This window comes from Hippopotamus amphibius, chromosome 8 (assembly GCF_030028045.1).
Source record: "Hippopotamus amphibius kiboko isolate mHipAmp2 chromosome 8, mHipAmp2.hap2, whole genome shotgun sequence".
NCBI classification, from domain to species: domain Eukaryota; kingdom Metazoa; phylum Chordata; class Mammalia; order Artiodactyla; family Hippopotamidae; genus Hippopotamus; species Hippopotamus amphibius.
The window spans coordinates 136,306,423-136,378,511 of NC_080193.1; positions in this window are offsets into that span (position 1 = coordinate 136,306,423).

Here is a 72,089-nt window from a genome sequence, read left to right on the forward strand (position 1 = left end):
TTAAATTAGACAAAATAGATTTAATTACAGATAAAATTCTGTGAAGCAAGCAACCATTAGAGAGTTGAGGAAAGCCCTCAGGTGGTTCCCTTGGCAATGTCAGATCTGACCTGTCTCAACCAGTGATAGCAAAGGGGGAATTTTTTTCTTCAAAAGATGCATTGTAGGCTTGTTGCAATGCTGGAACAGGAGAGCTGTTCTCAGAGTAACCAGCACCCAGGCAAAATGTGTGTGCTCTCCACTACTTCCGGGACCAAAATAGTGGAATACCAGCCAAACCTGCAAATCAATACTTGATGCAGGGACAAGTTGCTGAAACACAGCATCAGATTGGCCTATAGGTACAAGTGGTGTTGCAGAATAAAGTCTAAGATTGAACATTAAATGTCAAGGTTTTCCTAGTAAAACACTCCAGTCAATAGGCATTGCCTAACCAATTTTTCACATATTTAGCAGTACCTTCTCCCAAAATAGCTAGTCTCACAAAAATCTCTAAAATATACACTTAAAACACACCTCATCAAATTTAAAAAAAAATAGGAATCATATGCTGTATGCTTTCAAACCACAATGGAATTAAACTAGAAGTCAATGATAGAAAGATAGTTGGAAAATCCCTAAACACTTGGAGTCTAAACAATATACTTCTAAATAACATGGGTTAATGGAGAAATCTTTTTTTTTAATGTTTGTTTGTTTGTTTGTTTGTTTTTGGCTGCGTTGAGTGTTCGTTGCTGCCTGCAGGCTTTCTCTAGTTGCGGTGAGTGGGGGCTGCTCTTTGTTGTGTTCCGCAGGCTCCTCATTGCAGTGGCTTCTCTAGGCTCTTGGTGGGCTTCGGTAGTTGTGGCTTGTGGGCTCTAGAGCGCAGGCTCAGTAGTTGTGGCACATGGGCTTAGTTGCTCTGCAGCATGTGGAATCTTCCTGGGTCAGGGCTTGAACCTGTGTCCCCTGCATTAGCAGGCGGATTCTTAACCACTGCACCACCAGGGAAGTCCTAAAGGAGAAATCTTAAGAAAAATGAAAAATACTTTGAACTAAATGAAAATGAACACATAGCTTAACAAAATTTGTGGGATACAGAGAAAACAATTCTTCAAGGGAAATCTATACTATTTAATGTATATATGAACATGAAAGGAAGATCTAAAATCAATAATCTAAACTTCAAGAAACTGGAAAAAGAGCAAATCAAATCCAAAGTAAACACTGGGAAAGAAATAATAAAAATAAGAGCAGAAATCAATGAAATTGAAAACAAGAAATCAGAAAATAAATGAATGAAAAGCTTGTTATTTGTATGAGTTCCATTTGGCTTTTTTATTTTTATTTTTTCCAGATTCCACATATAAGTGATCTCACACAGTATTTGTTTGTCTCTGTCTGGTTTATTTCACCTAGCATAATGCCCTCCATGTTCATCTACGTTGTTGCAAGCGGAGGATTTCCTTTTTTTTAAGGTTGAATAATATTTCAGTGGGGTGTGTGTGTGTATGTGTGTGTGTGTATCACATTTTCTTTATCTGTTCATCCATTGACAGGCTCTTAGGTTGTTTCCATACCATAGCTATTGTGAATAATGCTGCAATAAACATGGAAGTTCAGATCTCTCTTTGAGATAATGATTTTGTTTTCTTCGGTAACTAATTCAAAAGCGAGATTTAAATTAGAATGTATGATGTCTCCAGCTTTGTTCTTTTTCAAGATTGCATTGGTTATTTGGGGGTCTTTTGTAGTACCACACAAATTTTAGGATTGCTTATTCTATTTCTATGAAAAATGCCATTGGAATTTTGATAGGAATGCATTGAGTCTGTAGATTGCTTTGGGAGTATGGACACTTTAACAATATTAAATCTTCCAATCCGTGAGCATGGAATATCTTTCCACTTATTTTTTTCTTCCTCTTTTTCATCAATATTTATAGTTTTTCTTGTAAAGATTTTTCAACTCCTTGTTTAAATTTATTCCTAAGCATTTTTATATATTGATTTTGTATCCTGCAACTTTACTGAATTTGTTTATTTCTAATGTTTTTTTGGTAGAGTCTTTAGAGTCTTTTGTATATTACAAATAGTGTAATAATTTTCACATCGGTAAATAGGGGCAACTTTATTTCTTCCTTTCTGATTTGGATGACTTTATTTTCTTTTACCTAATTGCTCTGGCTAAGAATTCCAGCACAATGTTGAGTAAAAGTGGTGAGAGTGGGCATTCTTGTCTTGTTCCTGATCTTAGAAGAAAAGCTTTCAGTTCGTTGCCTTTGAATGTGATGTTAGCTGTGGGGCATGTCTCATATGGCCTTTATTGTGTTGCGGTACTTCCTCCTATACCCACTTGTTCAGAGTTTTTATCATGAAAGGATGTTAATTTTTTTTTTTTTTTTTTGGCTGCATTGAGTCTTCGTTGCTACACGCTGGCTTTCTCTAGTTGTGATGAGCTGGGGCTACTCTTTGTTGCAGTGTGCGGGCTTCTCACTGCGGTGGCTTCTCTTGTGGAGCATAGGTTTTAGGTGCACGGGTTTAAGTAGTTGTGGCACACACGCTAAGTAGTTGTGGCTCGCGGGCTCTAGAGCACAGGCTCAGTAGTTGTGGTGCACAGGCTTAGTTGCTCCCCAGCATGTGGGCTCTTCCAGGACCAGGGTTCAAACCCCTGTCCCCTGCATTGACAGGTGGATTCTTAACCACTGCGCCGCCAGGAAAGTCCTGATGTTAAATTTTGACAAATGTTTCTTCTGCAGCTATTGAAGTGATCACGTGATTTTTAAAAAAAATGATGCTGAGAATGAAAGTAGTTTAGAGTAAAAGGTTTTGGAGCAAACAATGCTGTGTGGGTGTCTCTGCATGCAATAACATTTTTATCCAGATGGTATCTGGTTAAAAGTTATGGATCAAGAAAAACCCGGAGCTTAAAACATCAATTAGTAGGTATTAGTCATGTAGGGAAGAATTATAGTCAAGAGCAACACGCTGTCAGAAGGAGATAAAATTGAGAAGTTTGGAAGGAATATATGGGTTGGCAGCAATTGGGTTTTATTCTAGCTTTTCCAGGTATTACAGACCTGCTCCCACTCCCCCTCCCCCCCACCCCTGGTTTCAAAACAGAACCCTGGTGATTGCTCCAATCTACTAATCCCTATGGATGTCTTGGAATAATAAAACTGGTTAATCTTAAAGTCCAAATTCTTAACCTGTCATGGCTAGTAATTTATGATATGATTCCTGCCCATTTCCCCACCATTTTCCCTGTGGGCAACCCCGTGCAATCTACACGTCCTCCAAATAAGCTCTTTTACATCTTGAGTCCTTGTGCAATATTGTTCTCTCAGCCTTGGATGCCCCACTCTTCCTTTTCTTATGGGCAGACACTCTCAAATCACAGTTCATACATCATCTTGTGGATGAATGCTTTCTTCAGTCTCTCTTTTAGGTCATTCCCAGGCAAAGGGGGAAACTACCTTCTCTGTGTGCCCTCAACACCAGGTATGTACAGAGTCTCTAGTATAGCACTTACATTTTATTATGATAAAGTGTGTGTTTGGCTTTCTCTCCCACCATGCTGTGAATTCTTTGGAAACTGAAACAGTCTTGTTCCAATACCCACTGTGTTTTGGGGTATTATCTCTGTGGGCCCCATTGCTGCAATACGTGAAACATGACCCACTGGCAGAAACATACCACAGCAACCACATCATTTACCACTGCATTCCTTACACAATCTGATTCTGGGTAGAAAGTATTTGAAGAATAGACCAGAAGATCTGGAATTGCTCTGCTTAGGGTATAACATCACAAATCAAGGGGTCCTGATAGGGTTGGATATGACCAGATTCCTATGTTGTATATTTTGTTTCAAATGCAAAAGCATATAGGGAAAAATATTTGTGAATATATGTATTTCATATTTTCTAATATCTCCCAAGTGTAACTAGCTGGGTATCCCCAAGTCCTCAGCTTCAGCAGTTATTTTTGTCTTTCACATTCAAATAAAGTGGCTCAAACTCCCCTCTTTCTCTCTGATATCTCTAAAACATCTCTGATATTTTTTCTGATTACCTCGGATTCTAATTTCTCATATTGCACTTTGATCTCTGATCTGAAAGTCATCTTCTGAATCCCTTCTCCTCCCCTCTTCACCTCCTCCCCTGCCACCCTTCTCCTTTTGTTGGTATGACTTGGAGTCCTTCATTTTCGTTGCGAACCACTAGCATAGACTTGTGTGTAAATCAGGTTTTACTAAAGTTTAAGGGAAGTAGCATAGCATATTCTAAGCAATGACTTCAGAGTTAATATTAGACATCACTGGCATAAAATGTCAGCATTCTTTCTTTGCTGAGGGAATTCCTTGTTAGCCAGAGTTCCTTAGGCCAGAGCTTGCCATCTTTTCTGTACTCTATTTTTCCCATTGAGATATTCCAGGTGCCAGCTCACAGTTTCCTAATATACTTATATTTTGTACAGAGAAATATAACTGTCTCTACACTCATTAAACCTCCAATATGTTTTCAATCTACTTTTCATTTCCAAAAACTATTGGGAAACTCTGGAAAAGAGTGTTCATCTCTAGCATTCAGCAGCACAAAGAACCTGCAGAAACTTGAAATTCCAATTTCTATCCTAATATAATTAAATTCTTAGGTGGGACTCCTTCCATACCAGTATGCAAAAAAGAAAAATATTTTTCTCCTTCTGTGCAAAGTCTCCAGAGGTCATGATTCTCACATACACACAAACAGACAAACACGTACACACAAATACATTACATGCTGTAGGTACCAAAATATTTAGCCAGGTTCTTGCATATATAGTTTGCAAATGCTTGAGGAAGTGATTCATAATCCACATTCTGGTCACATTTAATGAACAGATAGTCTCAAACCAGAGGGAGGGTTTTCTTAGTCAGGAATCAGAGGCTGAGAATTTCCTTTGGCTTTCCAGAAAAGGTGTATACACCAAGCCATTCATGAGGGTATACAGGATCCATCTCTTTGTGTGGGCTTTTCAACAGCCTTGAGAATATTGTGTGCATTCCCAAAGGCTTAGACCCTAAGCAGCCTAGAATTGAGCACAAAGGCAATATTGTGCCCTGCTATTTTGTGCTCAAATGGTAGACTTGTCTGAGTGCCCAGGTACCAACAGGACCAGCCTGTCCCCTTTGGCTGCTTCTGATGCAGAAACATGATGAGTATTATCTGACTCCTTGTTCCCATTGTCATTGTCTGCACAGTACAAGGAAAGTGCAATCAAAGAGAAAAGTAACGCTTTTGTGACCCTCAACATCTTAATAACACAGCTGACTTGACTGGTGTACTAGCAGGAATGTAGCTAGGCTAACAGAACGCTAATAAAGACAGGCCTGAGGCCTCTCCCTTGATGAGCCCTGCATTCAACACAGAAACATCTGCTATTTACTTAACACATGTAAGCCAGTGTTATAGAGAGGACCAACTGGGTACATATGTACTAATACAAATCTCATAATTACCAAGTCGGAAAACAAGCCAATGAGCAAACTAACAAGGGTAGGAAATAAGCATATTCTTACAGGCTTTTGCAGAAATGTCTTATCAACCCTACAAGTTATTAACCTATCCTGGAGCAGAAAGTGAGGAGAAAGTAGGGAAAATGGCAACATATATTAAACTGACCATTGTTTCACATTTATGCAGCAGTATGGAACTTAAACTTGATCACTGTAATCTAAATCATTTCATTTAATCCATGCTATATCTCTGATTCATAATTGAGGAAACTAAGATTCAGAGAAGTTAGGTAATGTGACCAGGACCACAAAGCTGCCAAGTGATGGAGTGTGAACTCAGACAGGTGTTATGATTCCCGTCTAGATTTTCTTCCTTGTGCAACTGCTGCTTCCAAAACCAAATTTAATCTGCACATAATAAAGAAAATTCTATTACTGTCATCTCCTCTAATGCCAACAGTTTCCAGAAACCTCTACTCTGAACCATATGCTCAGTTCTTAAGTAACCTTCTTCCCATTCTTTTTTTGCTTTTGTTATGTTTTTGCACATGTTTACAAGTCATTATAGGCAATCTTGAATAGGTGAAGAAGATTATGGTTTCAAAGAAGGTAAATATTTGTTGATTCAGACCTGAATTAGAATCACCCCAGGTTAAGTCATACTTCAAATATAAGCAATGCTAGAAAACAGTCATCTCCCTGGTTGTGCGGTTTCCAAAGGAAGCGAAAGACACACTAGTGACAGGAGGTGCAGCCCTTATCAGAGCCCAGGTTCTCTGCCTTGTGAATAAACAGGAAAGAAATTGTCCTCTTTTGCACTTGAATCTAGGAACACTTGAAGTTCTTCTATATGTGGATGAAGTGGGAGGAGAGAAAGAATTCAGCTGTCTTCCTAAATCTCATCTTTTAAATGAAATTTTTGCAAAAGCAGTCATTTCATAGATGATGTTCCTTGAACTTTGCATATATTCAGCATAGGGAGTACCTTTTTATTGCATAATTCCAGTTATTTTAAATATAATTCTATGGGGGGAAAATAGTTCTGTGAAACCCAGAATCAACATGGCAAGAATTTGTTTCCATTATTCTCTTCTGAGCACATTTATTTTAAGATAAGTTAAATGTGGCAGCGTGGGGCTTCCTGTCTATTCTCTTTTAGCTTTGAGAGTAATAGCCCACAGCAATGATGCACTAGAAATGGGTGGGTTGGGAGAGAGAAGGAGAGGGAGAGGCTGAGACAGAGAAAGAAATGAGGGGGAGATTAAGGCAAAGGGTAACTTGCTGACTTGACCACGAGTAACTGGAGCAGATTAAAGCTGAATAACCCTTGAGAGACAAGTTGAAAGGAAGAAGCAGAGGGATTTTCTGGTATTTATGTGATGAAAAGACTACCTGAGGCTAGCAGGGAAGAACTGTTCTTAACCATCCTATGGGCTTAGAATGTATTTATAGTCAGCTCCACTGAAAATGAGGTTCTTTTTGGTGATGGACTGAGCTCCTGCATTTTCCAAGTCTTTGTTCAGTGTGATAGTAGGATTGTGGATATAATGTTTGCATTGTTTTCAACTTATTAAATATTTATATTCAAGGAGGCATTTGAACCCAATAGACTGGTTGCCCTGGCGAAATGGTAAGTACCTAGATTAGGGAGGTAAACTACTTGCTGTATGGTGATGTGTCAGATTCTTTTCCTTCCATAGAATTAAAGCCAGTGTTGTATAGTCTCATTAGAGCACTAAACATGTGCTTAGGTCACACAATAGCAGGAGCTAAATTCTTGGCCAGATTCAGGTATTTGATGTTTTTAAAAGCATTAAAGGCCAATAGGCACATGAAAATATTCTTAATGTCACTAATTACTAGAGAAGTGAATATCTAAACCACAATAAGACACAATGAGATCCCATGAATATAGAAAGATAATAAAGAAATACTGTGAACAATTCTATGTCCTCAAATTTGATAACCTAAATAAAATGGACAAATTCCTAGAAAGGCACAATCTGCCAAAACCCACACGAGAGGAAATAAACAATCTGAATAGGTCTGTATCTATTTAAGAAATTGAATCAGTAACTGAAAACCTTCCACTGTACACCTAAAACTAACGCAGGATTGTAAGTCAACTGTACTTCGATTTTAAAGAAAAGGAAAACAATAACTGATAACCTTCCAAAATACAAGTCATCAGGCATAGATGGGTTCATTAGAGAATTCTACCAAACATTTAATGAATAGATTATACCAATTCTATACAATCTCTTTCAGAGGATAGAAGCAGAAGGAATACTTCCTAAATCATTCTGTAAAGTTGCATTACCTTAAAACCAAAACAAACAATCATTACTGGATAACTACAGACCTGCATCTCTCATGAACATACATGCAAAAATCCTCAAAATATATCAGCAAATCAATCTAACAATATATAAAAAGAATCATATGCCAAAACCAAGTGGGATTTATACCAGGTATGCAAAGCAGATTCAATGCTCAAAAAACCAGTTAAGAATCATTCCATCACATCAATATACTAAAAAAGAAAAATCATATGATCATAACAATAGACGTAGGAAAAAGCATTGACAAAATCCAACACTAATTCATGATTTAAAAAAAATTTGTCAGTATACTAGGAATAAAATGCAACTTCACCAACTTGATAAAGAATATTTAGGGGACTTCCCCTGCCATCCAGTGGTTAAGATTCAGCGTTTTCACTGCCATGGCCCTGGGATCAATCCCTGGTTGGGGAACTAAGATCCCGCAAGCCTCAAGGTGTGGCCAAAAAAAAAAGAAAGAATATTTACAAAAACCCTTCAGTTAGGACTTCCTAGGTGGCGCAGTGGGTAAGAATCCGCCTGCCAATGCAGGGGACACAGGTTCAAGCCCTGCCCCAGGAAGATACCATATGCCACGGAGCAACGAAGCCCATGAGCCACAACTATTGAGCCCATGTGCTGCAACTACTGAAGCCCATGCACCTAGAGCCTGTGCTCTGCAACAAGAGAGGCCATCGCAATGAGAAGCCCACACACCACAACGAAGAGTAGCCCCTGCTCACCGCAACTAGAGAAAGGCCATGTGCAGCAACGAAGACCCAACACAACCAATGAAATAAATAAATAAATTTATTTAAAAAAAAGAAAAAAAAACCTTCAGTTAATATAATTCTTAATGGCTAGAAACTTGAGCTTTCCCACTAAGATCAGGTACAAGGCAAGAATGTTCCCTCTCACCACTCTATTCAACATTGCACTAGAAGTCCCTGCTAATGCTAAGACAAGGAAAGGAAATAAAAGGTAGGGGGGAAAAATAAATTTGGAAGGAAAAAATAAATCTGTCTTTGTTCACAGATAACATGTAGAAAATCTGAAAGAATCAACCAAACACCCCCTGGAACTAACACGTGATTAAAACAAGGTTGCAGATTACAAGGTCAATATACAAATGTTAATTGCTTTCTTATAACCAGTAATGAACAAATGGAATTTGAAATTAAATACACTATACCATTTACATTAGCATCTGGAAGTGAAATAAAATACTTAGGTAGAAATCTAACAAAATATGATCTGCATGAAGAAAACTATGAACTCTGATGAATGAAGTCAGAGAAGAACTAAGTGAATGGAGGACTATTTCATGCTAATGAATAGGAAGACTCAGTATTGTTAAAATGTCACTTCCTCCCTACTTGATCTATCGACTCAACACAATCCCAATCAAAATCCTAAAAAGTTATTTTGTTGATATTGATGAAATGAACCTAAAGTTTATATGGAGAGGCAAAAGACCCAGAATATCCAAGACGGTATTGAAGGTAAGAACAAAGTTAGAGGACTGACACTACCTGACTCCAAGACTTGTTATAAAGCTACAGTAATCAAGACAATGTGGTTTTGGAGAAGAAGAAAAAATAAGTCAGAGGGACAGAATAGAGAAACCAGAAGTGAATCCATGTATTTATGGTCAATTAATCTACAACAAAGGAGACAAAAATATGCAACGGAGAAGAGACAATCTCTTCAATAAGTGGTGCTGGGAAAACTTAACAGCTCGTGTATAAGAATGAGATTACAACATTTCCTCACACCGTATACAAAAATAAACTCAAAATGGATTAAAGACTAATGTAAGGTCTGAAACCATAAAGCTCCAAGAAGAAAATATAGGCAGAACACTCACTGACATAAATCATAGCAATATTTTTTTGGATCTGTCTCCTAAGACGAAATAAATAAAAGCAAAAATAAACAAATAGAACCTGAAACTAATATAGTATTGTAAATCAACTATACTTCAGGTAAAAAGAAGTTTTTATTCTTAGGAAATACATGAAGAAATATTTAGGGATGTAGTGTCACAAAGTATAAAAATTACTTTTAAATGGTATGCAGATACATGAAGCAAAGATGACAAAATGTTGATCTTTTAAGCCAATGGTGGGTACGGAGTGTTCTTTGCACCACTATTTTAACTACATGTTTGAAATCTCTCATATTAAAACATTAACATAAAAAGGAAACTGAGTTGTAACCCTGGATCCAAGGTGGATGCATCCCCTCCTGAGCCTCAATTTCCTCACTTGTAAAGGGAAAGAATTGGACTTGAGCGCATCTGTGGTCCTTTCTAGTGTTCACATTCTGTGAGTCAGGAAGTTGTGTTCCTTTGTAACAGATTTTACTGCCAATAACCGACTTCTCCTTTCAAATCCGTCACTCCAGGATATCAAGGGGTGATTCATCAATCTGGATGACTAAATGGAGGATCACTTTCTCTGTCACAACTCCTTAGGTATCTCATCCAAAACAGAAGTCAAAGAGGAGATGTCCCAAGACAAAATTCTACTGTGATTATAACCAATTCTACTTCCCAACATAGATGTTTTCCACGGAGCTTAAGAAGTTATTTGAAAACCCAGTTCATTCTGTTTACTTCCCCCCACCACCCCGTTATTTTTAAAATAGTTTTAGGTGATCCGAAAAGTCATGAAGATATAGTACTGAGATTTCCATATACTCCACACCTAATTTCTCCTATCTTTAGGTACTTTTGTTACAATAAATCAACCAGTATTAATACATTGTTTTAAACTTAAGTCCATACTTTATTCAGTTCTTCTTAGTTTTTACCTAGTATATTTTTCTGTTCCAGGATCCCATCCAAAGACCACATTACATTTAGACATCACGTCTCCTTAGGCTCCTCTTAACACTGACAGTTTCTCAGACTTTCTCTGTATTTGATGACTTTGAGGGTTTTGAGGAGTACTGGGCAAGGGTTTTGTAGATGTCTCTCAATTGGGATCTGTTCAATGTTTTTCTAATGATTAGACTGGGCTTATGGGTTTGAGGGAGGAAGAGCACAGAGGGAGAGCGCCATTCTCCTCACACCTTGTCAAGAATACATACTACCCTCAGGACTCATATAGTTACTTTTCCCCTAGGTATATTTCAAATTGGTTACACTTACCTTCCTACTGCCAAAAACACAAAGGGATTTTTTTTTTCTCCAATCTTCCTTCACAGGAAGAGCCTGGTGGAGTTCCAAAGAGATAAAACCCATCAAAGTTGACTCCTCCCAACTCTTAAAACAGGGCCTCCTAAAGTTTTTAAGTCTCAGCTGGTCCACATTCAGCCTCCAGCAATTCAAGAAAGTTACCATTAAGTGTTCCTACCAGTTTATGGCTCTAGCGGCTTCCAATAACAGACTTCTGCAACCTTTGCTCTCTGATAAGTCCAAGAGAAGTCATTGATTTTTCAGTCTGTATAGCTTTTTCATGTTGTAAGGCTAGGAGTGATGTCTTCCAGTCTCTTCACATGTCGAAGTTGGACATTTCACTCCTTTTTAATGCAAGTTCATTCGGCATTGCTCCTAAAGGAAATAAAATTAGTGGTCTAAAACCCTTGCTTTAATAGGCAAGTGATCTTTGAATTGAGTTATCTGCTAAGCTGCTTTCACTGTATGAAATTTAGAGTGCCTTGGAAACCAGCTTTCAACAAAAACGTGCTTCTATCTTGACTAATTTGGTCTCATTCTATTTAGAAGTACATGGTAAAAAAAATAAAAACATCAGATTTTCAGTGCAAAGATATAGATTTGGGGGCTCTGGAGTAAAAATTTAGTAGACCATTTCTATCTCTCTGAGACTCAGTTTCCTCATTTTTAAATTTCTTGGCTACAAGAATGTCATCTAATTTATCTTTTTATCTTAAGTGTCTAACATAAAACCTGGTCCAGAGTAGGCATCCCAGAAAATTGAATTGAAATACCTTCTCAATCAATCTCAGAGTGTTGTTATGAGGATTAAATAAAATAACATACATGAAAGCTCTTTGCAATCTTCAAAGAGCCTTACAAATGTTGCGCCTTTATTTTTTTCTCAGTCATCAATCTTGAATGCCTGTCTATGTGTAAGCATCTCACATTTCTGTGGAATTTTTTTTTGACATTGTGCAGATAAGGAGGAAGTCACTATAAAGAGTTAATTTTTACTCAAATTGTCAGTATAGCAACAACAGTATACATTCCTCAACTTGTCCAATTTAAAAACCTGGCAGTGTTTTGATATTTGACAGTTCTGCTGTCAAGTAATTCTGTTCTACAATTAATCATGCCATAGCTATTTCTTCCACTACTGCCACAATATAATGGCATCATTGTCTATGCATACATAGTACACTTGTATACTGTTTAAAAGGAGGCAGAGCAAATGAACTTGAAAATTTTACTGCTCTGTAGATTGCAGTTATATTGCCAAGATTTATTATTAAACCCATTCTATTTTAATGCTATTACTACTCCAATCTGAGCTTAGGTAAAACCATTCAGACCTTGCAGTTTTCTGTTTCCTTGCTTGGAATTGAGATTCTGCTTTCTTTGAGATGTTTTGAGTGTCAGCTAGGTGCACTGTACAAACGGCTGGGATTGCTAATGATTGAATGTCAGCTCCTGGGTCTTGATTGCTGTTTTGTCTGGATCCATGCTAGATGCAACTGCAGCATCTATTCCCTCTCCGCCCCCACTGTCAGTGACTTCCTGAGGCAAATGAGTTTGCCACAAATCAAGATGCTTGCAACAAACATCTCTATGAACCTGTTCCATCTCTCCTTGGCAACTTTCCACTTTGCCTCACTCTTAACATTGAAAGCTGTGCTTTTACCAAATGTCTTGGCTTCTTAGTAGGTTAACTGTTTCGTGGGAACCCTAGCCCTTTACCAGAATCATGTGTTTCTTATAGAGAAACATCTTACTCTTTAAGTGATCTCAGGCAGTTTTGAACAAATACATCACCACTATTTTTCATGAGGAATCATTTCATGTTTAGAAGTCTAATTGGTCAAGAAATCAAATCACATAAAAGGCAATCTAGAAAGTGCAGATATGTTGGTCAAAAATTCACTTATTGATTTCCCTGGTGGCGCAGTGGTTAAGAATCCGCCTGCCAATGCAGGGGACACAGGTTCAATCCCTGGTCCAGGACAATCCCACATACTGCGGAGCAACTAAGCCTGCAAGCCACAGCTACTGAGCCCCTGGGGCACAACTACTGAAACCCCCATGCCTAGACCCTGTGCTCTGCAACAAAAGAAGCCACTGCAATGAGAAGCCTAGGCACTGCAGTGATGAGTAGCCTCCGCTCACGGCAGCTAGAAAAGCCCAGCACACGGCAACAAAAACCCAATGCAGGACTTCCTGGGTGGCGCAGTGGTTAAGAATCTGCCTGCCAATGCAGGGGACATGACTTTGATCCCTGCCCCAGGAAGATACCACATGTCACGGAGCAACTAAGCCCGTGCACCACAACTACTGAGCCTGTATGCCACAACTACTGAAGCCCGAGTGCCTAGAGCCTGTGCTCCGCAACAAGAGAAGCCATGGCAATGAGGAGCCCACACACCACAACGAAGAGTAGCCCGCGCTCACCGCAACTAGAGAAAGCCCGTGTGTAGCAACAAAGACCCAACACAGCTAATAAATAAATAAATAAATTTATTTTAAAGAACCCAATGCAGCCAAAACAAACAAATAAACAAACACAAATTCATGTAAAAATAGATTTACTCTTTTACCTTCAGAGGTAATTGAACTATTTACACTAATGACATTTTGTGACTTTCAAACTTTCATCTTTATGAACTTCCAGATGGAACTGTCTTGGCCAATATTTTTATGCAACTGCATAATTGACTCTGTAACAAGATTGCTGTGACTTGCTACCAAACTGCTCAAGAAGAATGTGATGCAAAGATAATCACAACTTCATTTTAAGGGTTAAAAAATCCATCAACAGAGAAGTGCACTTTATATGCATACTGATAAGTACCATAATAAGATACCGTGGTCACTTCGGGAAGCAGGTGAATGTTGAGTAAACATGGTCCAGATCACACTGACTAAGTGAACTGGAGGAAGGAGTGGGTGGTGGTGCCTAAAACTGCATACACACTAGCAGAATTTTCAAGCTCTTAATTGTATTTTTTTTCTCACCGATTCATAGTCTGATCTTAAGTCTGTTGTGGGGTGTTTTTTTTTTTCCTTAAAAGAGTTTGTTTCTTAATTTAGAAATGCCAGAGCTATATGACATTGGTTTTACACTTATTGATTGCCAGCTCTGCACTTGTCACAAGAAAGTGAGTTCAGTTTCCTGCACCACTCTGGCGTGGTCAGAGAGGCTGCATAGGATAGTAGCTTCAGGAGATAAAAATAATTCTGAGCAAGGTTGTTCTTGCTATGGTCCCCAGTCCTGATGTGTGCATGAGTGCTCCTAAACCATTGCTCCTAAAACCAGTGTTTCTCTAGCTCCACTACTGAAGGCAAAAAAAGTGAAATTACTCCCACTTTCAGTTTTATTTTCCAACAGTAAAGATTAGTTTTCATTGCTGTGCCTCTCATTGTCACCAATAGCACTTAGCTGAGTGATAACGATACTCTGTAGTCACAGAAGCAAGCACGTTGAAAAAGATCTTTAAAGAATCGAGTTTACACGTATAGCATCGTTAATACTGATGTCCACCTGCATAACTAGCAACTTATTGAAATGCTGCACCAACTCAGTAATGGAGTCAAAGTCTTTGCAAATACCTTCCTAGCTACTCTTTCATCAAGAATGTGATGAAATGTGGTTTTGAAAATTTAAATCCATACTCAAGAAATGATCACACCCAAAGTAGTCACACAATTTCTCTGAGTCTGAATTTTCTCACCTGTAAAATGAGATGCTTAATATCTATTCTCTCTGGTAATAATAGCTATCATTTTTGAATCTCTGCCTTGTGCTGGACACAGTGAGACAGTCCACAGTCATCACCATAATCCATTCTATTCTGTAAACTAAGGTTATTTCCTTTTTATGGATGCAAATGAGAAAACTCAGGTAGGAGCTAAATAACTTGCCCTAAGTAACAGAGTTAGGCAGTGGGAGGACTGAGATTTGAACCAATGTCTGTCTGATACCAAACCATCATGCTATCCTATGGGATTATTAAATTTTTGAGGACATATATATATGTCCTCAATATACCATATATAAACTATCAGATATAGCAGATATATATGGTATATGGTATATAATATACCATATATAAACTATCAGAAACATTCTTTAATACAGTGTTTCTGAGATTTCAGTCATTTGCCCCCCGCCTTCATGACTTTTGCTCTATCTACTTACATATGTACTATGTATTTACTGTTTTCTTTAAGTTGACTCACTTTTTTATTTGAAATTTTTTTTATCTTAAAAGGAAATATTATGGCCTAGAAATGGAAAACCAGCATCTATGGAACATTGAGTACATGAAATAATGTAAGGGGAGGAAGATACGTTTTAAAATATTTCTTTAGATGGTCCTAATTCATGAATGGTAGAGGGAGAAAGGTGAACATTTTTGCATAAAATAATGTGTCTAACTCATGGGTCTTCCTTGGTAGGTTTATAAGGGAAAAGAAGATTACACCTACTCCATGTGTAAGACTATGTAAGAAAGGACAATAATGTGAAAAGGAAGTAGCAAAATTCACATACTCTAATATGTGTAGGTTGACTTTCACATTACTACCTTTCAGATAAGTTTAAATCAGATAGACTGAGAGATGGCCTATCTCCCTTATATAAAGTGTCTTTTAGAAATAGAAACTTAAGGAAAAGGGGAAAAGAACTTTTCTCTGACACATACCAATGAGATACAGGCCCATATTATTCCAAATCATTAAAATTTTGAAGGAATTAACAAATATAAATGCTCTCTCTTGTGCTCCATTAAGACTTGTATTATCTTTCTGAGTTTTTCCTTTTTTAAAAGCAATAATCCCTTTGGGAAAATCCTGCGAAATGGAATCTCTATGCCTGAAAAGTCATTAGCCATCTCCTTCAAGCATATACGTAGCTCAAATTCCATTAGCTAAAAGATCAACATTCAGAGAGAAGATTGGAATCAACCATTCTCATCTGCTTCTCTCTGCCTAAAACTCCCCTCAAAAAATCAATATCCTGTTACCTGGGTATACCAAAGTATTAACCTAATGCCCTATGTTATACAAGCGGATTCAGCAATTCCTTGCTCTAATAGCCCTTTCTTACTAGGACGTTGTTATTTCTCTCTTAGTAAGTGTCACCAGTTATAGAGCATTTTCTCCTTTTCAGAGTATTTTCTATTCTTTAGCTCACTTCATTCTCACATGCATGGTGGGAGGCCCAGTAAATATCTTACCTCCCTATTTTTATAGATGAGCAACTTGGGGTGGCTTGCCCAGTATCACAGAGCAAACCAGTAATTGCATCAAGTCTAAATCCAGTTCTAGTTATAGGTCCATTCTCTTTCTACCACACTACTTTGGGTGGTCTAGAATACCAAAAAAAAAAACAAAATTTCCTTCTGTTACTTATGCTGCTTCCCCTCCCCCCGCCACACCCCCAAGTCTTTTTATAAGACTATTTTTCTGTCCCAAGACTAAAGAAGTAGCAGTCACAGTACTGAGGCTGGCATAAACATCATATAGGTCTTCTTGATAGCTCTAGTCTCTGAGGCAGAAAAAAAATGTATCCCCTTAGTGCTCTGACCAGTAAACAAACTTTTATTTCTATGAATTTAAATAGCTTAGAATTCTTTGCATGCTGAAGGAGCCAACTTCATATTTCAATTAACTAGTTATTCCTCTCTAGAAAATCCAGTCATTAGTAAAGAGCAGACTGGAGGCCTGGAAGAGTTAATATTGCTTCCAAAGGTGAATTTATAACCCAGAAGTAATTTAAGCAGCAAGAGAAAAATGTTTCACTTCAAAGATGGCAATGCTGAACCATGCATACAAATGCAACTGCTAACTCGTGTGTGACTCCAAATCAGCAGCCATGGAGTCCAGGGACTAAAAAGGACCTCAAGAAGCCTACTGGTCCACCCCCACTTTCACATAATTAAAGTCTTCCCTTCAGTTTCAATGTGTGGCTCAGAGAAGTAAGGGACCTGGTAGCAGAAAGGCTGATGTGAGAGAAAAGATGCCTAGAATTCAAGTCTCTCGTTGCTCACTTGTAATGCATCTCTCTTTGCTATGCACTCCATCTCTTGGCCAGTCTAATTTGTTTCAAGAATGAGAGAATGAACAACACAGCCAATGAGTTAAATGGTCAAGAAAGAAAAGGCCTCAAGAATCCAGTAGACTTAGCCAAGTAGAATTCCTTAGTGACTCTAGTCAACACAATGTTAGTGACATGATGGGGGGAATAGAAGACAGAATAGACAATTAAAGACAACTCTTTCAAGACATTGGTTCTGAAGAGAGAGGAAGAGAGAGGGGTAGCAGTTGGAGGAGAATGTGGTGTCCAGGGAGGATTCTATGAGGGGTTTGTTTTGATTTTGCTTCTAAGGGGACAAAGAGGGAAAATTTCCTTTAAGATTGAAGAGTCTACAGTCTTTGGAAATGATACTGGGAAGAATTCAGTAAAGAGAAAAAGACACATGAGAAACAGGATAAATGAAGTGTTCTTGATAAAGTAGCCATGTGTAAGGTCCAAATAACCGACCGATATGTGGAGGAGAGGATGCCTAATGCACTGTAATAGGAGAGAACAAAGGAGATGAAAAAAACCTCAAAGGTGGAGCTGTAGATCTGGTGGATTAGTAATTCAGCAATTAGTATCTAAAGGCTTCTAATTTCTCTATAATACAGGAGGCAAAGTCATAGGTTGACAGTGGGGAGGCACGTATTGTTGGGGAGTGGTCAAAGGTTAGAGGCAAGTAGAAGAACTTTGGGATGGTTGTTGAAAAGAGTGATTGAGAAGTGCAGCCAGGCAGTGTTGGGAACAACATTAAGTTGGAGACATGAATATACAGTAACACCTACGCCCTCAGCTGCCTGAGTATATGCGTGAAGAGCAGGTATGGTGAAGTTGCTCAAATTGCTTTTTTCTTTTTAAAGGTGAACGTGATGGAAGGAAAAGATATTATAATACATAAAAAAGAGTGTTTGAAATAGAACATGGATCTGAGAGAGAGGGAAGTGAAGACAAGAGGAGTTTGATAGATGAAGAGGGAATATAGCTATCGATGTTTGGGAAACTCTGATGAGGTGAAAGAACACCGGCAGAGGATGTACTTTACCAAACAAGTTGGAAGTTTAGGAAGTTGTCATCAGAGAAGGGACTGTTCCAATCAGTAATTTCAGAGGTGGAGCAGTAGTGCTGACAAGTTTCAGAGTGTGACTTAGGAAGAAGTGGCTGGCGTGGAATGGCGGAGACAGCCATTAGAAATGAGGAGTTCAAGGGCTTCAGAAACAAGGAGTTGAGTGGACCACCTATATGAAGAGAGTCTTTGAGGAGAGGAAGACTAAGCTGTGGGTTTTCAATGAATAAAGGTAAGGAGGATAACAGAAATGAGGAGTGTGATAGAGTGCTGTAGTCAAATGACCCGAGTCTCGTGGGAACAGGCGTTTGTTTGTTTGTTAGCAAAGGAGTGAAGATCTAGTCTAGGGCAGAAAGGCATTGGTGTAGAAAAGACAAGAGGGGAGAGGAGAGAGCACTGACATTACCTCCTAATCCTGATGGATGTGCTTGTGAAAGGACAAGCAATCTCAACCTGAGAGCAATCTCATAGGGACGGTCGGATTTTAAAGACTGAAATATGTCAAGGAGACGGAGATAAGGGAGAATTTTTGATCCTAAAGGGCGACTTGAGATGGCACAGAGGAAGGGTTTCAGATGGAGGTGAGGGTAAGCTGGTTCAGAGGCAAGACCCATCAAGGTCCAGGGCAGCCCAGTGTTCTCTCAGGGATCCCTACGTGGAGCAGTTCACTAAGCCCCACCCTCGTGCCCCACCAGCACTGGACTCAGCCCCTCTCTATCTCTGCTTCCTTCCCATGCATTTATATCAATTACTTCATCCTTGCTTCATGCCAACTTTACCCCAAGAGAGGTCCCCTTAATTGGGTTCCATCAGTCTTCATGGGCAGAGCTTTCATGTCAGAACACCCTTTGGTCAGGCGTGCATCCCTAGTTCAGCCCTCCAGAGTGGATGGTCACGTGAACCGTCATGGAGAGGTATTTGCCTTGAATCCCATAGAAAGAAACTGAGACACTTGAACCCTCATGTTTTGTTGATGGGAATGTAAGATGGAAGAGCCATTTTGAAAAGCATTTTGGTAGTTTCTTAAAAAATTAAATATATATTTATTGTGCAACCCAACAATTCTATTTCTAGGCACCTGCCCAAGACAAATAAAAATACATGTTTAACACAAAGACGTACATGAATGTTCACAGAAGCATTATTTATAGTAGTTGAAAACTGGAAGCAATCTATATGTCCATCATTGGATGAACAGAGAAACAAAATGTGGTACATCCATATAATGGAATATGATTCAGCGATGAAAAGGAACAAACTACTGGAACATGCAGCAAGATGGATGAACCTCAAAAACATTATAAGTGAAAGAAGCCAGATACAAAAGACTGTTTTATTATTCCATTCATATGAAATTTCTAGGAAAGGTGAATTTGTAGAGACAAAAGCACATCTGTGGTTGCATGGGAGTGGGAGTGGGGATTGACTGCAAACCTGTGGGAGAGAGCTCTCTAATGTGATGGAAATGTTCTAAAATTGGATTGTGGTGATGGTTGCACAACTGTATGAAGTTATTAGAGATCACTCATCTATATACTTACAACGGGTGAATTTTATGGCATGTAAATTAAGTAAAGCTTTTTTTTTTTTACTTAAATTTTTAAAGGGTAAAAGATTTGAACAGACAATTCATCAAAAAAGATATGTAGATGACATTAAGCATATGAAAAATGCTCAACATCATTCATCATTAAGGAAATGCAAATAAAAATCACACATGCCCATCAGAATGGCTTCCTTCAAAGACAAACAATACCAAATGTAGGTTAGAATGAACAGCAACTAGACCTTTTATATGCTGCTGGTGGGAATGAATGGTTCAGTCATTTTGGAAAACAGTTCAGCAACTTTTTGAAAAGTTACACATAACATCTAATATACAACGTAGCTTTCCCATTCCTTTGTATATACCCAAGAGAAATGAAAACACATCTGCACAAAAACTTGTCCACAAGTGTTCATAGCAGGTTTGTTTTTAATAGCCACAAATGGAAACAATCCAAATATCCTTCAGTAGGTGAAAGGATAAACAAATTATAGTGTATCCATACAACCGAATACTCTCAGCAATGAAAAAAAAAAGACCCATGGATTCAGACAGCAATGCAGATAAATCACAAAATAATTATGCTGAGACCCTCAATAAATAGATAATAAAAGAGTGTATACAGTATATGAAAGCAGATGAGGTGGGAGATTAGGATGTGGACCAGAGAGATCACAAAGGATCACATGGAAACTTCTGAGAGTGATGGAGACATTCATTATTTTGATTTTGGTGATGGTTTCATGGGTGTATTAATGTATTGAAACATCAAATTGTGCATTTAAATATATGAGGTTTGTTTTACATCAATTGTACCTCAATACACATATTTAAAAAGTGCCAGCCACTGCTACCTTTCCCTTCCACAGCAGCAGGAGCTGAAGGGTCCCTCATCAAAGTGTCCTCTGCCCCAATGTTACTACAATATCTAAAAATCCACCATTGACTTTTTCATTCCCTTCGAGATCATTACTGTCCCTCAAGGCAGGATTCTTGGCTACATCTTTCTATCCCAATTTGAAACCTAACTTGAACTATCTTAAATTAAAAGAGGAATTTTATAGACCAAACCAAAGGCAGAATGGACTTGGAAATGGCTTCAGGAGTACATCCTGCACTCCACTGCAGTCACTTACTACTGTCTCATTCTCCTCCAACTCTCCCAGCTGCTTTCACTCTCATGGTCTCTCTCTCACCTTTCTCTCTACATTTCTGGAAAGTTCTAGTTTGGCTTTATTCTCTCAAACTGGCTGTCCCCAAAAGGTCAGACAATGGCCTCAGTGAGCTCTAACTTGCCTTCTTAAAGCTTCACAACCAAAGAAGGGGGCTCTCCCCAAAACTCCAGCTCTAAAGAAAAAACCCCCAAAACAAAAACCACCAAAACAACACAGCTTGGATTCCAGGCTTGTGCTAATGTGTGGGCAGGCTCATGGTGATTGGGAGAGTGGTACTTGAAAACATTACAATATACCCAAGGGGGCTCGGAGTAAGGAGAGAGTGAGTTTAAATGAAGAGCCATGATCTTGCCTAGGACCAGCCTGGATCCAAAACTCTGGCAAGATCAAAAACTTATTTGTTTGTTTTGTTTTTACTGGCTGTGGCACCAGGCATGGCTCCCTTTCCCAGAACTGCCTTAAAAAGTAGCTAACACCACCAATAGAACCCTTGAGATCACCTCCTGCCCATCTAGAACTGTCTTATGAGAATTCTCTGGTTGTCCAGTTGTTAGGACTCCGTGCTTTCGCTGTCGAGGTCACGGGTTCGATCCCTGGTCCGGGAACACAGGTCCCACAAGCCACGTGGCGAAAAAAAAAAATTGTCTTATGGCATTCTGTTTTTCTCACCTCAAAAACAGGAAACTAGGGGAATGGCCATGTTTCTCAGCTTCCTGCAAAATAGTGCCTATGAATTTTCATCTTCCAAATAGATTCCTCATGCTCTCCCCATTAAATGAAGAAGCCAAGGATGTTTGCATGCAAAATGAGTCAGGAAGGAAGGAAGTGTTGGCAGAGGCTGCTGGATTTTTCTGTCCCTGGAACAGGTTCGCTCCCCCAGAGAAGGAGGTCAGTTCAATCTACTCATGTGGGTGAAGAACTAGTTAACGAATAGTTGAATATACCCAGGCCACACTGCCCAATAACAGTGAGAGTGATGCAACCTACTATTATGTTACTAATGACTATTGAGTTGGCAGTGAGAAACTATTTAGGAAAATGTAAAAGTACAAAGATTTTTCATTTTACAAACATCAAAACTTTTACATTTCAAGTTCTATTTGCTTTTGACAAAAGTCAAGTTGAAAGTTGTTGCTTCTTATAAATTTTTATTTTGTTCCCCATTACTATTAGAGGCACAAAAACTCCAACTATAATCTTTTCATATTTTACTTAAAAATACTCTTATTTACCTCCAAAAACAGTCATGAAAATGAAAGCCATTCCTACCCTTGTCTAATACCCCACTTCCAAAAGGACATTCTTTGTAAATTATTTTTCAGTATTTTGAATCCACTTCAAAGAGTCTTGCTAATATTTAAAAGGTTTTTTTCCAAAGTCTTAGACATTACCACACGCACGCGTTTGATCTCCTAAGCATTACCAGTGTAGGCCAATTGGGAATTCTATTGGAAGAATTCATTTCTCTTGTTCTGGGCCGTATCTACTGACATTTCTTGAAAACATCACACACACACACACACACACACACACACACCCTCCTAGCATGGCTATGTAATCTCTAAATTATGCAGCATTGAAAAGTACATTACAGAATTTGGCTTTTAAATCTTTAAGGTTATCTAAGCCACTGTGCTCCCAAAGGAATCAATGGACGTAATTTACAAATGTGATAGATCTCAGGACAGCAATACGTTTTTTCCAAATTCACAGACCGTGGAGCCAGTATAAGCCTGAGTTGTTTGTTTTGGCTACCAGCATCATTACTGTTATCAGAAGAAATTATAGTTTTAAATGTTTTAGATAGTTTGATTTTCCCCGAAGTCGTGTATCAGACAGCACTAAGAGACTGACAAGGAAAACAGCAACCCCTTTCTTCAGCCCCCACACTTCCTAAATTCCCAGCTCAATTTACCAGAGACAACCACCTTTTATTCTCTTAGCTATTCCATCAGTTACCTTCTTATTTGCAAATAATCGCATACTGCTGCTCCTCAGTATTTGATTTTACACATTAACTTCCTCTTAGTATAAACAGGGTTTAGCTCTTTTAACTGAATATGCAATTATTATTTCTTAAATTTTTCCCCAAAACCATCATAATATCTGTCGACAATTTATCTTGCTTTTGTTTTGTTTTCTTTTGTTTTTCCAAGTGGCCTCTCTTATCAGATGGCCCTCTTCCTGGTGGCCTCGTCCCCGGCACCCTCTGTCCTCTGGCTGCATTCTGGACCAGTTGCTCCCTAGGCCTGCTGTTGAGCTGTCATCCTGAAACATCTCTTTCCTGTGCTCTTAAGTTTGATACACTGCTTTCTGGATCCCATGTCACCTTTTTGCTTAGTTTAGTACTTCTTTTCATTGGAAGCCGCCCAGCTTCTCAAGAAAGGGACACGGGGCATAAATTTTCTGAATCCCTACATATCCGGAAATGTCCTTTTCTGCCCTCAGATTTTATTAATGACTTGGCATTCCAAGTTGAAGATCATGTTCGCTCGGATTTTTGAAGTCATTGCTCCATTATTGGCTAACACCCAGTAGTATTGTTGTGGCATCTCATTTGAATTTATTCCATGAATATATATTGGTTGCCTGCGGTGTAACAGGCACTGTTGGAAATACAGCAATGTACAAAGAAACAAATCTCACGTCTTCATGGAGTTTACATTTCAGTGTTGAAAAGAGACCAAAAAAATCTATAGTAGCAAATAAATGAGGTGATTACAAATTATGAAAAGTCCATGAAGAAAACAAGATGATGTAAAGGGGCGAGAGTGGACCCGCCGCTTTGTGACGGCGATTGGGATCTCGGTATGAGGGAGGTGCCATCTAGGCTGAAATCAGGACAGTGGCTGAAGGGTCTGGAGGTGGAAGCAGGTTGGCCAGTTTGAGGTGACCTCAGTGACCGGAGCCAAGAAGGGGTAAGAGGTTTGTTCCTGGTCTCACTTCCTGAAGACTCTTATGGAATGGGGGGGTTTCTTCATTACAACAGAGAGCCGCTGGCAGGTTTTAAAATAAGGTAATGGAGCAGTCCGATTAACTTTGTAAAAGATCGTGGTGCTATATGGAAACTGTAAGAGTGGAAGCAAAGACACCAGTTATGAGGCTGTGGTTGCTCTGGTTTCTGTGAGAGGTGACAGTGGCCTAGTATGTGGCGATACCAGTGACCAGACTGGGGACATAATTGAGTAGCAGATCCAACCAGAACTCCTGAAATCAGCAGGTGGAACGCGAGCGAAAGAGGATTTCAAAGGGGCCTTCAACTGTAAGTGTGATATTTTATTTCTTTAAAAAATATATATACAAAAAGGATAGAGGAAATGTTGATATATTTGATAAGCCTAGGTTGCATTGTTCTTCAGTTCTCTTCAGTTCTCTACCACGTATTTCACTTTTTTCCCTTCTTAATCATGGCATTAAAGAGCTAGCGAGCTAGAGCACCACATTTGTGGGTAAGACTTGCAGCTTCCCTGCCAGGTGACTGGGTAGAGGTCAGTACAGGCAGGTCTGCAGATGTTCAGCTGCTCCTCTGCTAAGCCTTGCATCTCCTTGTGAGCTTCAAGTCTGTCCCTTTTAGGATGTCCTGAGTAGGGACCCATGCAGGTTTTGCGGAGCCTAAAGCTTTTGCGATATGGGACTCTCTTGAATGAAAAGAATGCCAAATCAGGAATCCAAATTTAGTATGAAAGTGACTATTTATAATGAGAAAAAAGTTACAACAAATAGTACATTTCAAAAAGCTGACAAATTCCACAAATGTCCCCAAATCTGTGAAAATGACAGTTTTTATTAATTCACTGTATAATACTTTTCCTCCTACATTCTGTTGCTGTAGACTCTTTGCCTCTTTATATAATAATCATATAATATCATTTCTGTACAGAGGCTAGAAAAAACATTCCTCTAGTTTGATTGAATATTTGAAAAAAATGATAGTTTAGATGTTTCTTTCGGCTTCGCAATTCGTGAGTGATGTCATTAAGATCGCTGGCAAATTTGGGGAGGCTTCTATTACATTTCTTTCATCATCATCTGAGAAATTTCAGGGCATTTCAAGGTGTAATGACAAGTCTTTAAAAATCTTTGAATTGATGATTTTCATTAACCAGGCTGTCACCAGTGTCTGCATCATGGTGGCATGTTATAAACTTCATGTTATCTTTACAATGTCAATATTTCATGTAAAACAGTCAGACATTAAATTTTTTTCCCAATGTGCTCTCATGATTCTCATCCAAAAGCCATTATTTCTATTTCAAACTTTTTCCCCTCTCCATGAATTATTTCCTTATTATAACCGGAAAATTGCTTGTTTCAAGTTGCTTCTTTCTCTCAGAATAATTTCTACCAAGGTCAGTTGTCATTGTTATTGCTTTTGTTTCATTTCCCTTAAATGTCTACCTAAATTTTCTTTCAGTTTCTATAAAAATACCTACACTACACATTTTGTCTTATTTTCTAATATATATGAGCTTTGCCACTAGAGCCACTTATTGTTTTAGACCATTTTGCCTTGAAGTCAGGTCCATTGGGATCCCTAAATCATGTGACTTCACACAAACACACTTGTTGTGTGTATGTGTTTGTGTTCACACACACAGCAATTCTGACTTATGCTATTCCTTGCAATTCACACCAAAATATGTATGATGCATTTATAATTGCACGCACTGCATTATCAAATATGTTTCTGACAAGACAGGATTTCCATTTTGACCAGACATTGACGGGAAACAAATCTTTTGCTGACTATTTATAAATCTGATGACTGGAAGAATTTTCCATAGACTAACTTATTTATTCTCCGTTATTTATTATTCCTTGTGCTGGGAACCATAGGACATGTTCATATCATTGTGTGACTTTTGTCCCTGCAGCTTTGGGCCACAATGCAGATTTAGTCGGTACCTTGGGTGGTATTTGATACAGCGGATTGCCCCTTCTACACTGGGATAACTAACATACTTTATACACAGAAATGCCTGCAGACCACATAAACATATCCCAGTAAATTCAAGGTAAACGCATGTCCAACTCGGCTTCTCCACAGACATATCCCCAAAATGTCCATAGCCACTCCAAAGTTGTCTGAAATAAAAGAGTATGATGGAGAGGGACTTGAACTGGAAAGAGATAGCAGTCTTCAACAACTGGAGTTAATATGTTTTACTTTTGCAAAGTTTAGAAAATATACATGGTCACATGAACACATCGTGGGGCCCCTTCCAGGCCCTCTCTCTTAGAAGAGGCCCACACTGATGAGGGACTTTGATGTTTAAGCTTTATGACCCTCTCAGTAAATCTACCTCTGCTCTAGAGAGTAAAGCTCTGATGTCTTCCTGTGTGGAGAGGGCTGGAGTGCATAGGAGAGCATCAATCTGGTGCTCTGTGTGGAGGGACTGGTGCTTGAGGGGGTGACAGGCTTCTTACATAGTCTTTAACTCAGCACCCATTTGCTCCATCTGGGGCCTCACCCCCTCCTCTGGTACCTCCACATGCTGAGCTTCACACTGGTTCTGCGGTGCCAATCCATTCTCCTCATCCAGCCTTCTTCTCTGTAAGTACTGTAAATCATGCCTCCTCCATGCGCTTGGTCAGCTACCACGCCTCCATCTGCTCCTTGACAGCTTTAAATCTCACATGCACCCTGGATGCCTCAGCAGGTGATAGGCTGCTCTAATAGGACTTAGGATCCCAGGCTGACCAAGCAGAATTGTTTATAGCCTAGTCCTAGGAGTCAGCAATTTTTTCTATTGTAAATAGACATAATTAGGTTGGCGTGTATTAACTAGCTTACCTAACAGATTAGGTTAGTATCCCTGAACTAGAGGGAAAGATAGTAATTTGCATTCCCATTGCAAAGTAAATTAAAAACAGAAAACTCACATTCACTAATGTTGTCTTCCTTTCTCTTGTTCTTATGAATTCATGCTTTCCTTATTCATTTTTTTCTTCCAATTTCACTGAGATTTAATTGACATACAGCACTGTATAAATTTAAGGTGTACAGCGTAATACTGTGCTTACATACATCATGAAATGATTACCACAGTAAGGTTAGTGAACATTCATCATTTCATAGATGTACAAAATTAATCAGAAAATTTTTTTCTTGTGATAAGAAGTCTTAGGGTTTACTCTCTTAATAACTTTTATACATAATACACAGCAATGTTAATTCTATTTATCATGTTGTACATTATTTCCCTAGTACTTATTTATAATATAACTGGGAGTTTGTACCTTTTGACCGTCTTCATTCAATTTCCCCTCTCCCTGCCACCTCCGCTTCTGGTAACCACAGATCTGTTCTTTTTCTATGAGTTTGTTTGTTTGTTTTTGAAGTATAATTGTTACTTGAATAAAGTGATATAAATGATGCCCATAATTATAAAACTGCCTTGATTGATTTATTCAACAAATGTTTTTGAAAAGCCAATATGTGCCAGAAATTGAGTGGTCATCTCCATGAGATCAGAGACTTCATCTATTTTGTCCACCACTGTATTTTCAGCACTATGAAACAGTACCAGGCCCAGGGAAGGCCCACAATGCATAATTGTTGCTGTTGAATAAGTAATTGAATATGTAATAGCTAATTGGGGGCATAAACAAATATAGTAACCTACAAGAGAAACCATATAGAGGCATATCTAGTGTATTAGTTTATTGTTGCTGCTATAACAAATCACCACACATTTAAGTGGCTCAAAACGACACAAATTTATTATCTTATTGTTAGGAACTCATAGTCCAAAAATCATTGTATTGATAGGAATTCCTTCTGGAGGCTGTAGGAGAGAATATGTTTCCTCGCCTTTTTCAGCTTCTAGAGGACACCTGCTTTCTTTGCTTGAGACCCCTTCTTTCATCTTCAAAGCCAGCAGTGTAGCATCTTCAAATCTGTTCTCTCTCTCTTCCTGCACTCCCACTTTCTCCTCTGACTGCATTGTCACATCTGCTTCTCTCACTCTGACATTCCTGTTTCCCTCTGTGCTTATATTGAGCATAATGGATAATTCAGGTATTTCCTATCTCAAAAATTTTAACTTAATCACATCTGCAAAGCCTCTTTCACCATGTCAGGTAACATATTTCAAAGGTTCCAGAGTTGTGGACACATGGGGGGTCATTTATTCTTTCTACCACACCTAGGATATAACAGACCACAGAGGAAGGGAGCTTCATTTCAATCTGGGGATACAGGAAAAAGCTTATAGAGGTTATCGTTGTCCCAAGTCTAAGAACATGAGCAGATAAGACTTTTTATAGGCACAGAAAGCAGCATGACAATAAGTAAGAAGACAGGAAACAGCAGGTCTTACCTGATGATCTCAAGAGGTTTGGTAGGATTTGAGTGTGGAACAAGATGGTTAATTGGGGAGCAAGTCTTGAACAAAAAAGTAGTTGAAGAAGTCTGTCATCAGCATTTCATGAAGAGCATTGGCGGACTTGCTGAGGAGTTTGGACTTTATCCTGTAGACAAGTTTAATCAATGAAGTATTTTAAACAGCTTAAAATGTTTCAATGGTTTCTCATTGTACTTGGGATAAAATTTAATATCCCTAACCTGGTGCCATGTAGTCCCCTTTGGGAATCTGTTAAAAACTATGAACCCCTTCCCAGAATATTTTCACATACATAAAATTTAAAAGAACATAACATTACAAAGGAAACTAATTTTGTTGAAATGTAAAGTCCTACCCATCAGCCCACTGGGAGTCTGTGGATCCCAGCTTACAAACTACTCAAGTATCTGGCTTCTGTTGTCTGTCTCTTTCCTCTGCCATCTTGAGCTCAAAACTCCAAGAAGGACATTTGCTCCATTAAAATGTAAATTTCCTCCTTCCTCTGGACCCTGCCACATGCTATTTCTCTGTTTTTAGTGTTTTTCTTCTCCTCAGCCCCTTCCCCACCCACACCTGGATAACTCCTACTTGATTTGAATATCACTTTATTGGGAACATTCACATGACCCTCAGATGACATTAAGTCTTCCATTAGGATATCCTATCATTCACTAACTGTCTTTTACAAAATTAATAGTATTTCCATAGTCATTAATGTGTTTATTTACTAATGCCTATCCCACTGACCAGACAATAATTTCCACGAGTGCAGGGGCTATTATCTGTATTCCCAGTGCCTAGCTCAGTGCCTGGCATGTTGTAGACACCGCATTTTAAAAATAAACGTTTAATTCTAAAACAGTTATACATTTACAGAAAAATTATAGAGAGGTATCATATGCCCAACAGTCAGTTTCTCCTATTATTAATATCTTACATTAGTATGTTTTGTCACAATAAGTGAATAAATATTGATATATTATTAAGTAAATCCCATACATTATTCAGATTTTTCATTTTCATCTAATGCTATTTTTCTGTTTCAGGATCCCATCCAAGATATCACATTACATTTAGTCATCATGTCTCTTTAGGCTCCTCTTGGCTGTGAGTACTTCTCAGACTTTCCTTGCCTTTGATAACCTTGAGAATTTTGAGGGGTACAGGGCAGGTATTTTGCAGAATGTCTCTAACTGCAATTTGTCTGATGATGTAACTAGGGTTATGGGTTTAGGGGAGGAAGACCACAAAAGGAGAGTCGTTTTTATCACATCATATCAAGGGTGCATACTAACAACATGACATCACTGGGGTTTTTTTTTTTCGTTTATTTGTTTATTTTATTTTTTATTTACTGGCTGCATTGGGTCTTCATTGCTGCGCACCGGCTTTCTGTAGTTGCAGAGAGTGGAGGTTACTCTTCCTTGCAGTGCACAGGCTTCTTATTGAGGTGGCTTCTCTTGTTGAGGAGCACAGGCTTTAGGTACATGGGCTCAGTCCTTGTGGCACATGGGCTCAATAGTGTTGTGGCGCACAGGCTCTAGAGCGCAGGCTCAGTTGTGGCGCACAGGCTTAGTTGCTCCATGGCATGTGGGATCTTCCCAGCCCAGGGCTTGAACCCATGTGCCCTGCATTGGCAGGCAGGTTCTTAACCACTGTGCCAGCCAGGAAGCCCATGACTTATCACTGTTGATGCTGACCTTGATTACCTGGGTGAGGTCATGTTTGTCAGCTTCCTCCATTGTAAAGTTACTCCTTTTTTGTCTTTTGTATTTTACGAGTCAGTCACTGCACAGTCCACACATAAGGAGTAGGGATTTATGTTCTAACTCCTTGAGGTTGGAGTAGCTATGGAAATTACATAGGTTTTTTTCTGCATGAGACATTTGCCTATCTTGCCCATTTACTTTTCTTAAATCATTTATTTATAACAGTATTAACTAATGGTTTTTATTTTATACTTTGTATTATAATCCAATATTACTTTATCTTTTTGCTCAAATTTTTCCATCTTTGGCCATTGGGAGCTTTTTTGGTTGGCTCCTCTGTTCCTTTTACATACGCCAATGTGTGTGTGTGTGTGTGTGTGTGTGTGTGTGTGTGTTTCCCCCTCACTTCTTTATTTTCTGGCATAAAAGGATACTCAAAGTTCATCATGTATACTTCCTGCCCTAGTCCTAGAATTTGCTATTTTCCAAGGACCCCTAGCTCCTTTCATTGGAGAATCAGATTAGAAACCAAGATCTGAGCATTACATATGCTCATTGCTACCAATGGGTCATTGCTTCCAGGCCCTCTCAGCCGACAAAGCAAAGAAATACATTTGCATACTAACTCATGTATATATATATACATTTCCATAATTATTTCTCTCTGTGACCATCTGTATACATATGGAGCTAAACATGAGTTCATACTCATGTCTCCAACTCTAATCCATCACCACAGAACAATTCTAGCCTCCTGCCTTTGCTTATCTTTAACTTCATGCTGCAAGAAACCTGGCTCCCACCATATGCCATTCATTTACTGAGTTGTTCAATTCCATTATACACAGAGTGGATTCAGAATTGTTAACCCATGAGAACTGTATACCTGTGGGGAACAACTTCATTAACTAGATTACAATGTTTACATACAGTTTCTTCTGCCTTTAATCTTACAGATTTCAATCGTTTCCAAAATTAGTGAAGTCAGTACTTTTATCTTTCACCCACCTTAGTGAGGTTGTTCATGTATTTGTACTACGTTACATCCTTTTCTGACAACCTGCATCCCATTCTGGGACCTCCCTGACCACCTAAATGATTTTCAAATTTGCATATATTAATATTCACTCACTATAAAATTCTACGGCTTTTGACAAATGCGTAGTGTCACGTGTCCACCATTACGTTGTTATACACAACAGTTTCACCATCCTAAAATCTCTCTTGTGTTTTGCCTATTTTTTATCATTTTTATAGTTTTGCCCTTTCCAGAATGGCCTATAAATAAAATCATATAATATGTAATCTTTTCAGAGTGGCTTTTATCACTTAACGGAACACATTTAAGATTATCCATGTCTTTGCAAGGTTTAAAAGCTCATTCCTTTTTATCTCTGAATATTTCATTGTATGGATGTACCACAGTTTATTTATCCACACCTGTCAAGGGACATCTTGATTGCTTCCAGTTTTTGGTAATTGTGAATAAAGCTGCCATAAACATTCTTGTGCAGGTTTTTATTTCACGTCTGTTTCAAATCAGCTGGGTAAATACCTAAGGGCATAATTGCTAGACTGCATGCTAAGACTATGTCTAGCTTTGTAAGAAACTGCTAAACTGTCTTCCAAAGTGTCTGTACTTTAGTGCATTCTTTAATGAATTATGAGGTCATTCTGGAGGCAGTGTGCAGATGTCAATAGAATTGAAAGCTGGAGGTTAAATTTAGTTAAGAGACTGCTGCAGTGGTTCTGGCCAGAGATAATGAATGTCTGGAAAAAAGAGAATCTGGGAGGATAGAGGATAGTTTCATGGGCCATGAAGAGATAAGGATATAGAGTCCTGGCCACTGACTAGATATGGGATTATGATGATGGATGGTGGCTCCCAGGTATCTAGTTCAGGTAACTTAGTAAATGAGAATAGAGAAGAGGGCACTTTGGGAAGACTGGGGGTTTGGGGAACATTTTGATCACAGGAGTCCAAAATGTCTATGGAACTTGCCAGGGGAAATGTCTAGAAGGCAATTGTACACAGGAGACTGAGCACAGAAATAAAACCTGTTTACTAGGATAGAAAGAAATAAAATTACTCACGGTTGTAAAGAGAGGCTTGTAGTAAATTCTAACTTGGTAAACTGTCAATTTTGGTTTAAGAATCACCGTTTCCATTAAATTTAAATCTTTGCTATGCAATGTATTTGTCTGTTAAGTGACAGAGGCTTTAAAATGAAGATAGATATCTGCATCTCCATCCTACAAGCCTGGTTGCTAAATTATTCTACCTGCCAGCCTGTATAATTCACCCTCTATTCACCAACTGTATTCCAAATATTCCCTTAGATTACCAATATTTTGTATTTTAGAATCAAGAAAGAGCTTGGAGACCATCTAGTTCAACCACTTCTTCTTGAATATAAACTTAATTATGTATGTAGTTGAACCTAATGAATTTAATTACTATCATCTTACTATATTTCCTTGCTTATTATTAAATCAAGTATCTAGGATCTCAACGAAAAAGCAACATTTACATTGCAATTCAAAGGAATAAGTGGTTCCGAACACTGGAATGAAGGAAATGTTGCATTTCTTTACTTTTCTAAGTCTAATCAAATCTAACTCCAATTCCCTGCCCACCAAAATTGGCAGGAAGTCCAGTTCCAATGTCAGTGGATTCTGGGGACTCCATCTCTTTCTTGGGCATATGAGGTCCTAGAAAATGGGAGCAGGACTTGTTCTCAGGTTTTAGAGGTTGCTGCTGCCCTTGTACTCTGCAGGGGCCACGGAGGGCTGGAAAAAGATGGCAGCTCTATAGTGGCTTTAGTCCTTTATGACAAAATCAGTTATTGAAGACTCTTACCAAGGCAGAGCAGTTAGTTCACAGGGCTCACAGGCTCCTTCCCCTGCTGCAACTGCCCAACTCAGACAAGTGCCTTTCAGAAGGCTGTTTACCACTCTCACTTTATCCCTATTCCATTCCCAGAAGATGCAACTCCATTGGGGTTAAATCACTCCCTTCTTTACTCTCAAAGCACAAACCTCCATTCCTTTGACTCTTCTGGACAATCCACCCTAATCATCTGGAAAAACATAGGCCAGGAATTGTAATTTCTGTTGACCAGAACTTTTATTGACCAAAGCAGATAAGGTGAAAGCTGGTCAGGTGTGAGGCTGACAAGTTAGGGACTACATACCTTGTGTATAGGATGCTGGCACCACCCAACAATATCAAGCTTTTTGATTCAACAAGAGAAGCCAACAGTACATTCTTTTAGAGAAATTCTCCCAAGTTTCAAAAGTTGGTGATTATTTCTAATTATTTTAAAATTCCCTTCAGACCAAACCAAAAATACCTGGAATCAATGGGCCACCATTTTGAAATCCTTTACGTAGACCTTCTAAATGCAAATGTATGTAATGGAAAAGCAAATTCTTTCTAGAAAACTCTACTTTCTAATCCTAGAATCAAAAAATAAAAAGATAATTACTTCTAACTGGAGTTGAGGGAAATTCACCATACCTCAGGAACAAACGCTGAGTAGTGAATGAGGGGATTCAGAAAATACCATTTTTTCTAAAGAGTGTACAACAGGAAAATTTGTTTGAAAGTTAAATTTTCAACCTTGCTACGTATACCTTATAGTGCTTCACACACATGACCTAATTTGGACGTGTGAATGATAAATATCTCTGTTAGAACATAAGGCATTTGGATTAGGGCTGAATCCTTGGTTTCTGTTCTATTGACGTTGCCCAGTGCTTTGCTCAGTGAGTTCAATAACTATACCGATAATTGATGGATTAGTAGAGCAGATGAAGTGAATAATCTAGTTACTATTTCCTGGTTAATACAACAAGATGACTGAATAATACGTTTCTGTTTGAATAATTTTTTAATAATGGTATGTGAGTGTGTGTGTGTGTGTGTGTGTGTGTGTCTGTATGAAAAAATTTGGTCATGACTTTGTCTTAGTGCGTTCTGGTGACTGTAACAAATTACTGTAGACTGGGTGGCTTAGAAACAGCAGAAATTTATTTTCACAGTTCCAGAGGCTGGGAACTCCAAGATCGAGGTGCTCCAAGATATTTGGTGTCTGGTGAGAATCTGCTTCCTGGTTCGTAGACAGCCATGTTGTCTTTGTGTCCTCATAGGGTGGAAGAGAGTGAGGGAGCTCTCTGGGGTCTCTTTTATAAGGGCACTAGTCCCATTCATTACAGCCCAGCCCTTATGACCTAATAACCTCCCAAAGGCTCCAGCTCTTAATGCTCTTATTTGGGGGTTAGAATTGGGTGAGGGTCATAAACACTCCGTCTACAGAAGTATTGAAGCATTTTATGATAATCATCCGGAGGCATGGACATAAATCCAGTCCTAGGATTCATAGAGCAGAGAGGTCCCTGCAAAATGAAGGGGCCTTTCTCATGGAACTAAGATGGAGTAATGGGGCCCTTCCTTCCTGTTTCCGTTTGGGAAAGCCCAGTTTTCCACTTACCGAAATGAATTCGTAACTCTGTGTCTTGAATTTTCAGGAAGTAAAAACATTCAAATTTACCATGATTATAAAAAGACTCACAGCAAATCACTGTGCACCTTTGTCTCCTTGAAATACAAAGAGCTCCATGCTTAGTATTCAATGCATTATGATTCCAAATGACAGCCAACCCTAGGAGGACCACCATATTCCACACTCAGAGGCCTCCTTAACTCAGTGGTATGCACTGTGCATTCATTTCCTCATCATCTAATCAACTCTGTTAGCATTTTACCCTCCTTCACCTCTGTAATATTCTTCCCCCAAACCCATCATCCTGTTCTAATCTTGAGAAAAATCTCAGACAAACTCAAATTGAAAGACATTTTACAAGATACAGACCAGTGCTCTTCAAACTGTCAAGGTCATGAAAAAAGGGAAAATGGTGAAACTGCCACAGACCAGAGGAGATTAAGAAGATATGACAACTAAAAGCAATGCGGTATCCTAGATGGAATCCTGGAACAGAGAAAGGGCATTAGTGGGAAACTTGTGAAGTCCAAATAAAATCTGTAATTTAGGTAATAGCAATGCACCACTGTCTTGACAAAGTGCCGTGGTTATGTGAGATGTTAACAGCAGAGGAAATCAGACAAAGAGTTTATGGGAATTTTCTGTAATGTCTTTGCAATTTTTTGTAAATACATAATTACTCCAAAATTAAAAGTTAATTTAAAGCAAAAAAAGTTTTTTAATTGCCCTAAACTTAGCTTCCTGGATACCTGTCTAACTTGGCTTCTTTGATCAAGCAACTTGATAATAGGCTTTAGATATCAACACACAGCTCCAGGTGAAGTTTTGTTTTTCATCAAATTGTGGTCCCTAGAGAGTCTGTCCTAAATCAATATATCAGTCAGGAAGGAATCTTTTGGTTTCAAGTGACAGAAATTTCAACTCAAAGCAACAAACAAAAATGGGAATTTCTTGGTTCATGTAATTGAAAGTGCAGGATTGCACTGGCTCCAGAATAAAGGGAATGATGTCAGCAGTTCTTCCTAATCTCTTGGTCCTGCCCTCTGCTCTGTGGCTTCATCCTGAAGCCTTTTATCATGACATTCTGCAAACCCAGGTTCACATCCCTAGGGAAGGGAGGGGAGAATGAAAACAATAAACATATTAAGTAAATAATACAGACTTTCAGTGCATGATGCATGCTTTATACAAGATAAAAAAAAAAAAAAAAAACGGAACAGAGTAAGGGGAGTGCTGACAGGGAGAGAAATTGTAGTGTAAATTGGATGGTCAGAGCCAGCCTCATTTTGTAGGGGACTTTTGAGAAAAAACTTGAAGGAGTTAGCCAAATAGTTATAAGAGGGAAGAGCATTCCAAGAGTGAGAACAGATACATCAAAGTCCCTAAAGTAAAAGTATGCTGGCATGTTCTAGCAGCAGCAGACAGGTCAGTGTGGCTGGAGCGCAGTGAGAGAGGAGAACGGGAGTTGGGAAATTCAGAGGGATATCGAGTAACCACCTCACGTGTGGCCTTGCTGATGATTAGAAGAACTTTGGTTTTTACCGAGTGATACAGGACCCATCACAGGGCTCGGAGCAGAGGAGCGGCGTGCTCTGTGGTGGAATTAACTACTGGTGATCAGGGTAAAGAAGGGAGGCCAATAAGAAAGTTCCAGCAGTAATGCAGGTGGTTATAGCAATAACGAGGGGGAAGAAACGCTGGTGGCTTGGGACAGGCTGATAGGAGCAGAGATGGTGAGAACTGGTAGGATTATAGATACATTCAGAAGAAAGAGCCTACACAAATTCCTAATGTATTAGATAAGATGTTGTAGGGAAATTAAGGAGTCAAGGTGTTTAGTCAGAGCAATTGGAAAGGTGGAGTTGTCATCAATTAGAGGGTGAAGGCTGTAGGTAGAACAGTTTTAAAAGCAAAATACGAAGTTTAGATTTGGACACAGTAAAGATGGGGAGGAGGCAGTTGGATACAGGAGTCTGGTATTCAAGAAAGAGAGTTTTGGGCTTGGAAGTGTCTACATATAGACCATTTATCAATCCAGGTCTTGGCAGGAAATAGGAGGCAGATTCAAACTGAATGACTGAAAACAGAAACATTTATAAAAGTGGGGGCAGGACTTAGGAAACACAACAAGGAATGGTAGAGTCCTCCCAAGCTAGCACCCCTGGTGTGAAAAGGCAAGTGGGGGAAGCACTCATCAATCTGAAGCGGGTGGCTGTGCGGGGAGGGCAGCCTGACAAGAGATAGAGCCTTCAGCAGAAGAATGCAACCAAGCTATGGCAACCTGGCCGGGAATAGATACTCCAGCCTCGCTGTCCTTCTACTGTCCTATCTCATGCCAGTGCCTCCCATGAGCCAAACCCAAATGAAAAGTAAAGGTCAAGGGCACATGTTGCTATGCTTCCAGGAGAGCAGGATGGAAAAGGGTGGAGAGTGAATCTAGAAAGACCATTAGAAAAGATGAAGCATAAATATTATTTAAAGCTAAGTGTTTGGATGAAATTAGCAGAGAAGTACATGTGGATAGAGAACCAGGAGGACTAAGTCCAAGGTGAATAGAAGCGGAGGGACTGTGCTGAGCAAGGACGTGGGAGGAAAATCAGGTGGCGTGTCTGGGAAATCAGTGATTCAGGGAAGAGAAAATAACTTTGCTGAAAGCTGCTACTAGCGCCAGGTAAGATGAGGACTGAGAATCGGCTGTGGATTCAGTAGCATAGAAGTTATGGGTCGCGTGCACGGAAGTAGTGTGTGCGGAGCGTGGGAGCACACACCTGCGTGAGTCACATGAAGGAGAAATGGGATGAGGGGAATCAGCTGAGCTCAGTGATGTTTCAAAGCATTTTTCTGTGAAAAGGAAAAGGGATAGGATGGTAGCCAGCAAGGGAAGTGGAGTCAGGAAAAGGCTTTGTTGTTGTTTGGTTGTTTCGTCTTTAAAGAGAGAAGAACGAACACCATGTTTGCCTTCTAATGGGCGTGACCTAATAGACAGCTGGTAATTGATGATATAGGAGCAAGAGGGAAGGAATGCTGGACCAATGTCCTCCCACTAGACAAAAGGGAAGAGAGATGGTACAAAAGCACATATTAAGGAAAATATTAGTACAGAACTCACAGACCTGCAGTGAAGAGTGAAAGAAATAATGCATGAAGAATGGTTGTTTCCAGCATAATAATTATTGTATTTTCTAATTACTAATTTTAATAATTAATAATATTATTATTAATTTTTCTAGGCCTCATTTTTCTCATCTATAAAAAGAAGTTGGTATATATTTCTAAGGTGCTGTCCAGCTCTAACAAACTGTGAGATGAGATTACTCAAAAAGCTGCACATGATGTCTAAAGAGGACCTAACCTCCAGGCGGAGATCATGAGGTCACTCAGTAATAAAGTGAAATGTATATACAACTTAAATGTATACAATTCAACTGCATGCACCACGAGGAATTGTAATGCCACTGGGCTTATCGCTACAGTAGGAAAACATTTAAGAAAAAATTCTCGGAACACCTGAGTCTCTAAGACTCTCTAAAAGCAATTGAGCCGTGCAACTCCAATCCTAGACCCGGTTGCTATGTAAACTGTCCTCCGTAAGGCATTTAAAGACTTAGCACAAGTGGCTTGAAGTTTAATCTTTTAATTCCATTGCTCCATAAGTTTCTTGTAGGTTCAGTGAACAAGGAATTTAGACATAATATTAGAAACCTATTTTCAGGAAAGGGCTTAGGCATGAAAAAAATGCCCTGCATTTTAGTGCACAAAAGAGACTCCAGACTAATCTCTGGATTTACTCAGTCTAAGGGTGCTTCTCGTGCAGGGATCCTGCCGCAAAGGCTCGTGCTTACACAGTAAATTGTCTGAGGTGTGATCCTCCATCACTCAGCCTCCTCCCTCAGCGCCTCCAGGGGCCTCCTTCATTAAAGGACTCATGTAGAAGGATAAGCTCACAAACATGCCAATTTTGGTCATTTGCTGTCTGATGAAAGCCCGAATTCACTGTGAAACATTATGTGCCGCTTGCGGACTTGGGGCGGTTTGCACTTTAGAACAGTAGAAGTAGCCACATGACCACGTTATCAAACACAGTGTGGATGTTCCAACCATTTGTCACCTAGATAAGCAGAATGAAGGCAGCTGTCTCCGCCGAGGTACCCCAAAGACCCCCGGCACACGTGCAGTGCTCTGTCTGATGCTGCTTCCTTCTTGGCAAAAGCCACATGCATCTCAGAGATTGATGGGATGAAGTCTAATTAAAGTCGTATAACCCGCAGAGGCAAATAGACATGTTTGGATGACATTTAAGAACCACCTCACATATTGAATATGCGTACATTAGCAGCCCTGGAATAAATGGAGAAATAGAGTGTCAGGAAAAACAAGTCACAATTTATCCAGCCTGAATAACCAAAGCTAGTTTACACATATCAGATTTAATTTTATTTTTCACGAGTCACTTGAGGGCAAGGCACATTTTACATCTGAGCTTTGAGGAAGTGCTGAAGTTGCTCTCCTCACTCTTTCCCTCCTCCCCTTGGGAACTTGATGAGTTACTTGACACTCTTCTAAAATAACTTACCAGAATATTCTTCAGTTTTTAATTTTCAGCTCCTTTAACTGTTTTGTAACACTAGGCACTTGGACTAGGATTACGCCACTGGAGGGCCGTGAGTGGAGTCACTGGGACAGGAGAGGTTGTGATGAGCTCGTGGCCCACCCACGATGTCCCGAATTTCTTGTTTGGACAAAGAAGGTAATTATCTGCACTGACATTTTCCTCTCTGGAAAATCCAGACGATGATAATCCCTTCAAAGGAATGTGGACGAATTAGTACAGTGCTCTAAAATCTCTTGGCATTCCTGGACAATAAATGCCATGACTACTATTTTACATACATTCATATAAATATTACGCTTTATTTTGATAACGGCGCTGTCAAGGACGTGTCTTCTTTACCCTCTAGTTCTATGTATCATAGGGTTAAAAAAAAAAAAAGAAAGAAAACCTCATCTGAGGTTTCAGTCAGAGAGAAAAACACAAGGAAAGCATCTCTGATGTAGTAAGGTAATTTTACTGTGCGTGTCGTCAAGGCATAAAGGAGAGAGACAAATTGTGGCATGTTTTATCACTTCAGGATAATTAAGCCACATTTCACTGATGCTTATAAAGTTTAACATGGAAACAAGAAAATTCTTTTAAAGTAAACGTTTCTATTCGAACTTTTACTGTATGTATTCTGCTACGACGAGAGTTTGGAATTTTTGTCTCCTTGTTCCTACAGTGATGCTCAGACCTTCCTAACCTCGGTAACTAAGCATGCTAGGGTTGCCAGATGTAGCAAATAAAAGCATAGGACAGCCAGACAGATAAATAACAAATAACTTTTAGCGTAGATGTATCCCATGCAATATTTGGGACACACACTAAAAAATCACTTGTTTATGTGAAACTCAAATTTAACTGGGCATCTTGTGTGTTATCTGCCAACCCTATGCACGCTGGGATTTTCTGTTAGACCTGAGGAAAAGGAGTTAGCTGGGTTTGTCGGAGTTAAGGGAACTGGGACTGGATGCCCTGCTAAGAAACATGAATCACAGCGCTTAGAGGCTATAGTCACCCTTGGTGAGACCTGACTTGATACCAATACATGAGATATGATAGTACAGCTGTTGAGGGTGGGTGGCAGAGGCAGGAGGAAGGACAGAAAAGATGGAGCTTCTGCCCCTCTCTGCCCATGCTCAGCTAGGTGACCTCACGCAACATTCCAAGGACCTGTGTGGGGTTGATGCTGAGGTCCCGGAGAGCAGCCGCCCAGGACTCACCTGGGAATTCCGGCCCTGGACAGAAGAGGGATTCCAGACCTTACTTTTCAGGTGGAAAGTTTAGCTCCTGCAGCTAGATGGAGCTAGGGCAGGCTGAGTGGCTTGATGTACACATGTCATATTTTAAACTTCAGCACAGAATTATTATTATTCTCGCATCATGCTTGATACTTCACCAGTATGAAATCAGGATCAAAAGCACTGGCTTTCAAGTCAAACTGAGCTGCATTTGAATCCTGGCTCCACCTTCTAGCGTGAAACTTTGATCGAGTTGTGTGAATTCCCGGAACTCTGTAAAGTAAAGGTAATAATAACTACTTCACCGGGATGCTGGGAGGATTAAATAAGTCATTTCTAAAATTCTTGACACAGTGTATGTCATAGAGTAAAATTTCAGTAAATAGTGTCTACATGTCATTACAAACTTTTCTAAAGGTCAAATTCTTAATCTGAAATGAATATACACAAGAAGTGCTGTTCTAGTTGTGGACTTAATGGTATTCATTGACAATCTCTGATGAAAAATCCATAGCAAGTGTTAGATTGGCCCTTAATCATTATCATCCTATTAGGGCAAAGAAGCCATTAGAGTTCAGTGATTAAACTTTTGGTTACTTAAGCTAAAACCGCAAAATTACTGACGAGAAAAAGCTTCTCTGATTAACTAAATGCATGGGCTCCAACCAAAGAAAATCCTTCAACTCAATACAGGTGTTTGTATTGACCAAAATGAGCTATTTCATTAATTCTCCAATAACATATTCCAAATCTGAACACTGCTGGCCCATGACATTGTCACTGTCCTGACACTTTTTGGGTTTTGAGAGTCAGCACAGGTACAGCGGTGGTTCTCATCTTGGCTGTACTGAAGCATCTGGAGGGCTTCAGGAAAAAAAAAAAGAAGAAAAGGCTCCCCTCCCAGACCAATTTAGTTACAGTCTTGAGGTAAGGCATGAACACCACTATTTTTTAAAAGCTTTCTAACTGGTTGTAACAACAAGCCAGTTTGAAAATATTAGGTAGCGGAAAGAACGAGAGTTTTTGAGCCACACCACGTTATATTCAAACCCAGGTCTCTGTGTTTATTAGCTGCATCGCCTCATACAATTTACTAATTTCTCACAGCATCAGTCCTCTTTATGAGAAAAAAAGGAAATAATCTCCTAAGGATCCATGAAATTACTACAAAAAAGGTTATTATTCTAGGGTTTGTATGGAAGAAGATGGTCTTGTTTAGACACCTGCAGCCAACCAGAGCATTTCTTTCTTTCTTTCCTTTCACAAAGACTGGCAAATCATCGGGATTCACCTGGAAATTCTGGCCTTGGACAGCAAAGCAATTACCTTTCAGATCCTTATCTTTCAGGTGGAAAGTTTAGCTCCAGCCAGTAGATGGAGCTAGGGCAGGCTGAGTGGCATGATGTATACATGTTCTCACATTTTAAATTTCAGTGAGAGATTATTACTCTCATACCGTGTTTGATATTTCACCAGTATAAAAGCAGAATCAAAAACAAAATATCATTGAGGGGGCGGGAGGCGAAGGGGAAGCTGGGACAAAGTGAGAGAGCAGCATAGACATATATATACTACCAACTGTAAAATAGATAGCCAGTGGGAAGTTGCTGTATAACAAAGGGAGATCAACTCGATGATGGGTGATGCCTTAGAGGGCCGGGACGGGGAGGGTGGGGGAGAGTCGCGGGAGGGAGGGGGTATGGGGGTATGTGTATAAATACAGCTGATTGACTTTGGTGTACCTTATAAGCTGGTACAAGAGTATAAAGCAATTATATTCCAATAAAGAGCTTCAAAAATCAAAATAGTTATGTATAGCTATTATAATTTTTCAGTATTCGTCCTCTTGACTTTCCTTTTTTATTGTGTGCTTGGAATCTGGATCTAGATGCAAAAATTTTTTTAATTTGTAAAATATATATTTTGCTTTGTTATCTTGGCACTTTCTAGAGCCATTTCTGAAATCTGGACCTGAAGAGCTAAAGATTTTGGTAACAAAATTTTATTAAAGGAAATTTAAATTGGTTTCACCACACTATTATTATTCCATCCTTATGCTTCCTGCCTTTGGTTTTACAGCAGAAGAATGTCTCCTGCTGTGCGATGCTTACTGAAGAGGCTCCACTTTCTTTTTCTAATCCCAAATTTCCAGATTTGGAGGTTGATTCTCATACTTCCTATTTTATTTCATGGTAATCTCCCTTGTTAAAATTGCTGTCTAATATATGTTTATTTTTAAATTTGTAATCAATTGTTTTGTCAGAATATATTTGCAATTCTCATCGCAGCCCTTGAGGTTCTGGTAACAATAAAAATTGTCACATAATTAGGGTTAGAAGTCTTATTTGTCTTAAAGATAAATGGATGTAATGGTTGCAAACAGAGTTGATATTCAAAAATCTTGGAAACTAGTACTATGATATAAATTATAAATAATATAATTAAAATATAATTTCCCCTTTTATCAAATGTAACCATATTTATGATAAAACTATTATTAATCAAGTAACATGAGATGTAGCACAAATTATTATGCCAAGTCATTTTGATAATTTCCAAATCGTTTATTGGTTTTCAGAAATGAGTGTTATCTTTTTATTCATTTGGCTTTTGTGGTTTTGCTGGTTTGTTTGACATGGCTGTCACTTGCTAAATAAAAACCTCATCCGAGCCATAATTTAACATAAAATAAATTCATCAAACTCCTCCAGTTGCTCCTCCATTAAGTGGATTGCCATTAAGTGTCGGAGAGAAGAGAAATTTTCTTATTATTAAGGATATTGCCCATGGGACTGAGCCTTACGGCCTTAAATTTTTTTGCCTTTTAAGTATGTTTTTATAATACTTTTCAGAGAAACATTGATTATTATTATTATTTTAATGCATTGATTTATAAACTTTCCAAAAAGTTGTTTTCCCATTTTGGTAGATAAAGATTTTGCCAAGATTTAGGAACATAATTCCCAATTGTAAGGATCCTGTCATATCAGACTCACTTTTTAAAAAATCAGTTGAATATCTCATGACTATGTCTTGCTCTGTTTTGTTTTGTTTTTTAAATAAAATGTTTAGTTTGGAATAATTTTTGATTTGCAGGATAGTTGCAATGATAGTACAGAAATTCTCATGTACTCTTCACCCAGTTTACCTTAATGTTACCATTTTACATAACTATTGACCATTTGTCAAAAACAAGAAATTAACATTGGTAAAATACTACTTACTAAACTATAGACTTTATTTGAATGTCACCAGTAAAACTCAAGTCCCCTTCACTACCAATTCCACATCTCTCCATAAAAGTAACTACTATTACTAGTTCAGTTTGTGTGCATGTTATATACATATAGCTAGACCAACAGAAATACAGAGTTTTGTTTTATGGTTGTGCTATTTGATTTTTTTCTCACAAAAACGTTATCATGTTCTTTAAGTTTCCTTCACTCAAAGACATGTTATTATGATTTTCCTTGGTAGTAGTTCTTGCTTTGATGTCTAACTATCTGGTATCAATATAGGCACTGTAACTACCTTTTAATTAGAGTTAGAATGATATAACTTGTTTCATCATTTTGTTTTTAACTTATTTGTCTTTATATTTAAAGCGGTTTCCTTGAAGACAGTATTTAGTTGTGTCTTACTTTAATACACAATCTGACAATCTCTGTCTTTAATTGCAGTGTTCAAATATAAATAATTGCATTTGTATTTCATGCAATTCTTGATAGAGTGGATTTAAATCTATAAACTTGCCAGTTACTAGTCTCATCGGTTCTTTATTCCTTTTCCTTCTTTTTCTGCTTTCCATTGGATTATTTTTTTATTATTCAATTTGATTTACATTATTTGCTTATAAGCTATACTTCTTTTTCAATTTTTCCGGTGGTTGCTGTAGGGTTTACAATATACATTTTTAACTTGTCACAGTTTATCTTTAAATGATATTACACCACTTCCAGTATAGTATTAGAGCCTTAAGCAGCATACACCCTTTTTCTCCTTTCCATTCTTCATGCTGTTTTTGTCATATATTTCACTTCTACATAAATTATAACTCCATAATAAATTGTTACTGTTTTTGCTTTAGACTAGGTGTCAGCAAGCTATGGGCTATAAGCCAGTCACATGTTTCTGTAAATAAATTGTTATGGGATTACTACCCACTCATTCATTTACATATTATCCATGTCTGCTTTCATGCTATAGCATCAAAGTTGAATAGTTACAACAGAGATCTTTATGGCCTTCAAGTCTAAAATATTTACTCTCTGGTCTTTTAAAAAAAAGTTTGCTAACTCCTATCTTAGACAATTATCTTTTAAGTTGATTAAAATTAAGAAATGTTTGTTATATTTGCTCTTATTTTTACCCTTTTTTGTCCTTTGCTTTTTTTTTAACACATTACTTCTTTATGTAGATCTAAATTTTTTATTGAAGTATAGTTGGTTTACAATATTATATTAGTGTCAGGTATATAACACAGTGATTCAGTATTTTTTACAGATTATACTCTATTAAAAGTTATTACAAGATAATGGCTATAATTCCCTGTGCTATACAATATATCTTTGTTGCTTAGCTACTGTATACATAGATGTTTGTATCTCTTAATCCCATACCCCTATCTTGCCCCTCTCCCCTTTCCTCTCCCTACTGGCAACCAATGGTTTGTTTTCTATATCTGTGAGTCTGTTTCTGTTTTGCCATAAACATTTGTTTGTTTTATTTTTTGCTCTATATATGAGTAATATCATACAGTATTTGTCTTTGCCTGACTTATTTCCCTAAACATTATATTCTCTAGGTCTATCCATGTTGCTGCAAATGGCAGAATTTAATTTTTTTTTATGGCTGAGAAATATCCCAGCCATACACACACACACACACACACACACACACATGCATAGATACTGCATCTGCTTTATCCATTCATCTGTTACTGGACACCTAGGTTGCTTTCACATCTTGACTACTATAAATAATAATGCTATGATCATTGAGGTGCATGTATCTTTTCCAATTAATGTTTTCATTTTTTCCAGATGTGTACCCAGGAGTAGAATTGCTGAGTTATATTGCAATTCTATTTTTAGTTTTTTGAGGAACTTCCATACTGTTTTCCATAGTGGCTGCACCAATTTACAGTCCCATTAACAATGTACAATGGTCCCTTTTTCTCCACATCCTCACTGACATTTGTTATTTGTAGATTTTTTGATGAAACCATTTTGACAGGTGTGAGGTGATATCCCATTATTGTTTTGATTTGTATTTCTCTAATAATTAGCAGTGTCAAGCATCATTTCATGTACCTGTTGGCCATCTGTATGTCTTCTTTGGAATCCATTCAGGTCTTCTGCCCATTTTTAATTGGTTTTTGTTTTATATTGAGTTATATGAACTGTTTATATATTTTGGATATTAACCCCTTGTCGGTCATATCATTTGCAAATATTTCTTCCATTCTGTAGGTTGTCTTTTTGTTTTGTTGGTAGTTTCCTTTGCTGTGCAAAAGCTTTTAAGTTTAATTAGGTCTCATTTGTTTGTTTTTGCTTTTATTTATTTTGCCTTAGGAGATGGGTCCAAAAAAATATTGCTATGATTTATGTCAGAGTGTTCTGCCTGTGTTCTCTTCTAGGTTTTTTAATTTTTATCCTTTTTTTTTAACCCTTTACTTCTTTATGTAGATCTAAAATTTTTTTAACCTTTACTTCTTTAAGTCAATCCAACATCCTATCTGGTACTGTATAATTTTCATTCTACCTAAAGAACTTGCTGTAACATTTCTTGTACTGCAAGACTACTGGCAATGAATGTTCTTAGTTTTTGCTTATCTGAAAAAAAAATCTTTATCTCACTTTCATTTTTGAAAGATATTTTGGCTGGCTATAGAATTGTGGATGGGATTTGTTTCTTTCTTCAGCGCTTGAAAGATATTCCTCCTTTGTCTTCTAATTTGCAAAGTCTTTGACAAGAAGTCTGCTGTATTTCTTTGCTCCTTTGTATGTAATTTTTCTTTTTTCTCTGTTTTCCTGCAATATGTTTTTCCTTTATCTTTGATTTTCAGCAGTTTGATTGGTGTTTCTAGAGGTGTGTGTGTGTGTGTGCTTGTGTTTATCTTTGGGTTCATAGATCTGTGATTTGTTGTCTTTTTATTAATTTTGGAATATTCTTGATTATTATTTCTTCAAATGTTTCTGTTGCCTAGTTCTCTCTTTTTTCTTCTGGAACTCAAATTACATATGTGTTAGACTATTTGATATTCTACTTGAGTTCTTGGATAATCTCATCTCTTTTTTTCACAATTTTATCTCTTTGTTTTTCATTTTGGATAATTTCTATTAGCTTATCTTCAAATGCAATGATACTTTCCACAACCGTGTCCAATCTGATTTTAAAGTCATTAAAGGAATTCTTCATCTCTAATATCATGTTTTTCTTAGTTCTAGCTTTTCCATTTAACATCTTTTATAATTTCATCTCTCTACTGAAATTTCCCATCTATATATTGTCCACTTTTTCCCACTGATCCTTCAATATTAATTATTGATATTTTAAAGTTCCAATCTAATAAATAATTCCAACATTCTGGTTATCTCGGAGTATGATTGTCTTGATTTTTTTTCTCTTTGGACAATAGGTCCTGTTTTTTTGTTGCTTTTGAATGAGTCTTGTAATCGTTGATCGAATGTTGGATGTTGGATGTAAAAGGACAGTAGAGACTGAGGTAAATAGTATTTATGTCTGAAAATGCCACATCTCATTCTCATTTAACGTGAGAGTTGAGTCACTCAAGCAAACAATTGAGCTCATTAGAGTTTTATTGTGACCATTGCTACTCTTAGTTTACTGCAGGCTTCAAATTCCTCCCACAGGCTGCTGTTACCTTGGGCTTAGTGTGGGGTCCTGAGTGCTGGAGGGCTTTTCTCAGTATTCCTACTCTACCCTCAGCTTTTAGCAGTCTTTGTGTTGTCTGCACCAGAGAATATGGTCCTTCTGCACATTCTTGCCGCTCTCCAGTAGACTACTGCTGCGTGTTGCTCAGTACTAGGCTCAGAGCAGGGTTAGTGGGGAAATTTTAGGTGTTGCTGTTCTAGCCTCTGTATTAAAGTCAGTCAGCCTCGCCTTTCCGGGGAGTATTGGACTTTCTCAGTGTTCTTGCTACTTCCCCCACCCCACCACATGGCAGCAAAACTCTGCCTTGTGTATATAGCATGTTTTGAGAAGCAGAGAGTTTCCTGCCTCTCCCCAGCAATAGAAGACTTCTGCTTTGTATCAGTTCAGAATCCTAGGTCCAAGAGGTTGGATTGCTTTTTATTTTTCTTTACTATGTCAGAGGCAAAGGACTTTTACCTTTTTCCCAGAAGCAGTGGCTCTCTATCTAGTTACTCATGTTGGGAAAAAGAGTATCCTACCCCACCCCTAGAAGTAGATGTGTTTTATTTCTATCTGTCCCCCAGAAGCTTTGGAGTGGAGAGTTTTTGCTGCTTAAATCCAGTGACTTGAGGCTTTTACTTCACACGAAGGAAGGGTACAGGAAAATGGGTGGTGTTTCATGGCTGTTTTCCCCAACAGCAACCAATCACATCCTGCAAATTTTTGCCACTTAGGGGCCTCTTCTCCTACCCCCCAGTGTTTCTCATGAGCTCACAGAGGAGGCCTGTAGAGAAGAACTTGAAATTGAATATGAGCTCCCCTGTGTCTGGGACTTCCACATATTTTAATTTGATATGTTGGCCCATACTTGCCTTTAGAAATTTGTGAAAACTGTTGCCAGTTTCTTCTAATTCACTTCTATGGTGGCTACCATTTCTGCCCATGCTCTGTCAGAGGTGAAATAATTCACGTGTGTTCATGTGTGCTCCCTGAGACCTCAGCCCTCAGATAGCTTCAAGAAAAGTTATGATTGTATAGGTAATTTGATCTTCTTAGGCTTTTATTCATTGTTAGAATAGAAGTGAAATTTTCTTGTGACTTTTACATTCTAAATGGAAGCAATACTCTTGTCTTTGTGAATTTGGTAGAACATTCATATATATATATATATATATAATTCTTTTTAACTGTGGCATTGAATTCTACAGTGGGATGTATCGTGGCCTAAAAGAATTTATTCCAAATGGTTCAAATAAAGAGATTTTAATGAAGCACTATTCAGTGAGGTAAGGACAAGTTTAGGGGAACTAAACTTGAGGATTCTAGTATTGTATGTTTCCCTTAATCCCTAGATGTATGTGAAAGTGGAAACATCACAAGTGTAAAGCAAGTGAGCTTGCTGTTGATTGGATTTCTTTTATTTCAAGGCAGTTGTATTAGTCAGGGTTCTCTAGAGAAGCAGAACCAATAGAATATGTACATATATAAAGAGATTTATTTTAAAGAATTGGCTCACACAATTATGGAGGCTGACAAATCCTAAAATCTGCAGGGTGAATTGGCAAGCTGGAAACCAAGGAGAGTGATGGTTTTGTTCCATTATGAGTCCAAAGGCCTGAGAACCAGGGGAACCAATACTGTTGTTCCAGTACAAAGGCTGGTAGACTCAAAACCCAAGAAAAACAAATGTTTCAGAGCAAAGATAGAAAAAAAGGCCAGTGTCCCAGTTTTAAGGCAGTCAGGCAGGAATAATTCTCACTTGCTTGGGGTCAGCCTTTTTATTCTATTTAGGTCTTCCATTGATTGGATGAAGCCCACCCATATTAGAGAGGGCAATCTGCTTTACTCAGTCTAGTGATTTAAATGTTAATCTCATCCAAAAACATCCTCATAGCAACACCCGGAATAATGTTTGATCCAATATCTGGGCACCCTATGGACCAGTCAAGTTGACACATAAAATTAACCATTACAGCAGGGAATAGGCCATCTGCTTATTTCAATTCATGAGGCACTTTATCTTTGAGGATTGTCATTCTTTCTAATTAAGAGCTGATGGTGATGTCCTTTTGGGGTAATATGGGCATGGATGCGTGCGTGTGTGTGTGTGTGTGTGTGTGTGTGTGTGTGTGTAATACATGATATACATGCACACATACGTAGCTACATTTTTTTTTATGGGAAACACAAGATCTTTGGACTGAGAACAAACTATTTATTATTCACTGAGCATTTAGCTGTGAGCTTCAGTCCCCATGGAGCAACTCAGTGAGGGCTTGATGTCACTCTGCACATGCAATAGTATCATACCATAGGAGAGGAACCCTCAAGTTTTGAAACTCAGAGCTTTTATAGGTTGCTCACACATATGTTTATCCTCCTTTCTAGAGAGGGAGAAAGACCTTTACTCTGAAAAGTGAACAAAATCTTCCATGCAAGGGAGAGAGAAAGGTGTTTACCTTTTCTTCACAATCCTGGAACGCAAACAAATGGTGCCAGTGGAGATAAGTCTATACTTTCTCCAGAACAATACACTGTGCCTAACTTTCAAGGCACATTTTCCTTTCAAAGTTTAAATGCAATGATCTTCTTTTCTGATTTCCTCAGAGTGATTATTAATTACTAAGATTTCAGTTCAGTTGGCAAAATAATCAACTGTCAGGTGCCAGAGATCTTTATAAATCACAAAGAAAGATAATTTTTCTCTTTAGTTGGTTTTCCTAATCCTTTTCCCCACAGATGAGCAAGAAGTGTAGATGGCCATAGATGTTTACCTCCTTCTGTCTTTCAGTAGCTTAGCTGAGAGCTGGCTTAGCTGGACTAAGCCAGTCTGCAGAGGGTTAGCAAAGCCTTTGATTGATGTCAACACTCGTGGTAGGCAGGCTGTTCCCAGGGTCCAGTGTGCATACTCCTGAGGGCTTCTTATGCCTAGAGGCCACTTGATATATTTATTGCAACTTAGAAAAATTAGATGTCCCCAACCGCTCCTAGGCTCACCTGCAAATAGATACTAGGGCATGGGTGTGGGACTCATTTTTGTTCTTGGACTGCTCTCTGACTGTTGGTCAAGGCAGGCCCCTCTCTGCTGGGACCTTGTCCATGGTGGAGACAGAATATTCCTGCCAGGAATGTGCTGTGGAATAATTGAGAGGTTGGGGGATAGCATGCATTTTGCTACTTCTCTGTTTTTAAGTTTTTTCTACCGATCAATATAATTTTATATCTATGCTGTGTATTGCTAGGATAACCATTACCAGTCTGCATGACAGTAAACAGTGCAGGTCTTATATTTTGAAAGCCAAAGGCAAGATCTTTTCTTTCATCTTTTTTGCCAGGACTTTTTCCAAGAGGCAGTTTCCTTCTGATCAGACAGCCCATATTCATTCTCTTCAGGCTGAAACTGCCTCGTTCCACTTATCCTAATTGGAAGTAATGAAATTGCCGTTCTCTCTGTTATTCTCATTGAAATACTTTGTCATTGAGCTTTCATCAATTTCTAGAAGGTTCTGTGAGTGAGATTTCATCCTTCTGATTGTCTGGTTTAATGGGATATGATTTTAAGTATAAAGTTTTTCTTCCTCATGATTATAATTTTTGGCTATTTAAAGAGACTATGGATAACTGAAACACAAATCTCTGTATCATATCTCAGACCTAATATCCTTCTACAACAGAAAATATACTTAAAATGCTAATGTGCTCACCAAGCCGGTGGTGTTTGATAATACTAAGAAATGTCATGAGAATCATGTCTGCCCAGTGGAAAAGAGGAAGGTCTGTTTTTCATCTTATATCCAAACTGGAAGCTACTTTTCTGTAAAAAGGAGAGGGTTTATATGAATTTTCTACAGTGACGGCCAGAGAAAAGGGACTAACTTAGGTTTAGACCACCAAGACACACTGCCCAGGACCACAGGAAACTGAGAGCAGCAGAATAGATAGTGCCAGAAACACAGAGTCTCTCAAACAGAAACAGAGGCTAGACCCAAATTCTAGGAGCAAATGTGCAGACACATTTGCAGTATATGTGAGGAAAGCCTAGCCCTTTTAGCAATAAGCTTCAGCTCGGGGGAAGTACTTGGAATAATATTCCTCTTGAGGTCCTAGCACTTAGTACAGTGGTTGGAACATGGTAAGTACTTGATAAATGCCAGTTGAATAAATAAATGAATAAATGACTAAACCTGGACACATGGCCCAAGAGTGCCAGGCTCACTGTACTGACTCTTCAAGAGAGATTATTCCTGAATCCCTACCTCTCTTAGGCCACATGCTTGGTAGCCTCATTCCCAGTGATAAGGTAAATTTCACCATTCACCTACTCTTTCTTTTTTTTTTAAACATTGAACTATTTATTTTTTAAAATTTATTTGTTTATTTATTGGCTGTGTTGGGTCTTTGCTGCGGCACATGGGCGTTCTCTAGTTGCGAGGAGCAGGGGATACTCTTCATTGTGGTGCACGGGCTCCTCATTGCTGTGGCTTCTCTTGTTGCAGAGCATGGGCTCTAGGCACGAGGACTTCAGTAGTTGCGGCACATGGGCTCAATAGTCGTGGCTCTCGGGCTCTAGAGCACAGGTTCAATAGTTGTGGTGATGGGCTTAGTTGCTCTGCAGTATGTGGAATCTTCCTGGAGCAGGGCTTGAACCCGGGTCCCCTCCAGTGGCAGGTGGATTCTTAACTACTGCGCAACCTAGGAAGTCCACCATTCACCTACTCTTCCAAGTGAAACTAACCCATCATTGATTTCTCACTACTATTCCAGGACCCAGGGTAGAAAGACCCTGGATTGATAGCATTGTTCTAGGAAGGTTGCAGAGAATACTGGGGGACCAGTTGGTGGGGTGAGTTAGCACAACTAAGTGATTCATGAGTAAGGCTGGAGGAATGGTCTGGATCCCGGCTATGCCTCTATTTTGGTGGTAGGGCCACTCTGAGACTTTAACACTCTCTTAACAGATCATCTTCTCAAAGAAGGGACACTGACTATTGTTCCCACATCCCTTCCTGGGATGTAAAAACCTTATCTGCCTCTGTCCTTACCTTGGCCTTTCTCAACCCAACTCATTCTTACAGCATTTAAGCCAATTGTTTATCCAGCAGTCATAGAACTCACCTACGACAGTCAGTCCAGGTTGCCTTCACATGGACTCTTTGAAGAAATTGATCCCTGTCTCGTTTCTTTAAGACTAGAAATTGCTAAAAACCAATAAGACAGATAGCAGATGAGAGTGGGGTCCAGAGGAGGGAAAATCACTGAGAGTTTGAGGGGTCAGGGAAGGCTTCATGGAAGTGATGGCCTGGTCTTGCATTGGGAAGGGGTGTTGGTAGGAAGAAGGAGGGTATTCCAAGCCATGGCAATGGTGGGGGCCAAGGCAGAGTGAGGAATATTGGCTTCTGAGGACAATCAGCAGACCATCAGACAGAAGATGCAGGTGTGGGCCAAGGATAGTGGGCGAAAGGGTAGGAAATGTTGAGTGTGCAGCTCAAAAAGGGCTTCAGATTACAGGCTAAATGGTGAGACTTTATTCTGTGAGTTACAGTAGGAAATGTTCAGGTGAGTTTCGCAACTAAACCAACTTCTTTAGCAAAAAGAATAGAATATGGTTAATGCATTTAGAAAAAAAAATCCAACCATTTTACCATAGCCTACAAAACCCTACATCATCTGCCTGCCTCTCCAATCCCTTCTCTCCTCAAGGAAGGCAGTCAGCTGAGAGCCTCTTCCACAGCACTCCTGAAAGCTGGAAAAACAAATCCTTTACTGAAGGGCAATCGGGATGAGGTATCGCATCTGGATTGGGGTCACAGTGTCCACCACACACATCAGCTTCAGGACAGTGTTTTCCTTGAGCTGTGGGAAAAAGGGATGGAGGGATGTGGAACATTAGCTGGATCTTTAAAAAAATGTTTTAAAAACTAGAAGGTGCTCTGGAGTAAATATGGCAATGCTAACATCTTTTATATTTACTGATTGACTTATTGGTGTCCATTGTATTATCTTCCCTACTTTTCAATATGCCTGTATACTTGGGCTATTTTGTAATTATAAATATTTGAGTGTTCAGCCAAATACATTTTTAAAAACTTTTATTGAGATATAATTGACATACAATAAACTGCATATATTTAAAGTGCACAATTTGATATTTTTTTCTTATTAGTAATGTATATATGGCAATCCCAATCTCCCAATTCATCCCACCCCAACACCCCCCCCAGCCAAATACATTTTGATCACATTTCTGAGTAGAAACCATTAGTGAGTGAGCAAAGTGATTCACCCTTAAAATTAATATCACAACTATTTTTAAGGAATAAATATTCTTCCCAATTTTGACTTCTTTTTAAAGGATGTACCAGAAACTCAGAATAGTTGTTTCCAACCTTGAGTTTCATATAACTGGCATCTCTTTCCCCACAAATGTTCTGTGCTCCCCTGGGTGGAGTTGTATACCTAGGATGAGAAGAGCTGTTATAGGCTGAATGTTTGTGTTCCCCCAAATTCATATGTTGAAGCCCAAATCCCCAGTGTGATGGTACTTGGAGGCAGGACCTTTGACAGGTAAGTAGGTTTAGATGAGGTCATGGTGGGAGCCCCTAATGGGATTGGTGCGCTTACAAGAAGAGGAAGACAAAGAGATCTCTCTCTTTCCATGTGAGCACAAAGAAGAGGTTGTGTGCACGTAAGTAGGAGGCAACCATCTGCAAGCCGAGAAGCAGATCCTCACCAGGAACAGAATCTGCCGGCACCTTAATTCTGGACTTTCTGGTCTCCAAACTAGGAGAAATAAAAGTCTGTTGTGGTTTTTAAGCCACCCAGTCTATGTTATTGCGTTATAGCAACACAAGCAGACTAAGACAAGGGCATTGGTGCAGAGTGGGAGAGAGGAAACACTGCTTTCTTTCTCTTTTAGAGACACGCTGTGTCTTCTGCTCTTTAAGCTTAAAAACCTCTTCCCTCCTCCAGGCCATTAGCCTTCTGCTTCCTTGTCCTCTTTTATCTTCCTTCCCCATATCCCTTTCTCTTGCCTTGCCCCAAATTGTGGTGGGTATGTTTAAGATGGGGAGGCCGGAAACATTTTAGTATTTATTTTTCCCCAACCTCCAGTACTGCCGGAAACACTGACTTTTGTTTTCTCAGCTCGCTCTCTTGTCTTAGTAACTGGATTTTGCTTGTCATCTTTTTTTTGCCAGTTCGTAAGTTACACAGTAGGTACATTGAGTCCTGTTATACCATGCTTACTTGTGAGCTCCTTTGGTAACCTTATAATTATCTTGGGGAATAATCTACAGTTCTTAAAATGGGCCATAAAAACCTGGTATAACAGGTCGTCCTTAAACTTGAAGTAAAGTTCCAGTGCTTGAGGATGCCACTGAGTATTTCATGTGCGCAGCCCCGTTCATCCTTTTCAGCTGTTTATTGCCACCCAGAGTTCATAATATTGTACAATAGAGCCTAGTGCGGAGTCTTGAGCAAAAGAGAATACATCCTGACAGCTTTTAAGGAGTGATTTACAAGCTGCAAATCTCTTAGGAGACAGCAGAATCCTAAAATGCTTTTCTTTCCAAACAAGTCCACAGCAATTATCCCAAGAATCATAATTATATCATTAATTTATGATGATGCCACTTTTAAGTCAAGTAGAGTCTCACAAATTCTACCTTAATTCATAGGTGTAGTATGTGTATTTGGGGAAGGTGGTGGATGAGGAAAACATGAACAAATTTGAAAAAGAAAAATTCAACAAGCACAGGTGAGAATAGAATTAAATCCCATGTTTACTTTTAAAAAGGTCATGAAACCCTCACTTGAGACTAGCTGGAAATTAGTTAACTCTGCCAGCAGTTAAAGGTTTAAAGCCTAAAGCCATTTTATTTAACACTTCAATTTAAGGTGGGGGATGAGAACAAGAAGCAGGGTTTAAATACCTCCCAGGTAGCTTGTGCTCTGTGTGTGTGTGTGTGTGTGTGTGTGTGAGAGAGAGTTGGGAGTGGAGGGTAGTGGTTGACATGAAAGACGTTTATTTTAAGTCAGTAATTTACAAGGCTGTGGGAAGATTTTTGAATCATTAAGTGGGGTCCAGGCATTAAACGTGGGCTTCAGCGGGATAGAGCTTAGCAGGGTAGAAGATTCAGTTCATTGATGAATCAGTAATTCAGGGTGTGAGTGCTGGATGTCTTAAAGCAAGATTGGGTCCTTCGAGCCCTGGAAGACCTTAAAATCCTAAAATTCTGTATTGTTTGCATTATTTGTAATAACAATGCAGAATCCTAAAATACAATATCAGAAGTAGAAAGAAATTTAGGGACTGTAGGGCCCAACCTTTTGGTTTTGAATATAAAGAGCATATAAAGAGACCAGGGCCCAGAATGGGAACAGGCTAACTGAGGACAGGTCTGGCAATGACTGCAAAGTCAGGCCTAGAAACCAAAGTTGGTGGTTCTCAGGCCAGTGATCCTTCTGGCGACCCCAGATAGGTACGGAGGAGCAACAGAGAATCCCAAGTCCATGTTCATGGCACTCCCTCAGTGTCCAGATTTCACTTCATCCCCCTCCTAACACCTGCTTTCTCTCCAAACTGTAAAATGTATGTGCATACAAGAAGTACCAAAAGTGAAAAAGAATTCAGAATTTCTTCTTAAAATCTAGCTCGAGGCATCTACCTAGGTAGACTTTTAATCTCATTATGAAGCTATAACTTGTTGTGATCGAAGTGTATCTTAATGCGGTGATAACAGAGTAATAGTCTGGTGTGATGAGATAATCTTAATTCACTATAAAACATCTGTGTGTGGTGCATTGTCTGATGCTCTCAAGTATGAATATTGCTTCTCCAGGTAGAATTCTCAGCATCTCAATTTTCTGTCTGGCTTTTAAATTGTGCCTAATTAAAGGATTTCACATTCTTTCATAATATCGCCTCCTCAAGCAGAAATAAAATGACAGAACCACATTTTGTGTTTTTATCTTGTGAAAGACATTCTGTTAATATTTGGGTGGGTTATATTGCCTGAAATGTGTTAATTACATTAATTAGCCTTACTTCAAGAACAGTAGCTAGGAGTTGCTGGAATGAATCTGAGCTAGATCACTGTCCTTGGAAAGCCTTCCTTCCCCTCCCCCTCCCCTCACTCCTCCCCAGCTTTCCCACCACAAATAGGCCAGGATATTGGAAAGCCCTATTCACTTGGAACGGCCATCACATGTGTTATTTTTGAGATGAAAGCATAGACGCTAGAAAAATAATATTCAGCAATTTTATTAATCTCATTAAGAATGATGAGGCTCACAGAGTAAAAGCTCCCCAGGAATCACGGACACATAATACAGGATTCTAATCTTAACGAGGCAAGGCCACCTAATTTTCTCCTCTTGTGTATTCTTTGAGTCACCTACCTGGAAAAGAGAAGAAGAAAAGAACATTCTGTGTGGTGGTAGCCCTGAACAGGCAGGGCACAGTGAGCTTCCAATCACCTTTATTGAAGCACAAAATACTGTGGCCTAAACTCCCTCCTCGGATATCACTACTTTGTGGGAACTAAAAAGGACCGCAAACGTTTTTGTGTGTATCCTGGCTGCTGATGGAAAACATTACAAAATCCTGAAAGAAGAAAGGACTTGGCTGATGTAAACTCTGTCATCATTTCCGAGGCAGCCATGCCCTATGAACTCTGACAAGGGTCACCTCCTATTAAAGCAGTCAAGGAAAAACAACCGTGATGCCAGCTCTCTATTCAAACTTTGCAAAGGTCATTGCCCTCACTCCAGCTTTCAATGAAATGCAGAAATTGTATTTTACCCTCTTGCAGGCTTAGTGAAGCTACCTGCCATAATGGCACTTCTCAGTCTTCCAGGTACACATAAATCATTTTGGGATCCTGTTTTAAAATACAGATTCTGGTTCAGTAGGTCACGAGTGGACCTGCATCTCTAATAAGCTCCGCAAAAGCTGATGCTCTTGGTGCATAGACCATACTTCGAGCAGCAAGGGTCGAAGACAGTGGCTTTTAAGATGTGTTGATTATGACCCACAGTAAGAAATGTATTTTATATTATAAAATATATTTATATATTTTATGCCATAATTTTGTATAGATATATATTATATATGTGTGAATATGGATATAAAACAAAACTGAAATAACAGCTTCGTGGAGCAACAACTCTCACCTTTACTAGCTGTGATATTTTCTAGACTAATTTTATTCTGGAGTTATCTTGATTGTGTTGGTGGTTATGTGAATTTACACAATGTGATAAAATTGCATAGATCTGTATATATACACACTCAAATAAGTACATGTATTGGTAAATCTGTAATGGAATTACGTGTAAAGCAATATAATCTGAATAACTCTGAGAACTGTACCAATGTCAAGTTCCTGATTTGAATATTGTGCTCTAGTTACGTAAGATGTCAACAGTGGGCGTGACAGTCAAGGAAGAGTGGGGCCTCACTGTACATTTCTTTGCAGCATCCTGTGAATCTACAACAATTTCAAAATAAAGAGTGAAAAATAATAAATGGATTGGGGCCTGCAAAACTGGTTTCAAGACCACTAATGTATTGAAAGGAGTTTGGGAAAACACCAGGATATTGTGAACCTTGATGGGGTGTTTCCCCAGAGCAGCTGCTCTAAGTGGGTGAGGCTGACCTGAGCCTTGGACTGGGGTGTGAAGGTGACAGTGGTATGAGAGGAATGTGAAGAGGGAGGGAGGGGCCTGGGAAGAGGCTCTCTGAGGGCCTGCTTGGCAGGAGGTGACACAGATAGCGTCTCACAAAGAGTTAGGGGGTAGCCCACAAGGGAGGGGAAATAAGAAACACTCACCACTATGCACTGGCTGCCAAAAATGTATCTCTCGACGCTTCCAACCTTTCGCAGTGGAGCCCTTCCAGAGTTTTGTTTTTGTTTGCGTGTGTTTTTAAAGTCTGTGGTGCAGTGTAATGCAGGGCAAACACAGGGCCCCAAGAGGACTTGAAGGAGAGGTTCAGGGAGAGGGGAATCTGGAGGCACTTTGGAAAGTAAAAAGTGGGAAACACTTGGATAAAGGTGAGCCAGGAAAATGGGTCAGGACTTGGGGGATGGCCATGATTTTTTAGCTCCAAATTCAGGCTAAGGAATCTAGGAGGCAATTTTATGTGTTTAATTTGTTAGGTATTATAATAGAGCAACAGGACCATGCAAACCACAGAATTGTACAGCCACATTTTTCTCAGAGTAATACAAATCACAAGAAAAACATAGAGGAAGAAAAAGCACATTCCTTGGCCAGAGGTTCACAAATGTAGAATGGGTGAGGGGTGTGTCTTCATTGACCACGACTTTAGTGTCACAAGTGCTGAAAATATGAGTCATAGAGTTGTTTCAAATTAACACCTAATTGATTTGTTTAAATGTGAGAATGAACTTGTACCATTTTTGTCAGGCTTCCTTTCTATCATTCACTTCAGTTTTGCTAAGATGCGTATTCCTTTTCTATCCTAAATAATTCTGAAGCACCATTTTGCTCTTGTAATTCAATTGCAGGTAAATCAGGGATATCTGCAAAGTCTAATTTAGAAGAGAAGAAGGTTTTTTCTGCCTGGTATAATAATTCATCTCAATTAGCATGACGAAACCAACTGCAGAGCCATTTTTCACTGAAAATGTTGTGGTGGAGTTCAGGGAAATATTAAAGACGTTTCTAGAAGCACGAACAAGCTTACACATGCACTTAGTTGCCCTGAGGAAAAAGAGAAGATTACAAATTATCTCATCACACAGATAAGAATGCTCTGTCCTCTTCAACACTTTGGGCAAAACAGGGGATCGTGTGTAGCTTGTTTATAGTCACTCATTGCATGAACCCAGGACGTGTCCCACACAAATATTCCTTTTATTTGCATTCTTCTTCTTTAATGCAGTTATCTAAGGAACAGATAAAATAGAGTCTGTTGTGGGTTTTAATAAAAATACGATAGATAGATAAATATCTGTAAGAGCAGATATTGCTTCCAGGAGCTAGATGACACTGAATAAAACTGATATAAGTAAGGGTTACCAAGAAACTTTTGATATAAGCTCATGGAGCTTTTAGATTTTGCAAATAAGAAATGTAAAAAAATCAATCTGTTTAAAATTGAGTTTGTTTTGTCTGTGAATATATGCGTGTGTAGAGATGGAATGAGCATGGCCAGTTGACTTGTAACAAACTGAAGAATGAAATAGTAGAAAGGTAAGACGAGCTGTGAAACTAATTGGGGTCCAATATGTTTTGGGCTGCATTTAATTTTCTTGAGGGGAAAAGAGGTCAGGAATGGAATGAAGTCAATGAGAACTGGAATAAGACTCACTGGGAAAAGTAAAAAGCAAAATGGCCAACATCGAAAGGTCAGTGAATATCCTAGAGACAGGAAATGAACTTCAAACAAAAAAGAAGGTGGTATTTCTATCTGTTTGAGAGCTGTTAAGGTTGCTATTGAAAAAGGCAACATAAATCGCCAGGTGTTGCTTGCATGGAATCTAGTTTGGATATGTATTTAACTTATTAAAAATATCCCGAACATAGATGTTTTGTCCTGGGCAGTAAAAGAAATATTGAAACTCACAGTAACATTTTTGCTATTTGCTGAGACTTACTTCCTGTTTTACTATAATATTTTTTCTTGAAAAGAGAAAGAAACAACTCCTGAATCATCTCACCTAAGAAGTCTTCATCATGCTAACGACTATTACTATAAAACTTTACCCATAAATGTGAAATCAAATAAGATAATTTCCTCCTTTTGTTACAAAGCTGCTGCTGGTCAAAATCATCTGGGGTTGAGACCTGACAGGTAGCATTTTATACAGGGAAACTGTGATTGCAAGGTGGGGTGATGCTCTCGTGCATCCACTGTCTTAAGCAGTAGCAACAACTGAAAGGCGAATTAGCATCCAAACACTTTTTGGCATAAAACTGAAGCCAATAATTGCTACTTTGAATTGCCACATTTAAGAGCATCTTTTGGTTCTACAAAGACTGGTTTTTAGAAATAAACGTTCATGGTTTTTTTTGAAGGTTAATAATTATTAAAATTAACAACAATTGTTATGAGGGTTTCTCTCCTCAAGGAGGCATTCATAATTGTGATGTACTGGTATCCTTGTCTTCTCCTGCTTCTTGTCTGATGCTATGAGATTCTGGAAAAGACCATATGATGTAGCAGGATGATGCTGGGGTAACAGACAGTATAAACAGGCTTGTAAAACTCCAACAGGTCGCCAACAAACCCGATGTTGTGCCTAGAGCTTCCAGTAACACTCGCGTTCTCCCCCCCACCCCAAGCATTCTGTTAAGCTTTTTCTCATCTATCACTATTGCGTGTAAATATTTGGACTGGCCCTTTCTGGCACTATACACCTATGTTATGCTTTTAAAACTGTGACTTGTCCTCTTCCACCCACTTGTGGCAAAAACTGTTTTGCCTACATTTTTTCCCCAGTCACACGTATTCTGAATTTTTTTTGGCATCACCACTGCACAACAGTTCACTCTCATTTGGCTCTGCAGTGGCGTGTTACCAAGGCTTTCTTTCCCCCTCCCTTTAAGTAAAGGAATGAATTGGAAGATGTGCTATACTTTGCTGTCTTGGCAAGAGAGGAGGAGGGTCAGAAGGGAAGCAGGAATGTCCTTTGCCCGAGCATGTGGCGCTTCTATAGAAAGTTGGAATTCATGGAAGAGTGGCCTGGTGGCATTCATTATAAAGACATATACACAAAACTCTTCAAAGTTGCTTAAGGGTAGTACTCCAATTGTTGAGGGGACAAAGGGATTTGCTTTGAAGCGAAGCAAAGTATTTGTTCCATAAATGTGCTTTTTTTAACTTTGATTGTATGTATATTTGGGGAGAATGATGAGGTTTGTGGATTAGGATTAAAGACCTAGAGATCTCCCCTCTCCACCATCACCCCTGCAAAACAGAGTTCCTTCTGCCCCAAATTTAGCCATCACAAAAATCTACTGACATGTATTTATAAGGTACTTGAACTATGAAAGTGCAATATGTGTTTACACACTATATATGTTTTTTCCCTTTGGTTCTTTGTTAAGCACATGAATGGCAAACAGAAAGAACTTATCTTAAAAATCAGCAGGGTAGCACTAGCTGGAATGTAATTTTACAAAACCTGGCCATCTTTCAACAAGAGTGGGTGGATTTTTAGCGCTACAAATGTTTGTGTATTATAAAGTATTTGCCATGGTGACAAAGCTGGGAGAAACATCCCATTAGCCACAGACGGGCTACAGATTGTTCTGATTATGTACGTCCAAGACTCAGTCTGGCTACAGCTTTGTGTTATTTTCAGTGTTTATAAGTGCTCCGGGGTTTTTTTTTGTTTGTTTTTCCCGACACACTAACCTACACCTTAGCAAATACGGAGGTATACAGGCATTTCATTTAAAGTTATCTTTAAACATGTTCTTAGGGCTTGTTCGTCTAACTCATGTGTGGATTTTGTGTGTGTCATTACATTTAGAGTGGATGTGTTTATAGTGTTAAAAATAATAAGCTTCGAAAGAATGAGAGACTTGTGAAAAGCATCCTGGAGCACTTATTAAAAAATAAAAAGGGTCATGGAGAGAGAATGCGAACAAGACGTGATGAAGTATCTGTCCTAATTTATTTGCAGAGATTTCTGACTATTGATTTCAGTTTTAAAAGTTATTGCCTCTATTTTTAAAAGTGACTTTTATCTCAAGTACATGGGGAGAAATATGAATTATAAATAGCCAACAGAAAATATGCCACTGCATGTAAAGAATCTGCATTTTTGTTCTTCCAAATGTTTCCCTGCTAAGAAAAACATAGGAAAAATTTTAATGACTCCTTTTGCCCCTGTTTTTGGGGAGAACGTTTATAAGCAAATGGTATTTTATGTAGCGGAATGAATCGCCATGCAATAAAACCTAGTATCAGACAGAGAATTGCTTTGAAGTTACTCGTTGTTGTGCAAGGTAGAATAAGGGAAAAAGGTAGACCTAAAAAAAAAAAAAAAAGCTTTAAGATCATATAAAGGTTAAAGAAAATAGGTCACAGTAAATTAATCCTTATCATGGAAGTAGCATTGCTGCTAAATTAAACTACAGTGGAAGCTCGAACAGTCTGAAAGTTTAGTGAAAAGACATACAATCAATTCTGCAATTGCAACATCTCAAACTTTTTCTTAATTTTCTGGGTGACTTTTAGTGGACGTGACACTGATGTTTCTTTCCCACATAAACAAGGAAGAAGTTCTAATTCGCTTATTTATCATTCAGTCTTTCAGGACAGGCAACACAGCATTTCATTTCACTAAACAGGACTAAGGAGAGACATTTTAATGAGGAAATAAAATGCCTGTTACAGGTATCTTGAGCAAATAAAGTTTTGCTGACTCTTTCCAAAAATTGTGCTTTCTCAATTCATTTTGAAAAGTACTAATTCAGGTGCACATTTGTACAAATTGAATAGTTGTTTCAATAAAATATAATATGGGTTTCACATTCCCTAAATATGCTCGTGTTTAGAAGTGCATCTACCAATACCTTATACAATTTTGGAAGAGGCAAATTAAAGAAACTTAGTTTGTCCTAAAGAACGCTTTGTCCTAAAGTCTTATTTCTAGGTAGTGAATATGTCTGCATCCAACATTTCTAATAATCTTATTTCTAAAGTTAGTCTGTTTTGAGGTCTGGTTCTAATACCAGTTATATTTGTTCTTGCCAATAAACAAGTTAGTTAAGGTTGGGAATATACGTTGAAGACTTCAGCACACGTGCAACCCAAGTTCCTAGCACAACTAAACAATTTCTACGGCCAAGCACTAGAGAGTCAGAATGGGCCATGGGCATCTGGAGCAGTGCTCTACCTGATATTTGCTCATCATCACTGATTTCTAGCCTACATTTGCTTCAGAGTTTACATTCGACATTTTCCAAAAGACAATCTGGACCACTGCCTTCCAGATTTCAGTAGAGATGTTCGTTGGGGATTTCTCTATCATATTTTGCTTATGACTCAACAGAACTAGACAGACGTAAAATGTTAAATTCCTGACACATCTCTTATAAAGGCAAATTTTCATATTTAAAGAATGCCCAGCACATATTTGTGTTTCAACGGAGCCCTACACATCTGTTACTTATTTTGGAGCAACCTCTATCACATATGCAAAAGTCTTTTGCAGATAAATTACTGCATTTCAATCTAAAATTACATATAAAGGATTTCATTCTTTAGAAGAAAATTCTTTACACAGTTATCACAAAAGGATCATGTGGGTTCCCCACAAAGTAGTTAGGCATCACATTGCATATGCTTAAATGTGAGATCAGTTACTGGAGTCACTGCTATAATAATAGTATGCATGCTTTCTTTATTTGAAGGCACAGATGCACAGCAACATCCGTTGAGGGTACAGACAAACAAAGGCCTCCTATTTGCCTTACAACTGGGGGCCTAGGGTTTATATAAGTTCCTATTTGGACAATGCATTGTGCACACACTTCATCCCATAACGTCTCTCCCAAAGCCTAGAGAGTCAGCAGGAAGATACTTATAAGAATGCTTCCTCTGCATTTGCATTTTCTGCACATCAGCTTCTTTACCCCTCTTTCCTACTTGGAAAGTAGAGCACTAGATGCATACCACCCAAAGGACCAGCTTTTCAAATCTGGGAAGTTTTGAAACCCTGGAGGGTATAGCATTAGAGGACCCTACCATGTCTTCTCTCTACTCCCATGGCAAGAGGAGTGACTTACCTAATTGGTGGATACAAGGTCATTCTCCCATTAGAGACCCAGCCTCTTGAAAACTCCCTGGACCTGACTCCCCACAAACAAACCACATTCTCCTTTTTGCTTCCTGCTGCCTTGTCTGCACTAACCAGAGCAACTGCTCTACTTACCACTGGACGAGGTCAGTTCAGGGGGAATTAAAGCCTGGTGGCCTCAGGTTCAAGCCATATTCTCCAATACATTATCAACAAGAAAGCCTGTTTTTAGATGAATGGATAAAGAAAATGTGGTACTTATATGCAATGGAATATTACTCAGCCGTAAAAAGGAACAAAACTGGGACATTTGTAGAGACATGGAAGAGCCTAGAGACTGTCATGCAGAGTGAAATGAGTCTGAAAGAGAAAAACATATACCGTATATTAACACATATATGCGGACTATAGAAAAATGGTACAAATCAACCGGTTTGCAAGACAGAAACAGAGACACAGATATAGAGAACAAACACTTGGACACCAAGTGGGGAAAGCAGGGGGGTGTGGGGGGGAATGAATTGGGAGATTGGGATTGCCATATACACATTACTAAGAAAAAAAATCAAAATTGTACACTTTAAATATATGCAGTTTATTGTGTCAATTGTTATCTCAATAAAAGTTGTTAAAAAAAAAAAAAGAAAGCCTGTTTTTGATTCCTATCTGACCCCTTTTATTTCCTTACCTACCTCAAATTCAGAGAGAAGGAGAGGTAAGTTATCTGGGATCTTATAAACACCAACTCTCCTTTATAGCAATTATCTTACTGTGCTTTAAGGTTTGCGTGGCCATACACCTTCTTATTAGACTATAAGCAACTTGATAGTAAGACCTATTTCTTTTCATCTTAGTAATCCCTGGCTTAACATAGAAGACAGTATTCACTTAATGTGGTTTGTATCCATCAACCAATGACACGAGTACCTAATAAAATAGTAATGAAATGATAACCTAGTTTTAAAAGACTTCACTCAAGCAATTACATCCGCTGTATTAATAGATATAAAATCATCATGTGGGGGAAAGTGCCATCTTGCTTGACTGATTTAATCTAGTGAATATTAGAAGTACTGAAGGGTCCCTCCCTCCTGCTACTCCCCATACTAGCTAATTCCCTTCTACTACATACAAACTATTCTCATTTATAGAATGCTTCACTTTTCAAGTAGCCATCACGGAGACTGAGTAAATAACAAAGTATTGAGTATGTAAATATCTCATATATCAGGCATCTCCAGTCTTTTCTTGAAGAATAACACTTTGTTATTTCCCTAAAGGGTTTTCAGTGCTTCTGGACCCTAAGGCTGAGCTGTGAGCCGCTTCCCTACTTTTGCCCTCACAGGTAGAAGGGAGGCCCCAGGAGCAAGATGACACGGACCTCTGAAATCCTCCCAGTCCTCGTGGGGCTTCCTGAAGGTATACACACAAGCTTGAAAATATTCTTCACACAAAACCTGAATCCCATTAAACGCTTTTCCCATAAGTATACGTGGCTTTACGTATGGGCCAATTCAAGCAAGCTGTTGTTCTTAATAATAAGCATTAAATAGTCATAACTGAACTAGAAAACTCAATTTTAAAGTCACTCTGAGACAAACAGGTTCACGTGAAGGGAACCAAACCAACACGGATTATAATATCCAGAGAGAGGGCTGAGCAGCTGCGAACGAACAATTCTCCTTTTTTTGGTTCAGCTACCTGTGGATGAATCTCCATCTTCAGTTTTGTTGTTGTCGTCGTTGTTTTGACGGTTTACATAGTTTCTGATAACAGGCGGTTGTGGTCAAGTCCCTGTATCATTATGCACACCGGTGATGCTCGTATTGTCTCTCGGATAATTGGAGTAACTAGCAATTAATTTTTTCTTGCCAAAAGAGACTACTAAATCAACCCAAAAACCCATCAACAGCAACAGTACTTTCTCTTGTGTATTCTGACCCACTAACTTGACTAAATCCTCTAAACTAATCCACTAATCTATTTAATCAAATCTAATCTCTTCAAATAATTTGTCTCTCATGCTCTTCTTTATTAGAGGCAAGAATGGATTTAGTTATACATCTTCTGGGTAGAAGAAAACGTTGAGGAAGGAGAGGTATTTACCTAAGGTCTGGTTTAGCAGGAGGTGAGGGAAAGGATGGATCATGGAAGAGGTAGTAGTAGAATACAGACGGTCCCTGACTTACGACGGTTCGACTTACAGTGTTTCCACTTTACGATGGTGGGAAAGTGATACGTGTTCAGTAGAAACCATACTGTGAATTGTGAACTGTGATCTTTTCCTGGGCTGGTGATATGTGATATAATCCTCTCTCATGATGCTGGGCAGAGGCAGCTCCCAGACAGCCACCTGATCAAGAGTAAACCACCGACACACTGACAAGCATTCTGTTTGACACTTTCAGCACAGTAGTCAATAAAGTACATGAGATAATCAACACTTTACTGTAAAACAAGCTTTGCGTCAGATGATTTTGCCAAACTGTCGGTTAATGTAAGTGTTCTGAGCGCCTTTAAGGTAGGCTGAGTTCAGCTATGATAGGCGTAGTAAATGCATTTTTGACTTATATATAATATTTTCAACTTACGATGGGCTTATCGAAATGTAACCCTATCGTAAGTTGAGGAAGATCTGTATAAGGCTTTGGAGAAGAAGATGAATGAGAGGCCAAGTTTTGAGAGGAACACGGAGGCACCGTCAGTGACAGGAGACGGGGAGTTCTGGGAATGTGACCAATTGTTATTGGGGAAGCTGCTGGGGTTGGCCGACATTGATGTTCCAAATGGAATGAGTTATAGATCATTTTTGTAGCCACTCTAGCAAACTTCCCTCCTAGGCCACCTCCATGTCGATGCGAGATAGAACTCCAGCTAAGGGAGAATAACTAAGCACACCTCTTTGTTTTTCAAAACAAGATGTCCCTTTTGCTGCCTGATATTGATAGTATATGCATCTGGCTTTAATATAAACTATATCTAAACTCTTAGACACTTGTCAGAGAGCTTAACCTGGACTGCTGTGTGCAGTTTTATTGTATTTTACCTTGAGTTCTTTTCAGGAGTAAGTAGGATATAAATTATAAATAACACAAACTTAAAAAAACAAAACTCTCTGCTCCAGGGTTGACAGTATTATTAGATATCCCTGGATCAAAAAAAAATATGTCTTGTACTTTTCTTGCTCTGTTTAACAAGGCAAGAAACTGTTGTCTATTTTAGAAAGATTTTTATCCACAATCTTACCTTAAAATATAAAAGTGTTGGCAGGAGATAGAATTGGCTCCAGTTATCCGGAAAACGTGTTCGTGTGGAACACTTCATTCCGCAGCAATGTCAACCAAACAATGTGCGTTACAAGAAGCATTGCTTCGTAACACCAAAGACCGTTGGACTCACCACATATCGTCACACTTCTGCTGGTATTCCAGAAGACCTCCTCGTTCTGCCTTCTTTACCACTGCTGCAAGAGCTGAATGAAATATCCAGAGTTACCCCTGGCAATAATATTTTGATTTTGGAATCTCCATTAGAAATTAACGCATGGCTACACGGCAAGGGAAAAGGAAGCAATAATGTGAAAAGTTTAGGCACATCATGGCATTCTCATTTTACACAAAGGTACTTACATTTTAAAATAGAGAGCAATCAGTCATTAGAGGAAAGCTGCTGCGTCTTTGTGTTCCTGGGTTACCGAGCTTATGCTGAATGTCTTTCCATCAGGCTCCGAGAGGGAGGGAGAGGGGAGCACTGCTGTTCACCGACCTTTCAGGCATTATTCAAGACCATGGCCACAACATGCAAATATTTAATCAGTCCCTGAAAATTGTCAGCGAGAGGCAGTTAGAGGCAGAATTCGTCATTTACTACTGGCATTGCTGTAATAGCACTTACAAATAGAGAGGAGCACACTCATCCCCTGTCCTTCAGCTGGACTACTGGGAATTCACACTCCATCAGCAAAATGAGTCTGCCCACAGCAAGACAGAAAGTCCTGAAGGCCATCTCATTTGAGAAAACATGAAAAAGGTTTAAATGATGGAAACAAAATCTTGAAGTTTTTGATTGGAGTTGGCTTATAAAGAATTTTGGCTGCCCCTCAGATTACAATATGTCCCCTTTTCTGGTGACAATATTACAAGCTCCTTAAAATCATTCTCTTGAAATCTTTTTCTAAACTCTCTAGTATGCGTAATCCAGACCACCCCGGAAATCAGGAGGGTACTCCCAACACAGTGGCTCGGGCTCGAAATCACAGGACCTCTCCTTATCATGTTCCTTTTGTAGGTTTGGGTAAGGGCTTTGGACAAGCATGTCAAATGAGGACACAGGGGAGGGCAAGATTGTGTAAAAAATAGAGTTTTGCAATCCAGAGAGCCCTGCTGACCAAAGATCCGTAAATGTAGACAAGTCACTTAGGAATAAGGAGAACATACAAACTGGTTCGTCTACAGCAGTGCCAGTTTACAGCTACTGTCCCAGAATAACTGTAAATAGTGCCTCGCTACTCTTAAATATCCCAGTTGGCGTTCTGTATTATCTGGGCATGCTGTTACAGACACCATTTATAAAAATGACCTCCTGACTGAAAAACGTGTACAAAAAACTGTTTGTATGTAGAAACACACTGTAGATAGTTAAAATACGTACTGTTCACTAAAGAACCAGTTCTAGTAAATTGACAATAAAAGGTAGAAGATTATAGAAAAGTTAACCCTTTTAAAATTGCTATCTTAATTTCTTCATCTTTGTGCTGGCAGTAATGGTGGCAGTAGGGAGGTGTTGTGTGTATGTGTGTGTGTGTTTGTGAAATTATTATACCTCTTAAAAGGCTTTAGGAACCTCTAAAGAAAGATTTCCTACAGAGTAGTATTATTACAACTTGTAATTGATGAAAAAGGTTTAAAAAGCATTTGAAAAGGCACAGAGCAAGGGCACGGTCAGGGAAATGGGGGAAGAGGATACATTTCTGAATCACTGTCAGATCCTACCTTCTGTCTCATGAAGAATATGTGGGACAGAACATACATGCACACGCGTATGCACGCCACACATGTACACTCACAATGAAACCAAAACCCAGCAGCTCCATCAGGGCACAATGAGAAACTCAAAGGGGTGTGTTTTTGTCATTTACTTGAGGGAGTGGCAGCAGATTTGGTGGGGCATTTTTGTGTTAAGAAATTGTGGCAAGGGAGGCACCTTGATAGCATTTAATTCTTTACAAAGAACTCCTTGCTTTGTCCTTGAGAGTGGACTAAGCTGTCCTCCCAGACTGCTCAGGACTAAAGATTCAGCAGTGGGCGCCTTTAGGACCTGGAAGCAACGTACGGACACTGCTCCCTGAAGCAGGGTGGCTGATGGTGAGCCTTTGGCTGTTTCAGAGTCTTGCTGGGATCTCTTTAACTTCCCCTGGTCGTTCTGTCAATCACACCTAGCATGGAAACCACTTCACAACCCTCGTTTCGTTTCTGCCCTTTTTGTCTATTGCTGGAAAACTCATGAAAACCTTGTGAAGTATAACATAAGAGGGCCTGAAATGATGGTGATTTTGTTCCTCTCCATTCAAGAGGCAGGAGTGAGCCCAGAAAAGGGTAACACGAGACCAGGAGGTGGAGGCCCCATTTATTTCCTTGTAATGGCTCCAGCCTAAGTTGCCTGGTATCCACTTAGGCCCACACGACAAGTTCATTCTGGAAATCTCTTCAGCTTGGCTGCGTGCAGATGTAATCGGACCTGCTCTGGGCAGCCCTAATTGCAAACACATTTCTATCCCTCCGCGGCCATTCCTAAGCAGGCAGCGGTCAGAACCTTGCCAGGGTTTTCTGGCATCTTTTTCCTGCTTTGTTTCCAAATCTGCATTTTTCTATGAGAAAAGATGTACGAGAGATTGTAAACAGGATAATTATATGGCAATATGATTTCCAACGCAGGCTTTCCTTGCGGATTATTTCAAATGTGTAGGGGTTTGTTTTGGTGTGTTTTTTTTCCACTCTGCCTGTGAGTCAGGGAGATGAAATGTTGTTTTGAAAGCACAAGTATATGGATCCACTAGAAACCTCCTACGATGTTCAGACATTTTATGAAAGATTACTGGGAGGAACCGCAAACAAAAGAGAAGCGAAGGGAGGAAAGAGTAGGTGCACAGGCTCTGGCGTCTGGCTCACATGGCCGTGGACGTGGAGGCTGGACAGCGTGTCCTCTCCTTTCTAGAACAGGGTAGAGAGGTAAGAAAACACACAACAGCTGCAAGTTCAGAGTGTTACAAAGTTATGCTGCCTGAGATGACAAGGCTTTGGCTGAGGGGTGGTGTGTTGAATACCATGATTCTCTGAAAGACACGTCCTCCTGCCCGTCCCCTGTGCCTTCACTAAACTTTGTGCATTTCTGAGCTTCTGAATCTAAGGATGGGAAGGGAGAATGTCGACACGTGCTCAGCCTTCCCGTTGTCTGCATAGACGCATCGTGTGAGGTTATGTGGGTGCCTGGAATCCTATGATTTGCGGCCCATGCAGGGGCTGTGGGACACACCCCCAGGCTGCATTGGGTGCGTAGACTGTGGTGTGATTGGTGCCTCTGGAACTCTACAGCAAAGATGCCCTGGGACAGAAAGTCTGTTTTGTCATTGACGGTGTGTCCTCCATGCCTAGCACACTGCCTGGCATATATCAGGTGCTCAATAAATATTTTAATAATCGCTTATCTGCCACCAGAAGATTGAGCTTATTGGTAATCCAAGTACCTTCCCAAAACGAACTGTTGATTCATTACCCCAACATCCAGGGGTGCAGGGATAAAGAATGTACCATCCTGCTTGTAGGAAGCTACAGTTTAATGAGAAAAACACACCTACAGGACTTGTGTGAACACAGCTGGGAGCACGGAGGAAAGTCAGGAAAGGTTTTACATAGCAGATGATCTGGGCACAGCACACTTTGCAGCCTGCAGTCCTACATAGGACAAAAGACAATGCCAATGTCTGATCTCTACCGATCCCTACATTTTCAGGAAGAGGGGGAGACAGCAACTTCAGATCTATTAGAAACTTACTAGTTTTGAATAATAGGAACTAACATAATCTTCCTTTACTAGTTTGGTTAACAGAAACTATATAACATAATCTTTCTGGGTATCTCATTCAAACGTAACAAGTTCTCTTTCTGAAAAATTCTTCCTTCAGATATTGGGTAATGGCCTTACGCTAAAGAGTCAGGCTATCTCAGGCAGACACTTATTAGTTGAGTGGTCTTGAGAGCATTACTTATCATATTTGGCAATCCCTTAGCTCTAAATTGCGGTAGTATACATCCAATGCCCATAAATGCCATCCCCTCTCTTACAGTCCCCACCTGAAGGTACACTTGGCAGGTCGATGTCTTGTAAAAAGCCTACTTGGAGAATGGTTGGTTACCATCACAAATGCTGCAAAGATTCTTAGATGGCTGGGAGTTTACCTCTTAATCTTCTTATACATAAACAATAGCAACACTATTTCTTTTTTTTAAATTAATTAATTAATTAAACATTTATTGGCTGCGTTGAGTATTTGTTGCTACATGGGCTTTCTCTAGTTGCGGCGAGCGGGGGCAACTCTTCATTGTGGTGCATGGGCTCCTCATCACGGTAACTTGTTGCGGAGCATGGGCTCTAGGTGCTTGGGCTTCAGTAGTTGTGGCACATGGGCTCAATAGTTCTGGCACCTGGGCTTAGTTGCTCCACAGCATGTGGGATCTTCCTGGAGCAAGGATCGAGGGATTGAACCCTTGTCCCCTGGCAGGTGGATTCTTTTTTTTTTTTTTAAGCTCTTTGTTAGAAAAAAATTGCTTTACACTGCTGTGCCAGTTTCTGCTATACAACAAAGGGAATCAGCTGTATTTATGCATATATCTCCATATCCCCTCCCTCCTGTGGTTCCCTCCCACCCTCCCTATCCCACCACTCTAATTCATCACCCATCATCCAGTTGATCTCCCTGTGTTATGCAGCAGCTTCCCACTAGCCATGTATTTTACAGTTGGTAGTATATATATGTCAATGCTACTCTCTCACTTCGTCCCAGCTTCCCCTTTGCCCCTGACCCCGTGTCCTCAAGTCCATTCTCTACATCTGCATCTTTATTCTTGTCCTATCACTGTGTTCATCAGTACCATTTTTTTAGATCCCATATACATGAGTTAGCATATGGTATTTGTTTCTCTCTTTCTGGCTTACTTCACTCTGT